The 72,089-nt window shown below is 38.6% G+C and overlaps 1 protein-coding gene and 1 non-coding gene across 3 annotated transcripts; both read left to right on the top strand.

Annotated features, from left to right (window-relative positions):
* The first annotated feature begins 15,061 nt into the window (after positions 1-15,061).
* Positions 15,062-58,344, top strand: LOC100894102 (fibroblast growth factor 18). Of its 2 annotated transcripts, none has more exons than XM_030985467.1 (5): positions 15,062-16,354; positions 27,235-27,277; positions 31,059-31,233; positions 49,961-50,067; positions 54,601-58,344. In XM_030985467.1, the coding sequence occupies exons 1-5, from the start codon at positions 16,332-16,334 to the stop codon at positions 54,931-54,933; spliced, it is 681 nt and encodes a 226-aa protein (XP_030841327.1). In that variant the 5' UTR covers positions 15,062-16,331; the 3' UTR covers positions 54,934-58,344. The 2 variants fall into 2 exon arrangements, with proteins under 2 accessions (XP_030841327.1, XP_030841326.1); XM_030985466.1 differs by lacking the exon at positions 15,062-16,354 and adding an exon at positions 25,510-26,780.
* An 11,051-nt stretch (positions 58,345-69,395) lies between these two features.
* On the top strand, positions 69,396-69,469 carry TRNAR-UCU. The gene has a single exon. It is a non-coding gene; the product is annotated as a tRNA-Arg (tRNA).
* Positions 69,470-72,089: the final 2,620 nt, after the last annotated feature.

The raw sequence follows: 72,089 nt of genomic DNA, 5'->3' as shown, positions 1-72,089 counted from the left end.
CCCCCCCCCCCCCCCCCGTAGTCACACTAGGGAATACTTGTTTAAAAGGGAATATCAATTTATTTTCGATATAAAAAAGAGAATTTTCACTCTCCAGTGATCACTCGATTTTTTTTTTATTGGAGAGAGAACAAGGTGTCATTAGCGTAGCGTAGTAAGCTTTTCCATATAAAGGGAAGGGTGATCCTTGCGAATTAGAATTGATAATGAATAGGAATATCTAGTTCATGAATATTTACCCACATGCCGACATTATTATGCCAAAGTTCTCAAAACGATCTGTTATAGAAAGGAGACCGCCCCCCCCCTCCCCGCCCCTAAACCGTTTGGTTCTCTTATGCAAAATACAACTTTCTTTTGTTTGAAATCTCAAATGTAACAGTGTTGTCAATCAGGTCTGTTTCCCATTCCACAATTTATCTGAAACTAATCTTTGCTTCCTCCATGCTGTGGATAAAGCCTAGACGTTCATGTCTATATTTTAATTTTAAATATCGAAATCATATCGATCCATATAATAAATGCGTCATGTATTTCAGCAATCAAGCACACTTCCTCTCGCTATCTACTTAATGGTCTACCAGTATCGTTAAACTAATACAGATACCAAGCCAGACATGATCAACAAGTCATCCCAATAACCCCAATGTAATAATATCACATCCGTGCTATTTTGTCTTTCTGTCTAAATACCGTAAGGTCTACATGCAGCTAGTATGCGACCTGGTTTTCTTTTGGTAGGCGTTCGGGTAGCTAGACGTTCAGGTCGGCCTGCTTCAACATAATACCATTGTCTTCCGTGTGATGTTGTTGATGTAGAAGGGATTAGTTCTATTTATACCAAGGTTACTGCGAACAGAAGGAATACTTTGACGCATAAATGAAAGTACCATCAGGTTTCGCAAATAAGACAAACATTTAGAAAGAGAAAATGGAATTGACCTTGCACAAACAGGAACAACAGGAAAACAAGAAAAACTCTTCGTGTGGGCAGTGAGGGTTAGTCATCTATGTATGTCTGTATTCAACTAAGCGGTATAAGCAATCTTTTTTAAAATATCATCATTTTTGTGATCAATTGAAAAGATTGTTCAATATCGAGACGAATTGGCCCACAAACCTGATTCATATTGTGCACGGTGTTAATGACGTAAAGCCACGCCCATTTTACCGGTACCTCTCGTTAAAGGCCCGGTCACACAGCCTTTCGCGTCTGTATCGCGGGTAAAATTTCGCGATTTTTTTTTGCCCGCGGTTGCCCGTGGTGGAAAATTTGCAAAATTGGCTTACCCGCGGTTTACCCGTGGTATGCCCGCGGAACAGACGCCGGCGACTGTTCCGCGTCCTTATCGCGGGTGAAGCGCGGCGGTACCGCGGCCTACCACGCTTACACGCGGTACACACGCTAATGCACGTGATAACAACGCGGTACAGACGCGGAACAAACGTGCTATGACCGTGCTCCACCCGCGATTACCCGCTAAAATTTCGCGTCCAATTCCGCGTGTAACCACGTCTTAACCGCGGCCGTAGCACGTCCTAGCACGTTCGTTCCGCGTCTGTATCGCGTCTTTACCGCGTGTGTACCACGTGTACCACGTGTACCGCCCGCGATTACCCGCGGTCTAAATTTTTGGGCAGCCCAAAACTTTTTCGCGCGGCCAACCGCGTGTGAATTTCTTACCGCGTGTAACGACGGGTAAAGTACGGCTGTATCGCGTCTTTATCGCGACCTCAAAGCGTCCAACAGCGTCTGCTTCACGGGCAGAAATTTTTGGCCGTGATTCGGCCGCGATACGCCCGTGGAGGGCTGTGTGACCGGGCCTTAAACTCCTTCGCACCTCCTTTTTTGTTTTCTCCCCCTTAATCATCTCCTCCCACTCCCTAATTTTGTTAGAATCATTAACAAATATTGTGCTTTGCCTGAAGGAATAGGGCCAAAGAGTATTATCTACCCTCACCTCTCACCCCACCCCATCCAACCCTCCTTCCTCCTCCTCCTCCTCCTCCCTATACCTCCCTTTCTTGAAAAGAGATGGCGCTATATGACTAAACCTCAGGCAAGTATATCTAACCATTCTCTCTCTCTCTCTCTCTCTCTCTCTATTTCCCCCTTTCTTTTACTTCCTTGCTCTCTCTCTCTCTCTCTCTCTCTCTCCCTCTCTCATTCTCTCCCACCCGTCTCCTCCCTCCATGGACCTCTAGTAAGAACAGAGCCATTTTAATTGCTCTGAATAGAGCATTCCAGCCGTTTTTATTTCTTGATTGGTATTATATTTGTAAATTGTATTCTTGTATGTATTTGAATTTTTATACGGAAAATAAAACCAAACCAAACCAAATCCTCTCTTAATTTTCACCTTTTAGCTATGCCCCTCCCCTATTTCAGTATTTCCCCTCAATTTCGGAAATGTTATGACACCCATAAATTACTATAAATGCCATAAATTGTTGTATCTTTCTTTAAATAGATCGCGTGAGTTCTTTGTTTTCTTCCTCTGATTTTCGGAGAAGTATATGAAATATGATAACGACTTCCGAAATATTCATACAAACCGCATACGGGATGTTGTGGTATCAGCGATATGTTGTCGTTAGACGGTTTTAGTGGCATTTTCCTCCTTTGTTTACATCATTACATAAGCATCTGTAAGCTATAATTTATGTTTTAATATGAATGTTTGTGATCAATTATGTATCATATCCCTCTTTAAGCTTGTTAATTGCTTCCCACGCTTGTTTACAAAGGAAGAGACACGATTTGTGATGAGACTGGTGTTTAGTAAACTGAACATGGTTTATGGAGTTGCCCTTTCCGTGATAGGTTAATGTTAACATTCGCGGAAAAGCGAAATTCACCGTTTAAAAACGGTATACTGTCTATTTCAATTAAGGAGTACTACACATTTTTGTCATCTTGGTGTATTGTACTATATTAAAAGTTAAAACAAATTACCTGTTCATATCAATTTGTCCATGGTGAGGAGATAAAAACTTTTTAAACAAAATAACTAATTATAAGTTATGATATTCAGTGACGTAACGTGGGTTCCTGTAGTGGGGGGGGGGGGGGCACTACCTGCCACGGGGGTAGGGACAACGCCTTTCTCATTAGTGAGTAATTAAGCGACTGATCTGGTTGGGTTCGGTCGCCTTATTATCTTATCCCCTACACCTTCCTCTCTCTTTATTAACCATTTTCTGAAAGAATTTGCCATTCGATTGGGTTGCGTAGCCCAATAGTGTCATCATTGATTGCACTGTCAAACTCAGTAACCAACCCCTCCCTCCTAACACCTCCAAGAAGAAGAAAACATATATATATACCTTGAAATTCAATGTTATGATCTGTTTTCTGTATGGGAAATTTTATTACCTGCATGCAGTTCCGTAGCGTGTGGGCCAAGTCATTGACATGATCGAGAGGGGCAAAGTTTTTGGTGGTTGAGGGGGGGGGGGGGGCAATAGTCTAACTAGATGGCTGAAATTGCAAAAAAAAGACCATCGAATGAGGGCAGGGTGTCGGAGTGGTCGTATGATCTTCTTCCCCTTTCCAATTCTTTCTCTATCTTTAGTCTTTCCTTTATATATTTTTTTTTTGAGGGGGCATGTATCTCTCTCACTACGCCACTATACCTGTAAGATTGTATCGTTTTCTTGACAGCTAAACTATTTAAGAATCAGCTGTAGCTGATACCGGAATACGCTCAAGGTTTTCACATTTCCGGGATCGCGGTATAGAGCAACCCAATGAACTTTCCCATTGCCATTTATTAGTAGAATTGGAGATGGGCGCTTAAGAATATTTGAAGTTTAAAGATAGGATGATTTGTTTATTTGCTGTAAGTATAGGGTCTAAATTTGAAACAAAATGTATAAACTTAATATGCAATTTGAATCAAGATTATGCAATATCGTCATTTAAAAATAGTTTTCTAAATATGGTTGTTTGCACAAATAACGTTTTTTAAACACTGTCTTGATTACATCTGTCTGATCTTAATCTTTTTAATTTGTGCAAGATAAATATTCGAATGTTGCCCGTACTCATGCAGATAATTATGAAATCCTGTATTTTCCATCACTCTCATCATAGCCCTATATATTGTGAAAATTGATGATTATAAAATAATGACTTTCATTCTAGATGTTATGTTTATTGACAACCCTGCACAAATTATACTAAGTTGTTGAAGTTGAGTATTAACAATTTATGTAATAATATGCAGTCGTGTGAACAGACTCCTTGAAGCATTAATCTTGGTTGAGTTTTGGCAAAACGGGGTAAGGTAGAAGATTTCCTGTAACTCGATCTATTAAACTCTTTTTGTAGGGCGAGAGATATGACATTTGTGTCGTCTCAAAATGTTGGAAAACTGCCCGGAAATTCGTCGTATCAGCTGTTTCTATACCAAATAGGTCAACATTAGTGAACGCTGGAGTGTTTGTTATTAAAAGCAGCATTATATTATGCTCAAGAATGTTATTGTTTAAAATCTGACTATGATCGTTGGCTTCCCGAAGAGAATCACGTGCCTGTTAACTCGATGTTTAACATCTTTTCAGGAACGTAGCCATGTAGCCATTACGATTTCTTTGAGTGTCGATTGGTTGCTGTCGTCAACATAGGCCTATATAGATTATTCAGACTAGTAACATCAGCCTAAATGTTTAGGCCAACATGTTGCAGTAATATGACCAAGCTCGTGGTATTTGTTACATTTGTTACATATTTCAACTTTCCTATCGCGACATCGTTGTTACAAGGGTTGAAAAAATGACCAACCAACGGACTGACGAAAAGAGGAAGTATTTTGGTTTACTTCGGTCAGTTTAAGATTGTACAACATGAATAGCGCACAGTCTATAGCTATATGATCGAGCTATAATTGTTTGAATTTTAAGCACATTTCTTTTGGTCATTTGTTAAGTATAAGTATGGGTTTTGTCACTTGTCTTTCGAAGAAAAAATATACTTGATAGTGTATAACCACAAAGTGGAGACAATTCTTAAGATAACTACACCAGGTACTAAAGGTAGACTGGTGTCGATTTAAAATTGGAAATAATTGACGACCGGAATAGACTTGTTTTTCATATCGGGAAATGTGTCAAACACACATCACTTCCGATAATCTGATTGGCTTACAGTCTGGATGATAAAGACAGAGGAGTTGATTGCACGGAAGGTTTTCTTACGGTGTTCAACACCCGCGATGTCAAGTTTAACACATTAGTATGTCTAATTGCAGTGAAATGGCTGATGAAAGATATATATTTATTGCATGGCAGGTTTCCTTATGGTGTTCAAAACCCGCGATATTGATTTTAACAAATTGTGTCCAATTGCAGTGAATTAGCTTTCAGTTGGGATGAGAAAGACAGAAGTTTGTTACACGGAATGTTTCCTCACGGTGTTCAATAACAACAATGTCTCATTATAATGAATATTGTTTGGATGACTTGTTGACCAGAATTGACTGGAACAACCCACCTTCCCTTACTAGAACAAACTGTTGACTCTAATAGCAAGTGGTAATGTAGACAATAGAAGCAGCAGCATAAGAAGGGTAATGGCGTTTAGTTGTGGTGAAGTCTTGGGAGGGTGGGGGCATCGAACATAATGATTGCCCTCCCACTAAATGGCAAAAAGGAAAGAGAGAGGGAGAAAAGGGGAGGGGGCGTACGAGGAAAATGACACGACCCTCTCGGAAATGCCTCCGATCGGTAGCTTCGATCACTGGCTTGTCATCCACCCCTACCCCTCCCTTAAGAATGGACCTCTACTAGCTACGCCACTGGTATACTGGTATGGTGGTGGTATTAAAAGTATAGTAGCTGAAGCAACAAGTAACTTTGGTGATCCGACATTTGCTCTGGCGGACTGGCGACAATATTGCTACCGGTTTTATTTAATTTACAGTAAGGGTTATAAGGCTAGAGGTCCAATTGGAATTTAGTTTAGATGTAGGGTCCATGGTTAGAGATAGGGTTATGTATAAGGTTGGGTCTAGCTTGATGTTAGGAGTTCGGTCATTGTAGGGATTTACCGCGGAGCAATTGGCGCAGGAGCATGTGTTGCACAATACATTTAATATTCACTTGTAGTTTTATTTTTTAATAGGGTAGAATTGTCCGCTACAAAACTGCTTTCCACATTGGCCATGTTGGCCTAGAAAGAATACGATCAAAAATTGAAATTGTACACAAATCAATTGCAGTTCTATACAATATAACAACTTCTAGAGTCTTACTTCCTCAGCCCTGTTTTGTATTTAGTAACCATTCTTCGAGCTTGTAATGATTCTCAGCGTTATATGCGTGATAACATGAGGCCCATATGGTATTGTATCACTGGCTTGAGCTTGACCGACAACCTCAATTTGCGACAACCCTTTTTTCAGGACCTGTAATTAAACTTGCCTTCGTCTGTAGCATTAACCTAGACACGAGTTTCCGACACTGATCTTCGCGCATGTCCGGTCTTCTGTTTGTGAAATGGTTTCCCTGAAATCGATTCTGACGCGAACTTGGGAGGACGGACTTCCCCAAAATAGACCCAAACTTTTTTGGATGTTTCTGAAAGGGATGTGTAAGATATCTGTAATGGGATGTGTTCAACATTACAGAGTCCGGGTATGGCGTTACAGCGGTTTGCTACTATACAGCGATGACCTAATTCATGCATCTTTCATCGTGAAATATTGTGCATTATTTTGTTCACAAAACGATCACAATTTGAGGCAGCTCTTTTATATTGTTGCTCATTTATTGATTCTATTGCGCTACCAGCTCACTGTATTTACTATTGGTCTTGTTTAACATTTCCCACAACACATAATCAAGCGCGACTGCTTTTGGTTTCCTTTGGTGGGAAATTTATGATGGCAGCTTAGGTATCAACAATTACCCCCCCGCCCAACCCCCTTCCTCTCCCCTTCCTCTTCCCTTCTCTCTTTTCTCCCTCTCTGTTAATCTATCGTCTATATATTTTTTTATCACTCGTTTATTTTATCTTCTTGATATGAATCTGGAGGGCTCTTACCTCGATTCATAAATGTTCTATTTTAAAGTGCATGACATACAAATCAATATAAGGCACTTATTTGGAGAGGTATCATTAGTTTGAAGTTTGAAATCGTGATGTCTTGAATAATGAAGATAAGAGCGCGTGGGCACCAATAAAATGTTGCACATTGTACGGAATTGTATGTGAACTTTGTCACAACAACATACGCCTATTAAACAAGTATGTAATAATGTGTAGTGATGTGCTCATCACAGGCTTCACCCACTCCCCGCCTACCCTTGATTGCAAGCTAAAGAAATCATAAACTACAAAAACAATAGTTCAATATCTCATCACGTCACATCACTTAAAGATAAACTTGAGTTCTGGTAAATATAGAAAATAGATTCTAACAGAATGCAACAAAACTTACACTGAATGTTCAGGATTACAAATAAATGATATGTGCCAAACAATTTTGATAGAAAAATGTATTGTGGCTGAGTAATGAGCATAGCAAGATAAGAAATCAAGGTAAGTAGGTCCGACAACATTGACGCAGGTTACTATGTGCAAGTGAGAGTTGTGGTTTTTATTGAAAATTATTTCCAGCAAGTTTTTTGTGAAGTTATTTTTATTTCACTGGTTCAGCAATCCGTCCGCGTTACTATGAACTGACGGTTATCAATCTACTTGCAGGATGAACAATCCAGAATAAATTATAGCCATAAGTTCTCTCGACATACGATGCCCATATACCAGAGCTCAAGATTAGCTTTAACATCACATCCCATCACAATACATCGACTGTCACGGTGTCCCCTCTCGAAGGAGGAATCGTGGGACCATTCAGAATCAACCAGTTACCTTCTGTTTAGCGGATGACCTTCAGATTGCGTGAAAATAACTGAAACATATAAGGATTTTTTTTCTTTCGGGAAGCGCTTGCAACACAAATGCAAAGATTTTCAAAAAGTCAGCTAATACCTCGTTGTTTTAGCCGTAGAAATCAAGTTCAGATTACGTAATACCACATTGTACTGTTTACACCATTTCCATAGACGATGGACAGGGCCATTGAAACTGTCTTGTGCAATGTTGGGTTTTTTTCGAAAATATTTGCGATCGTGTTTTGCGCGTGTATAAACGGTGCTGACTCAAGCAGCCCAGCTGCGATAGACCCCTGTATGTTTTATGAATTTGGATACAGACGTTGACATGGAATAGTGGCATAGCTAAGAGATCGCGAAGGCATACCCCCCCCCCCCCACCCCACCCCCGATCGAATAGTGGTAGCAGGGGAAGGTAGTAGTAGAAGTAGTATTTATTTCCGTATAAAAGCATAATACAATGCATGAGATACGGTGGATTGCCCACATTCAGCTAACCCGACATGGGAAAGCTGGTCTTCCGTGGGGAAAGAAAAAAGAGCGAAAGAGAGAGAGAAAGATGGGGGAGGGGAGGGGGGAGAGAGAGAGAGAGAAAGAGAGAGAGAGAGAGAGAGCCCAGCCTTTGAAAGGCCAATGGCCTATGCTGGCTACTCCATATTCTTTATATTGTTTATATATTTGCTTATATTGTACATGTATAATGTATTGTTGAATGTACTTTTTACGAGAATTGGAAATAAAATGAATTGAATTGAATTGAAATGAAAATGGAATTACTTGAATTGAGAGAGAGAGAGAGAGAGAGAGAGAGAGAAAGAGGGGGAGAGAAAGAGAAAGAGAAAGGGGGATGGGAAGTAAGAATGATACGACCCCTCCCATACCATCCCCTTTTAATTTACTTTGTATCCACCCTGGAAAACCAGTGCCCCCATCCCACCCCAATAGCTGGGCTCATGCCACGCCACGCCACTTCCTTTCTATATACATTTATCTTGGTAGGCCTATACACGGCGGTATGCCACCTGCAGAGTTGGGTTAGATATCATTCTAGAAATATCAAAGACAGGGTATGACTTAGCGGATATCTTCTGGTCTGAAGGAGACGTTGTACTTTGATCTTCTTTTTTGTTTAAACTACATGATATCTACATAAACAACAATCGTGCTTATTCTGTAAAGAAATGAATCAATCATGTTTATGATTGGCATTGTCCTTGATGGTCATTATTACATTGTATCGTTTCGTTTGTACATGTGGTTCATCAGTGAATATTCCTTGTCATCCCTATCTTGATACTTTCTCGTCCAATTTGACGCAGTTCCATCAGACAGTTTGAAAGTTCTTTTACAATTTGCACATAGAAATTTCTGAGATTAAAGTTCTTTGGGTTATACCTCGGTCACCCAGACAAGGCCGACACCAGACATAAACCAGACCGACACCAGACCGACACCAGACCAAACTAACCATTACATTGCCCCCCCCCCCCCCAATGACCGACAATCGGTTGGTTCAGAGTCGGTTTGGCGTTGTGACCAATGTATCAATTAGAAATACGATTAAATAAAAGGATTTGTTATTTCGTGCTTTAGTGATGGTCTGACATTCTCCTCCTGCGACCTTTTCCCCGGGGCTTTATAATTTAAAAAGTATAGGGTTAGAGTTAAGGTTGCAATTGGTTTTTTAAATTAGGTTTAGGGTTAGGTTGACTTATGAAGCGAGGAATTCGATTGGTGTAGGAAATCGAGGGCGGAGCAATTTACGCAGGAGCACTGTCTTATACAACCGTTTGAGTAAGTACGGCACTTCAAGGTTCATTTTGGTAAGGCGAACCCGAGTAAAAAGGACCACAACGAGATTCCTCATTCCAGAAAGTTGTTCTCTGATGAGGCTAAATGCAGCTTCTTGACATTCTGACCATGTCACACAGTCACACACCCTTTTTAGACCTTCCAACAGAATTTTAACGGATGAGTCTGTGAATAAACAATGACATAATTATATTTCCTGAAAAAAGCCCCATGCAAGCTGTAAATCAAACATTTTGTAATCAGTAAGGTATTTGAATAGCAGCGCATTTGATTGTATATAATTAGGTTTATTGTTTGTTGACAAGACAATCCCTATTTAATGGGCTATTTTTGAGGTAAACAGGATAGGTGAAGGGTGACATGAATCATGATGAGGAACGTTTTACTCTGTAACTTTGTAAATATTTATCGTAGCCTCTTCATTTTTTATGTAAAACTAATAGTAGGCTACATATTGATATATAATACACCCTCCCGACCTTTCTAAAAATATTTTTAGTGCCATTAATCATTTGAAAAGAGCTTCTGAACGGCCAAAAGTGGTCCACCCCCCCCCCCCCCATTCCCGGTTGAAGTGGGACAGTCGGGGGGAGGGGTGGGTCAAAACTCTCAAATAGACTACAATCACAATGTTTGCATGTGATTGTCCCAAAGTAGGTGCTGGAGATATTAAAGGTATATAAATCACTTAAAATTAGAAAACTGTTACAGTCGCTTGTAAAAATTACGATACTACCCCTTGTACAAATATTGGATGTACATTTTTGTCACATTTATCTTAATTTCAACATTTTTATAGAGTTGAGTTGAGTTTGAGGTTGAAGTTTTATTATCCAAACAAAAAGTACATCAATATAACAATCAAATGTGAATGTTTAACATTGAAAGGATAAGTGGGACCAGAAAATAGCATTAAATGCTAATCGTGTCAAAATATTTACATACTGCTACAGTCGTTCACAAAACTGACGACACTGCCCCTTGCATAAATATTGGATGTACCGATGAGCATTTTTATCTTTATTTCAACATTTTTATAACATTTATACTGTGTTTGGCACACCCAAGTTTTGTCTGAAATATTATTTTTAACAATCTGTAAACGGGAAGTACCTTATATAAGTTTATAAAACTTTTAAAAGCATAATTGCTCTATGTTTATACAATATGCCTATAAATTATGACTGGCTCAACTTCACCTTCCTAACATACACAACATGTAACTGGTGTAAAATGGGACGACAGAGTGTCCCAGTTCAACCCAAACAGGAGAAACATATATAAACAGGACAAAATTATATATATTTTTAAAATAATTTTTATCATCAATAAATATTATTGCTAATTATTGGGTCATAACAGCCTCTGTGTATGCATAGTGTTTAGGACAGCTGAGCGGCATATACTGGTAAAACATTTGACGGTGAACGCCGAAAAACAGAAGTAAAACAAAATATCGTCAAAAAGTGATAATTAAACCCACGTGCAAAATCATGGAATAGCTGTAGATGTATTTGTGAACATAAACAGTAATAATCTTTCATAGGAATTAAACATATTCATAAAAGTTTCATTACTTCTTAAAACCACACTTTACTACTTGTATCTATACTTGCTCCCTCTATATAGAAAACAATGCCTAATCGGTGACCATTGGTCCCCCGTGATCCTCTTTTTCATATGTTGATTGAGAGCTGAGTTGATGAGAAAGCCACCTGTCAGTGACCACCCTGGGTGGTCTAATCCCTCCTAGCCAAACTAGTACAGACGGCCTTTAAGTCAGATGAGGTGTCCCACTTCTCCCGCGTCTCAGTTCACCTCGTTATTCCCTACTCATTTACGACAAAGCACTCTCATAAAATGTGACATTGACATGACATGTAGGACGCATTATTGATAAATCAGTTATGACATGATTTTCGACCTTGTTTGATTCCTTGATACAGTAGACAATATAAATGAAACATGAAGTTATGGTGCACTGCTTAACATTTTTAGTATGTCTTCGTTTGTTTAGACGAATAATCTTACGCGATGGTTTTCCAAATATTGCGTCAGTTTTTCAAATTGTTGTCCCGTTGCATCCTTTTAAAATGTTAACGCTTTTACTTAAGTTTACTTTATCATTACCTAGCTAGTTTATAATGCAGAATATTAATAATGCAGGGTACAATAATTACAGCCATCGTGGGATGCTATAAACAGGAGCGCGTCAAATGAGGGCAGGGGAGGGATAAAAGGAACTATAAGTTTTCTTTCTTTCGTTAACCAATTATGCAGGAAACATATGACTACCCCCCCCCCCCCCCCGACTAAGACGGAATTTAAAATGAAATAGCGACATTATTATGTGAATAAAATATAAAAATATAAATTGCTTTTAATTTAGGTTGGAAATATAGTCATGATTCTGTTTTCGAGAATACTGGACCCAGTCGAGATGATTGGCTACAAGTTGATGGCCATTCGTAAGACCAATTTTATGTCACATGATTTGCAGCTGATTGTGAACAGTACTCCGACTGGATGGCCTACGTCACCCCGACATTGTTGATTATGATTATGATTATGAAGAAGCAATTTACTTATGTTAATGATTGGAGTTATTCCTCAAATATGATTTGGGTCCTAAGTTTTTTTTTAGAAGAGTCGAGATGGCTCAGTGGTAGATCAGTGGTCTCGTATAACTGGGAGGTCCCGGGTTTGAAACCAAGATGATTCGCCAGTGCCCTATGGTAAGGCATTAATCCTTATTACCAAGTCCCTTGGAGAGGACTTAAAGCCATCGGTTCCCCGGTTGTTTACAAGCATACACATATTTTTCTACCAGCCATAGGTAAACTATAAACCATCAAATTTAACCAAACTAGTTCATGCTATATAGGTTCGGGGCTAGGAATAAGTGTAGTATTGGGTCCACGTTAAACTAGTAATGTGTCATACAGCCGTTCATATCTGTCATCATATCTGTCACTGGAGCATGTATCGTAGTATTATATAGAACCCTCCTTGCAATATATTCCGAATAGTCGTAGCCCAGTCGTACGGCAATTATGGTGACCTCAAATCCTGCGGATTTATATGCCACTGTGATGATAATAAGTGCGCCTAGAAGTGTTCCACTATCGTCGGAAGATATCATTGTATTATAATCCTATAACTCTTCTGTAATATCTTCCAGAATCTAAGTCGTAGCACTGTCGCACGGCATGCCATGACATCAAATCCCGCGAAGTTACGCCACTGTGTTGATAAAGATAAGTGCGCCCAGAGGGAGAGTTTAAAGTGTAACCCCTTGACGAAGATAGACGTCAAGGCCATTACCGTCTCATCTTCGGTGCGTTGTCATTCTAGCACAGCCCCCTGCTGTGAAATGTCGCCCCCTATCGCCCATACCGCCGAGAATAATTAGGGTGTCTGAATAACGTCTTCCCCCTCCACTGTTGACATGAGTAAGGTATATTTTACAGGTTAGCTGTACTGTTAATGTCATCATAAAGGGGTAGAAGGAAATGATACAGAAAAGATAAGATTACAAAGTAAAACAAACTTCATGTATAAAACGTCAGCCCCCCCCCCCCCCCCGTGGCGTATCCAGGAATTGAATGGAGGGGCGGAATAAGCATGGCGTATTAAGGGAGGCCTGGTGAACGGTCCTCTGGAAAATATTACTAAACGTAATGTGTTTTCAGCCATATTGGGCCTAACTCTTGCAATCTTAACACACGGTCTCAAATTCTATAAAGTTTTTCCAACTTTATTTGTTTGTAATTGTCTTGATCTGCACATGGGAGGGGGTAAACCGAGTTTAGCGTTTTGCCGAGTACGTCTTTTATTCCCTCTCCTGACCCCACAGACAAGGCAGGGAAATAGAAGAATAAAACTTAATAATATACCTTAAAAAAACCTTAAAATGCAAAATGCGAAAAAAATATTGTGTAGGTTTTGGGCGTTGTTCATTATTACCTTTATTCAATCTATGACTTATTGTGAATTAACTCGTTTTATGTTCCTTTATTATGATTCGTGGGTGTTCATGTTTGCTTAATCATAAATAACATTGATAATGAACTGCAATTACTGTTTTCTTTGTTGACTAAGTTTATGTTCACGTATTCTGAATCCAAATTGTTTTAACTATGATCCATATTGTTCACTTCACTATACACGTTTCTTGAAGAAAAAAGTATGTTATCGTTGTCAAAAAATATAATCCTAAAACACATTGTTGGTCTAGTATTGTATAAAATCAAGATGAAGTAATGATTTCTTTAATAGCCCTCCGTTTTTCCTAACAGATTGATCAATTTATTCTCAATTTTCCCATTAAAATAATTTGTTGAATCATTAACTGATTAAAAGGACTAATGATCACATTATCTGTCATTAGGATTAATGTGTTGATGCGGCGTATGATTTCAACAAAATAAATGGACCCGCTGTTGAGTCTTTGTTATAGCGTAACATGTTATTATGTTCAGGGTTGTTTTCTTATTTGCTTCATCATTAGGCGCTGCACATGCTGCTTAATGAGTTCTGGGTCAAACTCGGGTTAATAATTCCAATGTTCTTTCGAAATTATCAACCCAGACTGCGTGCCTAGTAATTTACCTCTCAAATTATGTCCCCCTTCCGTGTTCATTACAAAATTCTAAATCCATGCCCAAAACAGTGTGGTGTAAGGTATTAGGTCCATTAAGTAGCCTTGCTGCATGTGCAAACGCTTTCCTGCATAGCCGTCCAATTGGCCAGCGACTTGGGATTTTATAAGCTCTCCGGTGGAGTAATTATTTGATATTACACGAAAATGATTCGCGCCACAGATCAAGCGGGTTTCTAATTTTTAAAGAAACTCACCGCATTCCTCTGCTAATCTCGACGCAGTGTGGGGCTACGCGTAAGCGGTGCAATGCCCATAGCGACCCTAATGAACGAACTATTAAGCTCGAAATACATATCATGAAGTGGTTATGATTTTAATAACTCTAGACCAGGCCAAGCGGGGAAGGAAGGAGGTCTTTTCTGGTGGCGGTCCTCTCCTCACTTTTCTTTTTGTTCGTGAGGTGTACCGACTGAGAGTCGACAGCCAATAAGAAGCCGGTAAAGACCTGACCGTTTGGGTTGCTCCTCCCCCTCTACTCAAACAACAATTCGTCAATGGATGCATTTACCCTCTGAATTCGCCTTCGACACGCATTAATAATTCAGAACCATCAAACTCTTTCTCTTCCTCTCTTTCCCCATTAATATGAATTTGCCTATGAAAAGCCCGTCCCAGCCCCCGTTTCTTTTTTCCCTTCTCTCTCTCTCTCTCTCTCCTCGTCTTATGCCTTCCTTGTTCGGGACTTGGGGAATATTTTTTTGTGAGACCTGATCGGGGTAACACTTTTGAGAGGGATCTCATTGGAACAAAAGTCACTTGCGAGGAAGGACCTAATAACGGCTTTATCCGCTGCTCAGCTATTTGCTCTGACTCTCACCCTCTCTCCCTTCTACCTCCTATCTCGACCCACTGACTGAGATTTTCAGGGGTTTTCACTGGGACATATCAATCGAAGACCCTGCATTTTTTTTTCTTCAGGAAAACAGCCGTTTGCCCCCTTTCCTGCAAACCGATGGTATGGCAAGTCTCCCATCTGGATTTCTACTGTTTCCGCAGAGTTAATATTTCACACTTGATACGGTTGATATTCGCTCGGAACACTTATGCTTCGACGTGAGAATGAGAAAGTACTTAAATGCGACTTTCTACAACTTCTAACATTCGTGAAGACACATTTTGGAATTAACTTCAGTTCGAGTATTCTTCAGTGAACATTGACCTTCATGTATCTCGTCCAAAGGACAGAACTTAAAAAGCCTCAAGAAATCACGGTGTTCTGTCTTGGAATAGTCGCAGATGAAACACTTCATTAACAGAGATAAAGATAAAGATTTATCGGGGAACTGATTGATAAAACCTGTCGACTACTTTGGCCTGCAAAACCAGTCTGTAGGACTGTATTGTTTAATGCATTAACATATTTGTTGGCTTGAGCTCATTTGTGTGTTGAACATTGTTCCTTCAAACTTATGAAGTACCTTGATGGTAACACTCGAAGCCAGGTTGTGATATCAGCACATTGACAAGCTGAAACAACTGTTTTCGAGTATCACCAGTATTCCATGCAGACACACAGGAATTGTGCAAGAGTTTGTGACTCAGTAATATCATCGTGCCAGTCTTTACCATTTTTCTCCTTCAGCGATATATTGCATTCGCAACAGGTTGGCAAACTATCGGAGTGTCTCTACATGAACCATCGACGGCAGATCACCGAATTGCACGGGATTACCTCAAGTGCATGTGCGATCACAAAGTAGCTCTTCACTTCAGCAGCAGCTCAAGCTCTTCAGTAGCTCATGCTAGCTCATCACCTTAATTCGTTGGAGATCATTTTTGTGAGGTCCTAAGATACTTGGAAATTTGTCTCGGAGAAAGTTTTGAACCACCTTGAAGCTGCCCTTCGATCCCTCGTGTTTGAAAGCTTTACCTGATAGCTGCGGCTACATGGAAGCTTGTTATACTGGCTCACTGTAACCCCTGGCTTCTGATAGGGCTACATGGAACATGGCGCAGAATGAGGATGACTACTTTCTCCATGTGAGTTTAACCTTATTTTTTCTTTAAGTTTTCATCCAAATTATTCCCCTATTTGTTTTTAGATTTCAGTGACTTAATTCACCATAGGATCGTCATATTGGTGTAATCTATGAAATGTCTTAATATAGCACTTTTGCTTGTACGTGTACGTTAATGTCCCCCGACTGTGCTTAAACAATCCTCGTTGGTCAGTGTCACTGGGATAACGATTCCATGATGCTCTGTATATATTGTTTGAGCGAATCATAGTTCACAAGAAGTATTGTAATGCCCTATTAAAGTATGATAAAGTATGATGAATCTGAGATTAAGTCTTGATACGCCCTTTTTCGAATTGTACGTTTTGATGTTCTATACATAATTTTATAGTGTTGAAATAATTTCCCTTTTCAGTCATTGACATGGTGACTCCATACAGTCAAAACGAGGACTCTTCGTACACTCTTGAATTAATTGTATTGCACAAGATGTCTTTAAAGTGCCTTTTGAATATGGTTAAGCGTTTTAGCTAATTTGAAGTGATATTGAACAAATCTATGCGCACTTTCGACATCGTGACTCCACAGAATATAGAAGGTGAGATAGAGATTACCAATAATTGTACATCGGCGTCAACAAGCAACTCTAGACTTAATCACAGTGTCATTAATGATGTGAAATTCATTAGAGGTAATCACCAGTCCTTTGTTACACCGAGATAACACTGATTGTAATCTATCCTAATTGAACAAAATTGAGATTAATGACAAATGTCTACAGAGATGAATTTCTTAATTTCTCTCACCTCTTTTGTGCCGTAGAACAAATATTTTGCCTTCTTTGTATTTGTTTTATAATTAAGACCATATTGCTAATGGGTTCGACTAAATTTAGCGAGATATGAGATTACTATTAAAGCGAATACTTTTGTCTTATATCATGGTGTTCATGATTAATTGCCTAAGGGGGAGATCATAAACGAGGAGTAATACAATATTATTATAGATATTTCCAGAAGGTTGCAAATCGGCTATGATTGGTGGAGTCTGCAGCTTGTGCATCTCAATAGTAAATCGAACTTACTTTATCCAAGTATACTCTAAGATAATACAAGGTCTATGTACCTATTATCCTGGAGGGGGGGGGGGGGGGCTTGAAGACTGAAGAAGAACAGGGGGCTGCCTGATTTCTCCGTGAATAAATGATGTAATCTGTGCTGTGAATTGCTAACTAGTTTATTCGCTTTGATGGGCTTAAAGTCACGTCCTGACTCATGTTCCAATAAAGTGCACACCAAAAGTATTGCGGAAAGAATGATGAAACTACCATCATGGCCTCTTCTATTCTAGTGCAATTTCTAGTTACACTAAATATGCTGTATGGTTATAGACCGAAAATAGGCAACATCAAATTCTGTGAAGAGTTCGGTTCAGTTCTTCATTTCGTCGCACTCATGAGCTTTACAACCTATTAACAAAATACGAATTCATCGATTGGCTTTCACCAGTCAAGATGCTTACATTTTCAGTGATATTTTTTTCTCAGAAAGTTTGATTCTTCATCTTTGTACTACGTCAGAACTGAGGTTCTCTTCATCAGTATCCGATTAACTACCAATTACCTCAAGAGCGACGAGGTGCTTAGTTTCTTGTTGTAACAAGTGTACAATCTACAGAGTGCACGAGCTTTACGGTCTTCCTTCGTCTTGCTGTATACAAAGTCAAGTGCGGATTGAATGACATGGAGTGGCCTTGTCGATCGTTACAGACATGAATCACTCTAGCCCACCCACTCTAGGAGAAGCCATGTCATCCTATGTAGCTTCTATTTAGAGAGTACAATCACCCCTAATTGGGATACATTCTCCCCCGATTCAACGGTCATTAGGCCCCCCTTATAACCAACAACGCTGATCCCCTCACCCATTCAACGAGTAATCCTCATTAGTTGTAAAAGACGGTCTAGGGACCTATCGGGAAGTCATCCCCAAGTGCTCCTATTCATCAAGGGTTAAAAGAGCAAAGGAGATAACCGAACGCTTGACTTTCACATTTCGGCACTATACACGGTACTTAAGTCGGACAGCGAGCGAGGCACTCAAAGCTTGTTCAGAAACTCGTCGGATTGGGTCGTTAACGGGAGAAAAGGGATTTGCCAAGTTTACTTGTCCGTTAATGCTTTGGCGTTTAATACTACTTGATTGCTTCCCTGACAGGTTCAATACAATCGATCTTAACAGAGCTTTGCACAATTTTGATTTGTGTTTATCAAAACGATATAATATCATTTAGACAGTACACAACTTTTATCTCTTATTGTTCAAGCCAGCCTGTTCGTCATTATAATCTTGTCAATATCATACACCTTCTTATCGTGGTATAATGTAAGGGTAGGCCATTTCTGCAAAGAAAAAAATAACGGAAGTCCAATTAATTAATACTTTTGTTTGTTTGGTGCACTGGAACCCTAAAACTGTTTCAACGTTCCAAGTTGCACATTGGGCAACATGTTTGGCCTCGAGGACTTGTGTAATGTTAGCAGTATACATGATTGAATCTTTCACAGAACGTGGTGCCAATAATTGTTCCAAAAATCACGTACCATTTATGTCAGTGACTCTTGTATATAGAAATATGATAATGTGATCCCTCTTAACTCACATACATACACAAAATAAAGATTCGTTCAGATAAGTCTGTGTAACGGTTTACGCACGTCAACAGCTAAGAAAGTTGATAACTGAACATATTGTCACATAGTTGTTCAATGTCGTTGCTTGGATCAGAGGGATATCATAACCCCATTCAAGTGTAGTTCATTGATGATGCTGAGGTGTGAAAGGGGTATAGCTAAGGGATGAGGAAAATGATAGGAACACTCTGGTCTTCTATGTATATGCGGGTAACTAGGTATTAATGTCATCATACGGACCATCATTATGCCATTGGACGGTTATTTAGTTACGAATGTTCTTGTGAATTTTGCATTTACCAGCGTATTGACACTCCGCGGATACCTTGAATTAAAGGTTGCTTTAGACGACGGGATAGTTTCATTTGACAGATTTTCACCCGACATAGCAACAATTAATGTATACCACGTGGAGCACCCGCAACTAAGAGAGACCTTGGAAGAAGATAAACTCCAATGCACTGATTATCTAGGGCTCCATTTTCTACTTGGAATTTTAAGCATAATAACAAGGGTTCTGCTATTATATCTCTTTTTTTTTAATTGTTGGGATTTTTTTGGGGGGATGCGTTCTTTATTTCGGACATTCAAGTTCCCATGGACCATATTCATATTAAGCCCAGCGCAATTAGCTACTTAGTAATACTATAGTAGGTCCATGCTGTGATCGATGCATCGTTGGGTAGTTGTTTTCTGAGTGTATTTTTGTAAATAGTTTTGTATATTCCATATATCATTTGTTGTTGGATTTATGAATCAGTGATCTTTGTCCCATCATAATGAGGGGGCCTTAACTTAACAAGCTGTGCTTCAACCAAGGTCTCCTCGTCTTTCTTTATTCTACATTGTACTGTTATGATTATACTCTATTATATTTTGTTACATGTGATTTCTGGAAGGCTAATAAACTTGATACTTGATACTTGAATACTGCAACCACCCTCCAGCCATGTCAGCTTGGACTCGATCCCCATTTTCCCCTCGATATTCCCGACCTCGATCCTTCTACTTTAATGCAAAGTTCAATTTCTGTTTTTGGCGTCATGACTTTCACGGGCCTACAACATGTTGTTTGATATCGGCTTCCTGCGCATAAACAGAAAGAAGCCGTGTAGAAACACGACAACTTGTAATGTTTGCCCAACGTTCTCGATTGAACCCGACTCGTTTCAATATTAACTGAAAAAGGAAATCACGATTCTAGACTATAAAGTGAGCTTTCCTTGGATTTCTTAACCTGCTCGCATTGCACGTCTGTCTAAATTTGCATTGCATTAGGGGCATGTATTTGTCTGTTTATGTCAAATAATAGAGACATGGGGGTATAGTGCACTGAAACGATAGATTTGTCATGGATAAACGTGTATGTATATGGTAACATGAGGCAAGCATGACTTGTTGAAATATACCCTTCAGGAACCTATACTCCAGACTTACCATGGTCAAGGCCATGTACGACACTTCACAATAGACAAACAGGCAATGAGAATAACGGATTCATAAACGTGAACGAATCAAATGTAAAAATACACAGTAGTAAACTAAAATTGAACACGCCTATAAAAAGTGTACCAGCAACTTTTAACAATAGTAATAACTTGATAAACCACATTCCGTCACTAATGCGATAAGAAAAATCTGGGCATTATCATATTTTAACTTTTGTATTAATTTTATTTTATAACAATTATATTGTTGTTTTCACAACAATTTTAAAGGTAGGGGCATTGAGAACATTGTCAAAATAAGAGGAAATCGTTCACATCTCTTAAAATGTAAATTTGTGAAAGATGGGGGGAGGGGTCGTCGTGTATTTAGAGGGTTATTTGCCCCTATGACCCATTTTAGAGTCTAGTCCTACATTAAATAATTCTTATAGTTGTTTCGTTGCCTCCTTTAATTAGATGACCCCTTATGTAAAGTTTACATTGCCCCTAAAATATGAACGTGTCGTGCTATTTCGTTCATCTCTTTTAGATTGCTAAGTGTCTCGTTTTTTTATAAGGAGTGTTAAATAACTGGCACATGTGTCAATTAAGTTCAGGCCCTGAAGGACGTGATATGACGAGTTTAGATTTGGAGCACTTGTAAAGATTAGATCTGCGGATAACTTTATTGACCTTCTTGAAACTTATAGAAAAAAATAAATTTCTTATTTTTCTTGCGTGAAGATTATTCGAATATATTCAATCTCAATCTCCGCCCAATAATCAACACAAACTGTGCAGAGCGAGAAAAAACACCGAGGATTGTAACACCGGAAAATTTTTGAGAAAACTCGCACTTTGTCCCTCTACAAAAAAACGATGTATGACAAATATTGATTAAGGGTAAACACACGTTTATTAAACAGAGACAGCTTTATCAGTCTTATCGCTGCCCGTGACAAAAGGAATCTTGATATGATATTTTTATTCATCATGAAATGCAATCAAGAGCAGAAAAATCAAGGTATTTTTGCGTCAATATTTTCCTTTTTGCTCTAAAGGTGTTGGGCAAGTAAATGTTCGTTTAATATTTCTTTTCAAAAGGGTCTTCTTCATACGGGGGCCGCTCGGAGAATCACACCAACAAACAATAACTGTACTTTGCAAGGAAAACATGTTCACTGTTTATTGAAGAATAATATCATATGAGTTGGCAGAGGAAAAGGCTGAGGACTTTGCCAAACATCAGAATAGGATAGACAGAGAAAGGGAGAGAAAGAGAGAAAGAGCAAAAATGGAGAGGTAAATTAAAAGACGTAATGGGTGACATAGCAAAGAATCATTACTATTGGATATTAAGGCCACAAGGTGATTGGCTATCGGAGAAAGATCGAGATGATGAAAGGAAAAGTAAAAAATAAGGAACTTATAACCAAAGAAAAAGATGTACATATATTGGAAAAGGAAAGGTGAGCTAGACGGCTGTAGAAACCTTTAAAAAGGTAAAGGCGTAGGGAAAGATGAAGAAAGAGAGATGGTGATTCGAAATGCCCTTAATTCTCGTCAAAACAGATCTATTTTAAGTACATTGTGACGTAAAACTGTCACCTGAAATTGAACTTGGGCGGAGAATCTGTATTCCTGTTCCGGGTGCAGCGAAGCAAATCCAAGATGGCGATGTGATGATTGCCAGACCTACCTCTTTTTATTCCGACTTATTGACGTTTTGATTCCTCTGCCTCTCGAACAAACTTTATTTTAGAATTGCCCTTTTCTGACACCCCGCAAACCCTCACCCTAGCACAAGTATTTCAGATCAAATATTGTCATATTTAGTGAGATAGTGGGAGTTATGCCATGAATGCAATTCTTCTCATTCACTGCCCAGATAACGTTTCCGATTAAGTCATCTTTATTGAAAACGTGAAGTTGATTTAGAGTCAATGATTTTTTGCGGTCTGATAACAAAAAATGGTTGAATATTGTTTGACAATCTTTGCGTTCGTCTGCCAAAATGTCTGCATCTTTATTTGAAGAAATAATGAGCTTATTATCTATGCTAAATGTATCAATATTAAAAATCTGCCTCAGGATTGTTAGCAGACACGAATTCTTAACTGGTATTTGTAACGTGTTCATTTCTTCAGGAAAATAATAATTGATATCAGTTCAGTATTTCAAGATGACTTGTGTCACATTTGTACATGAAATAAACTTGATTAAGTGAATCACTTATGTCAATAAATTTGATGTTCGTTATCAGATAAAAGTGCCTTCGACACGATAAGTGGCAAGTATTTGCGTATAACCATGGCAACAGTGAAATATTTATAGATCGTGATACAAAATGCTCTATTATGAAAGCAAATATAGACGGGATTTTAAAGAAATAATATCTTGAAAGGAAACAAAGGAGATGATGTGATTTGGACATTTTATAAACAGGTTGCATTATTAATTGACAGTTGCTTGTTTAGCACACCGGAAACTGAGGTTAGCAATATAACACGTATATATCGAAACAACACTTTTTGCATGAAAAAATGACAATATCTAACCTCAAATCATTACTAACTGAGAAACGTCCTTCCATGTTCAAGGTCACCCAATGAACTTCATAATACCCTTGTCATCCACAGTAAACACAGTGATTGCAAAGTCTTTCGAAAAATCAAAATAATTTGAGACTCAATTTCCTTGTCCAATCGCTTTTGAAATGTGCTATATAATAGGGTCCATAAAAATACACGTCTAGTGGTATAGGGAGGGGGAGGGGGTATTACAAAGGTACAAATATTATGGCAGTGAGGAATAATATAGGGAGGTGAAACCCCTTTGCACCCTTAAACGGAGCCAGACTGCGGGTATATGCGGCGATGCATGTATCGTGGGGAGCCCTTCGATACGCTCCCTCTCCTTGCACACTGCCAGTAAAGACATGACATTTTGCGCTTCTTCCTGTAGAGACGCAATGAGCAAGTAGAGATAAAGACTCACTCAAGGGGCAAGGGGACTTGTGACATGGCGGACGATTTAAGACGGCACTTCTTCGTGAAGAAGATCGAACAAGAAAACAGCCATTCTTGGGATATATGTGAGGAATAGAGGGCAATCCATCTTTGTGAGACTATGCTATAGATGTGTTCAGAATTATTGCCACACACAAGCAGTTATTTAGCAGTGATGGGGGTGTCCTCTTCCCCCTTTTTCAGAGGGGAGGGGGCAGATGATATGCACCCGTTATAAGACACAGCTCCAGACCCAGCACTACACGGTCAATTTTCTACACTTAATGTATTGTTAACTTAACCATGGACCCGAATGCATGTCCCGAAAGCTAAGCTAAAACCCAATGGCATTTTAAACCCAATCCTTTATATATAATACAACCTAGCGCAATAATTTCTTCGCAGTGAATGTTAAACTACCGATGTGCTTGCCCCCCTCCCCCTCTGCCTGTTTCCCCCTTCTTTTACCCCCTAATATCCACCAGTGGAAGGGAGGGAGGAAGTGCGTTCATGTGGGAGGCGGAGGAGTCACAGAGTTTCAGTCCAAGCTCGGGGAGAAAGAGCTGTCTCTACAAGTTTGCGAGGTATTTCCGAGAGAGTGATGAAAAGCACATGATCACGGCGGCTCCCGGCTATTTGGACGCGAGTCTACAAGCTAAGCAGGAACATCCCATTCTGTTATAAATACACCTCCCCAAACCCAAACCATTTCTGCACCCCTCCGAATCCTCAACGTAAACCTGTCACAGTCATGTTGCCGGGCAGGTGGTACTTGTTTCAAGTTCACTCTTACCATACTTGCCCCTACATCTTTTTCCATACAAATTATTTTAGAAAACTTCATTTCAGCTACGCGGTATTCAGATACCATTACAGAGAGATAGATGAATATAATGGTTGTAACAATAGGAACGGCTATAACTTTTAAAGGGACAACTCTACATCTTACTCCAATGGATATCGATGACTGTATTGATCAGTATTTTTGTTGGGTGCACGACATCAGTTCAGATTCTACTCGTTAAAAGAAGCCTTTCATCATTAATCGATGATCATTGCTCTATAATCCGATAATTATCGTTGTACGGTGATAACTAGTCGACCAGACCTGACTATACAACCCAAACAGTAGCAGATCCATAATAAATATACCCTTTTCTATATCACACACGTTTCTGGTCCTACACCACCAGACGCTGAAAGAAGAAAGGACTGGAGGCTAGGGCAATATGCACCATTGAAAAATATATAAATAATATTTTGATATGTGAATTGCAAAAGTTACCCTAAAAATAAAATTTTAAAGGCTTTTTTGGTGGATGGTGTAAGGGTAAGGGGGTGTTAAGTGGCACATTTAAGCGTTAAACTTTAATATTCATATATCAGTTGATAATGTGTAAGCAATATTTTCCCAGTAGGAAAAATAATCCTTTATAATTAAAATATGAAATGAGGAACAGGATGCATGTTTAAACATATTTGTGGCTCACACCCATAATAGAATTTTTTCCCAGGAAGCATTACATTAATAAAAGAATGCATGTTGTATTACGGTTAGGGAAATGACAGTGTTCAAGGGTCGGCATGTTACTGTTACCTTGTTTAACATTTACTAACCGGTTTCTAAGTGGAAAATAAACAGGATTACTCACGACGTAATAAACTCGAGTGTTAAGTTCAGGATCTGTTGTGTGTTGATGAGTGCCGGTGTAAATCACAATTTATTGAGCTGTTTGTTAATGGAGGAGGGCGGGTTGGGGGCTCACTTGGTTACCTCTCCGTAACCCCCCTCCGATGAACCGTCCCTTAACCAATTCATCGAGGACAATAACTGTATTTAGCGCCCCTCCGAGCTGCAAAAACCCCATTGTGAACAAACACTTGTAATGATTTTCCGCGACAGAGATCGCAGTAAAGAGCTGCATACGACGTGTAGGGACGATGTTGAAGGGGTGGAGAAAAAGAAGAGCTGGGGTATGGGAGGGGTGTAGAAAAGAGGGGGGGGGGCTTAAGTGCCCCTGTTTTGATCCCGTCGTGAGATGATAAAACATCTCAAGTGGATGATGAGAGCGGTTATTCAATGCGGATCAAATTGTGCAAGACACAAATGCGCTAATTGGAATCGGCCCTGTCGAAGTGCGGGAGCAGCTCTTGACTTGACGTATTTTCAATGAGTGATGAGCTAATTTCATTCTGTCACTGTTACGCTCGTGGTTGAATAGCTCTCTTATGTTGCTGAGTGATATGCAGTCGACGCATGAGTACCCCTCTCGTACCCACCCCATTTATTTCATGGGCGGTGCTATGAATATGTATTTTTTTTCCCTCTCTCTCTCTGTCTCTCTGTCTCTCTCTCAATTTTTTCTCTTTCTCTCTCACCGAGCTAGCAAAGCTACGTACCGTAACACAGCAGTCTCATTTTAATGTCTATGGTTCTCCAATCACTTCCACCCAATCATTCGGCGTAGTCTAAAGCGGGCACATGTTGGAAGGAGAGTGAGAGAAAGAGAGGGAGAGAGGGAGAGACCCGAACCACATGCGTTCATTCGATCACCGCACTGCGATGCGAGACGGTAAGAAGTGAGCTCCCGAACGCCACTCCGCTTGTAACTATCACTCGTCATCGCAACGGCATGCGCTGCATTTACTATCATCCTCGCCAGCATGTATCCATTCGTGTCAGTTGACTGGGAGGATCACATGCCTTGTTAAGAGAACAACCAGTGGATAATATAAATCAGAATGCTTGGTGCACACCTGACCGGCGTGAAAATTTAGCTCTTAATTTCATTTGCTTCGGACATCTATCTCTTCCTGTCGACTGGCCGGCCGTCGCGACGCTTGGCGGATTTCCACCAGCCCGCCCTTGGATAGTAACCGGACGATATCCCCCTCGCTCTCGACCGTGACCAAGTGGAAGAGATCTACATCCGCGTGGGAGGAAGACACATTTATCGACGACCACCGATCCTATATATCTATATTCACCTCTTATCAATGATTTATATTCCGGCAGGACACTTGAGAATTTGGATGATATGACATTCGCAAGCGGCGGCTCGTGTACAAATATTTGGGCTCTTCTAGCCGCAGTTTGTCCATGCTTGCTCAGACGGGATTCAACCTTGTGGTACGATTGGTCGCTGTCGCCCTTCATCACAAGGCATCGGGTGCTAGGAATACTACTTCTACTTCTACTTCTGCTCTTATGCTATCGCGTAAACAACGTGCTGCATTTCAAACTCACATCAGTCACTTTAAATCTGCGCTGTATGCGCTTGAGGGTGTAGCAATGCAAGTACGGCAGTCCACGACAACCATGTAAGCTCGCTCACGAACTTGAACCCCTTTTTTCTATATACGTTACCCTTCCTCGCTGTTCATGATATTCTCCATATCTTTTACTGAATTATTCTTGATTCAGCTCGGTGGCATCAATATCATACGGTTCATCAATCCATTTTCTGTAAACCCACCCCCTCCGACAAATCTCTACTCCATATACACCTTGTCTTCTCTGCCCCCCTCCCTATCCGTTCGTGTACCCCTCACCGGCTCTTACGGAGGTGTTCACGTCCTTAAAAGACCGTTCTCCTCACCTTGTTATCATCGGTTTAAATCAAAGCGGGTTTCCGCACGTGGCAGAGAGGAATGAGACCTCTCTATTACAATATACACGGACTCCCCCGGGAGCTTCGGGTATGACATACTCATCGCCGTATTCCGATTCCCCGATGCTAATCCTGTCCTATTTTCTGTCTTCTCTGCTTTCCAGATTGTTACATTTCCTGCTCTGGTGTCTCAGCGTACAGGTAACCGTAAGTATACACAAACGTGCTCTTAACAATCTTTTCAGTTATAGTTCTCGTATATACGTGCCAATACCTTGATTAGCTTTATATGTCAATGGAGGCCCACCTTATACACTTTCATGAGGCTACACTTTATAGTCAATCAGACAATATTATTTTGGTTATGTCTCGTTCGAACACCTTGCGAATCTGTATCTCTGTATTGTTCAAGTAAAATACTACGCAGGTATAACCCTAAGGCCAATTCGTAGAACTATGTTTGCTTTTGTTTTAAAGACTAATATTTATTGACATAATTGAAATAGATAATTTCGCTTATTTCACGTGTACAAAACATATATTATAAATGTAGTTATATTTATTTCATTATTCGGGGAAAACTCGTCTGCTCTGTATTTAAAGGTGACGAATTCTTCTCATGAAAACTGTTCGGCAATAAACTGTGATAACTCGTAAAAATGTATAATACTGGTGGCAATTATAGGAAATGTTGCCAATTTTATTTCAACGGTGCCCCTCATAATCGTACAAAATGGCCTGTTTAGGTCCATGTGATACATATGGATGTATGATACAATTAATGATGTATTGGGGGCACATCTCTCTATAATATTACGTACTTTTTACACCGTTCGACCAATCTGAGTAAAGTGCACCAGGAATACCTTCTCCATACCGACGACGTTTTGAAGACAGTGAGTTTGGAGGTGAAGTTTAGCTGGAACCATCGCTGGAGGCCGTGGGGCTATTAACCTGCTTGTTACCCCCATCATCATCAGCTGTGATGTGATTCGCAGTATTATGACATGCTCTCCTGGGAGGACACGGAAACCCAGACCTCTCATACATTTATGGATACCTCAAATCTCATGCACTTTAGTCTCAGTTCAACACTTGGATGATTATTGATATATAACTATATATGAGACAATGCCGTCGATAACTCTTCGTGGAAATGTGCTTGAACTTGAAGTGAAGTTTCTACGATTTGGTCCATATTATGCGGCGGCAACATTGTTACCTGATTTGTGTTAGCATAGGAAAACAGGATATATAAATGCAAACAGCTTGTCGATATATTTAGCAAGTGGAATATGGAACCATCTGGAAACAAGGCTAGGAAGTGAACGGATCCTGTCTGCACCAATCCACCACGTTGCTTTAACCCGACGGTGATGGGGTGATGCCTCGTGGTGCTCCGCCGACGCCAAGGGCAAAAGATAGATGTCATCTGAGCTGGAAGCGCTTGGGGAGTCCGGTGGATTGGGGACGATTACCAATTCAGTGTGTGGCGAATCCTCCCTCCCTCAGGGACTGGTCCTAGAAGAAGACTCCATTCGCGTGGACTTCATGAGTGAGAACGTGGCTGGCACACGTAGTCGAAAGTTCCTATGATAACTACAGAATCAGGAACATAGTGATGTCGAAAGTTCCTATGAAAGCTACAAAATCAGGAACATAGCGATGGCGAAAGTTCCTATGAAAGCTACATAATCAGGAACATAGCGATGTCGAAAGTTCCTATGAAAGCTACAGAAACAGGAACATAGCGATGTAAAAATTATTATGATGACGTCACATTTGTCCCATGCCCAATTGGTTTTGTGTCATTTACATTGTAACAAGCTTGACAATCGTATGGACTAATTCAAAATCAGAGATTTATTTATTTGAATTGTGCAAATGCTGGGACTGTGGTATGTGATGTTTATATTTTCTATGAGGCAACTGCTAAACTAGAAAATAGAATGAGTTCATCAAGATGGTTTTGTTATATGCCTTGTAGTAGGCCATACGTGCAAGAAATCGGCTCACTTAATTTTGATACATTAAATGGACCACGTAAAACATGTACGTCCGTTAAAATGTTTTGAATTGCGACATGTACACTGTAATTATCTTTTTGGTAACTATTATTATCTCTTTTGGTATTCTGTTACAAGTATGAGCGATTTAAAACGTACCAAAATGTCGTCAAAAAGAATCGTCACCTACTTGCTGGGTACGATACTTTTATGATAAATGTGGTGATTATTCATTCAGCAAACATCTGGTGCCATATAAAGCATATCAAACATGGAACCACTTTTCAGCAGATAAAACCTATAATCATGATTTAATTCGCCTCATCATAACATGGGAGGTCTCATTTAGCCAGTGAATGCAATGGTAGAAGTGTGAACATACAGAGGGGCATTCGGAGAAGCGTGCTTTTATCGTATGTAATGACTGGAATGAACCATGACGAATTGAACAACAAACATATTCATGCATTCACGCTGTGCCATAATAAGAGGACAAAACGATTATGTCAAGAGAAACCGGGTATTGTCGAGTTTGTAAGGGGATATGTGGAAGGCTACATGATTCTAAGGTACTCAATTATAATTTCACACAGAGCTGGAACATATTCATGAAGAATTTGCCATTGTAACAGTTTTACATTCAGGATTCCTACCAACCATAACGGATTGTATATTTAACGCGGAATGTCTCTTTAAGTACCACCTACCTGCACACTAAGCAAGCAAATGAACGCCGGTACAGAAAGTACAATCTAAATCAGAACCAGAGAAACATTTGCGCCTGCTATAAATTACTCCACTTTTCCTCTTAATCCAACCGCCTCTTGGCAAGCAAAGGAAGTGTTTGCTTCTCCTCTCTTCAGAGTGAATATGTTTGTCCATGTAGTTGGTAGCCTGATTAAGGTGGCTAAGAGCACTGAAAACCTGTTTTCATTTGCCCTTAGCGGTGCATCTCTCATGCAGAGTAAATACTCTGCTGTAAGATTATTCAACGCTTGCATTAATAGTCATGTAGCATATACTGGCCAGCTGGCTCAGGAATACGGTTGTTCCTGCTTGTGAAGGCGAACTCTCTGTATTTAACAGACAAATCTTTACATGTGAAGAAAACAAAAAAAGAGGAACAAGAACTCATGTGCTTCCCGACCATCCAGCCAGAATTTGCCTCCAGAGCAGGTTGCCCTGGCAACGCCATTTTCCGAGACGTTCACATTCTACGTCAGTTGAAACAATGAACGAGGAGGGGACCTCGATGCCGATTAAAACTGTCTGGCTTCATTCTTGAAAAATCAGACATGACAAATGTCTTACCTTGGGGGAAAGGTACAAGAAATATGTTGAATTCTTCTTGATTTTTATCAGAGGCATTATTTTAAAGAAACGGGATGACATCATATGACATGGTCTGCAACAGAAAATATCCCCTTAATTGGGATTGGGAAGGGATAGGACTGTATGAATAAATTGTATATATAACCTGACTAACAAGTCCTCGTTTGTTCTCGTTTGTTACGTTGATAATACTGTCAGCTGACTTCAAAAGAAAAAATAATTCTCCTTCATATACTTGAAATAACCTCACACTAATAAACCTCCACGGTGCTTAAATTTAAGTATCCAATGAATTTTTGATGTGTAACTTGTGTGCTTTTGTGCATCAATTTTGCTAGATTGCCAGGAATCTCCGTCTCCTAAGAGGTGGTTATGCATAAACAGGTGCAATTAAACGCAGCTTCACTTTCAACCAATCATTATCACGTATTCTTAGACACCTTACAACCCGGTCATATCAACGAGACTGCCACCAGACCAAGAATAGAACACATTATTTATTTACAAAAACATGATTCTAAAAATGCATTACTCTGAAAGGCCTAGGATCTGTCGCTCTAGGATTAGAATGGCGATGTGACTGAGATGCTATCCACATCAACCTTTTTAAATACCATGTTCTTGATTGTTTTTGTTTTTCAATCTTGTAGAAATCGAGGCCAGTAGCCATGCCTTTAAACAACTTCGACCCCACCACAGACACCTCCAACTTCAATTCTGGAAGCACAAGAAGACTTCTAACTTTATACAACAGAGCCAGCTCCCGTTACGTCAGAATACATGGTCGAAGGGTAGACGCCAAAGGTTCGCAAGACGACCCACATGGTAAGTTTGCAGCTTCATTTTTAATTATCATGTACCTTTTGCCATGACAACATTGCTGAACGCAGTTGAGGAGGCGCAATGGCTCAGTAGTAAAGCTGTGGTCTCATAACCAGGAAGTCACGGGTTCGAAACCCACAAGTCGATGTACAAGTACACTTTGTCCAGTTGACATAATGCCAATCGAAAGATCATCAAAATGGGGGAACATATTGTATAGGTGTGTTTGCGATGTTTTCAGGATAAACAGCTCTACAGGAAGATGACGGGAAAGCAGGGTTAATGAAATGCATGTGCATTTGTTTCAAAATACAGCCCTGGGAAGAAAAATTAGACCACGCTCCTATTATAATGATTATAGGGTAATTAAATTACGCATATAAACTAACACAAAGTATTTTCTTTATGTTTCCTTGAATGATGAACATTTTACAACCATTATGCCTTCCTATTTGGGCATTTTATCTTTTTCTTACCGCGGATATAATGTTAACAGTAACCTTGCTTGGTCTAATATTTTATCTTCACATGGCTGTATGGAAGGAGAATGCGTGATATCAAAATTAAAAAAATGAAAGAAGAAATTATGATGCTCATGGGTGTCAGTGTTGCAATATAACAGTAGGGTTCATAAGATGATAATCCTTGTTTAATCTCATTCAACTTAAGTGGATCTTATTGAGCTAATCCATAATCACCCATGGATATAAAACTACACGTAGGCCTATGTTTCACGCGAAGAACACAAACGTCCCAGGCACGGTGACGCCATAGCGTTGCATGTACAGCCAGTGTAACGTGCTAGTTTTCCAGGGTCGAAACTGTACCAGGCAATGTGATTCATCTTTCACTGCCGGGTACTTAAACATTGAGATAAGAGGGTTGCTGTGAACTTGAGACGATCGTCACCGTTCTCCCTGCTGAAGGACTCATCCAATTGATTAATTATCCCAAATAAATACATGTATGTATAATTATAACAAGTAACACGTTTGCGTGTAATGGTAGTAGTAGTATTGTCACGATGGAAACATTGAAAACATCTCTTTAAAGCGCTTTCACAATGACAAGGAACTGATAAAACTGCTTTTTTTAAATTTATAATCACTCCAGTTCGTCGATTCAATTATGATGAAAACCAATAGGGGTTCGCATCCTATACCTTGTATCCATTTGCACACCTTGGTAGAGAAAGGCAATGTTGTTAAAATCCCGAATTTATGCTTGTGGACAGTGATTGGTGATGAGCCGTCGTTTGAACCACTGACCGTTAACTACTCTAACCACTTGACCATGACACCTCACCATGGTCTTATATAGACCCAACACGATTTGAAAGGCTTTCGATTAAACAACCTAAGCCAATTTCAAAGATGACATGTCATATCTTGCTCATATATGCGGATGACATCTCTTCCTCTAGTGCGTGGATGCCATACAGTCTTGGTAGCGAGTTGGCAAGCAATTGACCTTCAGCGTGACTCAGGATTGTCTCAGCAGTCTGACCACACTCTCGAAGACAATCCAGCTATACGGCCTGGGGTGGTATGTGTCACAAGACCTTTCCCCATCTCTGAGGACCCCCTTCTAAAGGATGCTGGCTCACGTAGTATACAGCGTCTCCAGAAGTGGATAGGGTTCGGACCCTTGAAGATACGAGTGTCGTCATCCTTCATCGGTATTTTAATAGGCCTATTGATGTGTCTCCTTGGGTCTACTATGTCGGTATTGGTCATCGTGACGTGATGAAAATTGTTTAAAAATCAGTTGCATTTTCAGAGAGAATAGAAAGTCTTAATATAGTCTGATAGTAGACATGAGGAGCACATTAACATTTTAAGGTAGAAGCGGTAAACAAGGAATTTGAAGTGCCTAAACCATTTCGCAGCGTAGGCACGATAAGGGTTTTAAATAGAAACGTGATATCCCTACTGAAATAGGGAGAGTGGCATTCTGTAGAACGGATGAAGGAAAGGGAAAATGGAGGAAACATTGAAAATCTGCAGCCAAATTCTCCCGAAAGTCCTATCTAGAATCTATATAAAAGAATTGTAATACATGTATAGGATTAGATGCATTGACATGAAGAAAAATGAGCATTCCCATTTTTATTTGTTAGCACCATCCAAATAATCTTTTCCCAATTCTACTGAAATGACAGTTACTTCATCTTCAAGACGAAGTGTCCTTGGAATTCTGCGGTACAGGTCAAAGGTCATCCCGTGATTTATCATGAAATGCTGCCGAAATAAGATAAAGGTCGTTCCGAGGTGACGACATCGTCGTCGCGCGCCAAATTTCGTCAGCGGTATATAGGTTCGAGGTGAAGATGTCGTCGCCGATCTGTCAGCGAGTTCGCTCGCGCTAGCTGGAGGTCGATAATTTGTGGACGGTATTTTCTTTCATATTGCCCGGAGATCACGGGGCGGCCCAGCTCTGCCGTTCTGTCGTCAGTCTCAATTTTAAGTGGTGAAAGTAATTTATTTGGTATGAAAATCTGGACGCGAAACGCTCCAGAAAGCATAACAGATGGAGTGCCCTATAGAGTTTGGGATGTACAGGGGATCTTCCTGATGCCTGACAATTAAACAACACCCTCTCCTCGGTCGTTTTCTATCATTTAACGTGTATAACTCATCACATATTTTTCTGATTATCTAAACGGGTGGAGTTTTAAGCGCAGAAGTAGTATTAGGCTGTGAGAGCAATATAGTTTCGGAGCCCGTCTCTTAAAGATCTCTCGGTGGTTTTTCTAATTATAGTAAGGCGATAGGAATCTATAAGGAGACGAGAAGGGAAAGCCCTTGCAATTAGTGGAGTTTGTGGTGGCAGGTAGCATTATGTTAAAACAGGAAGATACTCATGGCGGAGATCCCCACCTGGGGAACATGAATGTGCCTTGCGCACCACTGAAGCAATGCTTTATGGGAGGGTGTTGACCTTCCAACTAGTTTCTGTATGAACTGATCTGCTTTTCACACCTCATACGCAAGGACCTGCATGATGAGGGGGTAACACTAAAGGGTGGTTAGTATTACCCCTAAAAGACAGGCAAAGTTTTCATTCGTCCAAAGGCATGGGTAGTGTTCCATGAAGATCAGAAACTCAAGCTAGGGTATATTCTTCTATGCCCACGCCCTTCCATATTTCACCAGAGGTCGACAACCATCCAGAACCTGTTGCAGAATTATCATCATAAATCGATGCCATGTAGTATCGTCAATGTCAGAAACACTATGTCTTCACTTTTTGTCCATCTTTCTTCTGACTTTGAAAACTCTACTCTATAAGTGTCGTCCCTCATAAGGAGTCTGCATATAAAACTGATAAAGGATGTTTATCAATCTCCCCCTCACCCTTGCCTTGGCTGGGCTGATAGACCCCCATATCTTTGGATACCCCCATCCTCTGTCTTACGGGGGTGGCTACGCACTTGTCCGCGGCTCCCCAAAATCGCGTGTGTAATGTATCGTCAGGGGAATCCCGCCTTAATGAAGACTTAATTAGTCTTCTTCCGTGTTTGTCGTTGCTCGAGCTCGGTTGAACTCTCTTAAACGACACTGGCACAATGTCGAAGTGCATTCGAAGTTTCTGTGATTTGGCCAAACATTTAGTAAAGTACCCTCGCACTCGTGAAGAGCCCACACGTCTCAAGATATCGAATGAATTAATAAGTAGAAATAGTTCTCAAACTTCCTTTCTTTCTCTCTCATTATCAAAAGTGAAGTTGCAAATTATTTTACAACCGATGATACTGCCCATTCAGTCAAAGACATACATACAACACAAATAAAGTCAACGATAGCAAGGTATAACCCGTTTCGGGTTATTCGTCTCTTTGTTTGCCTCATGTTTGCCTTATGTTTGCCTTACTAATTTATGTTGTCAGACACATTTTAACCTATTTCACCAGAAGGGTAAAGTTTAAAAACATATGAATTTGGAAAACATGGTCGATTAGATCATTTCATTATGATTTTTTTCCTATTAAGCTGTACATTTGATATGTCATACATCTCTAAATAACAAAGCTAAAACATAACTCACATATAGTCTAGTATGATCTTCATAATTCCACCAAGAAAGTAATTCAAGCCCAATTGCCTAATGTGCTATGATATGTAAAATGTGATTTAGTAGTAGTAATAGTAGTAGTACACTCTATTGGATAACTTGTTTAGCACAGGACTTATCTTTTACATTAAGATAACGGTTGGCACTTTTGAATTTTGAGGAATGTGTGGGGTATAGGCATTTCATGTTAATGTTAGTTCCTACATACCACGTCTGATATGATTTCAAAATACACACAAAGTGACTTCTACACTGATTATTGTGACGAATATCATGTCGTATTTACGGAAATCTAATCTCTGTTGTAGGCCTACTCGACCCCCTACTGCCAGATCCCTTGCAGTAGTTTTCCTTACTAATTTCTCGCATTTCTTCGTGCTTGTTTTCATATCATGTTTTGGCAACATTCACGGATAAGGCGACAGATAGTTGTTGCTTCGCGATCCATTGGTCTGGCTCTGAACCCTGCAGCCCCCCGCCAGGTCAGCTTGAACTATATAGCAACTTTCACGAGTTTGGAGCGATGGAATGCCCTTGGGAGACTCTAAAAAAAAGTTTACACAGTTGAGTTGATGTTCATTGCACAATCGCGTTCATGAATACATTAGGCTTTTTTTAGCATTTTTTGTTTACCAACACTGAAAAGTGAATTTGCTGTTACATTACTTTGATGCTGCTAGCTCTGTTTTGCCTAGGTTATAGCATAATAGCTGTTCGGAATTTGTGTATAATTTTGTATTATTAGCTTTCTTTAGCCGGGGTTCATAGCAACTCATCTAAGAGGTTGGTAGTTAGACATAAAATTAACAAGTAACAGAATTAGTGAAAGTAGAAATGTGGAAAAGACGATAGGTAATATCATATATATTCGTAATTTTGTTCGTCCTAATCGTACATTTACATTATGTATTGTATCTTGGGAATTTGGTAGCGATTAATACATCATTATAAATATCTGTGGGGAAAGTGACAATAAAACACATTACAAATCTAATCGTTAAAAATGTACTTGGACAGATATTGGAGTCATTAAGTTCTGATGGTGAAACTTTAAATTCGTAACATTCTTAGACGATGTTCTTTTTGGACGAGTTCGCAGACAGTCTATGGTCTGATTGACCCGCCCAAACAACCGTCTATCCTAAATTAGTCCTCCTTCTAACTACCCTGACTATGGTGTCTTCTAGCATGGCCACGGGAAATACATTGGGGGCAAGGAGAGGAAGGCGAAAGAGGGAGAGAGAGAGACAGACATACAGACAGAGAGAGAGAGAGAGAGAGAAGTGTAGAGAGGAAGAGGGAGATGGGAGAGAGTGAGAAGAGAGACACAGATAGCAGCAATACATAGATCTCTAAAAAAAAAAATCGTCACCCCAAAATACGAGTAGCGGAAAAGCGAGACTTTTGCCAAGAAACGTGGAGTGAAGTCTCCATCAGCCTACGATTTGTTAATGATGATATAGGGTAACAGTCTAGACTATCTGTTGAAGGTTAGTGTTTTTATTGTTGCATCTTAAGCGTATTCAGTGGGTGGATTCGATGTTACTTCTGCAAGGGGATGTGCTATGAGGAAAGATATGACCCAATTCTGGCTCTGTACGCAGTATAGTTTCGTCTCGAGGGGGTGGTGTAATTATGTCATGCGTCTGCACAATGGGGTGTGACTCGTAGTTACCATCAATGTTGTTTAGTGTCACCTCATTATTTATAATCTCAGCTATCCCTATTTCTATGTCATCGTGCGTTTTATCAGATATGAAGGTAAAACAATCAGGAATTTTGAAATAGATTAACGTTTAATATACACCCTTCTTACATTTATGTTTTACGAGATTATATTCATACCGTACATAATAAGGGGAGTGTTTTATTGATGAACTCGAAACAAAGTTGTTTAACTAAGGAGTTACTTGTCACTAAATGGTTTTACATTATGACGTAAAATTATACCAACACACCCCAATAGTAGCTCACCTAGATCTTGTATGATATTGTGTAGGGAACGTACATTAGAACATCATTATATGACGTGACATTATATATCTATAAAGCCATTATATTTGAAGAGTTTTTATTGAAGAACTGCAAACATTGTATGACGTATAACGTATATAATTTAGACATTGCTTGCTCAACACTGCATGTCATAAAACCTTTGATGCAAACTAATGTAGAAATGTATTTTGTAACTGAGCTTATCACATTAGTAACTCATTCGTATCATTCATATTTACATCCAGAGATCAGATTTGATGATATTACTATATGAGATTATTTATTTACAAAGCCATCATATTTGAAGTGTTTTTATTGAAGAACTGTAAACATTGTATGCCATTTAAGATGTACACTTTAGGCATTGCTTGTTTAACTTTATGCCGTAGAACTTGGAAATACACTCGAATGTTCAAAATATACGTTGTCAAACACCATGCAGCATAATCTAATTACATCAGTAACCAATTCGTGTCTTGTGCATTAATGTGTAGGAATCAGATATGAAAATATAATTACATGTACATGAACATGTATTTATCACTTCATCGTAATACATGTTTTTTCAAGCCTCGTTCAGGTATGACGTAGTAATTTAACCGCGGCGGATTGAAAACAAAATTTTAAAATTTGATGATGACTTAAGTGTGATACGATTCACATCTCTGAATCTTACAACACAGAGTTCAGTAAATACGTGTAGGACCTTTGACCTTTGTTGCGCGCAGTTTCCAATCATGACGCGGTAATAAAAACGTCGCGGTCTTGTTGCGGCGGTTAACCGCGCCATATTAATTAACCCACTCCTAAAATTCAGATATCAGAATACAAGATCAAATTCTAATAACTTGATCAAACTCATGAACGATTGCATGAAAATGTGATTGGCCGTGATCTCGATTCGTGTGTCGAGGTGATTTCGTATTTCCGTGGCATGCATGTTCCATAATTTCAATGTAGATGGCAAGTTGATACTTGGCCGGATACAACTTGAAAAGCAAAAGTGGGCAGCAGTATTTGAGTCACCCTCTTTTTAAAAGAATACGGAAGTGAAAACGCCTGGAAATGAAATCTCTTCAATGTCGAACACTTCTGAGAGGTTTAGAATTATCTAGCTTTGCGCATTCTCGAAGGAATATTACTGTATGAATGTCTGCGAACCTCTCCTATTTCGCTTGAAATGAATGCAATTACCAAAAGTGTAATACATTATGAATCATATATCAATAGTACATTGATGATATCATCAAGTGTCAGCAAGCATTTAAATTCATTACTAATCGTATGAAACCTCGGTAACTGTATAAATACATGGAAATGTTTGATATCCTTTTGCCTGTACACTGAAAGAGTGGCTATATATTTTCATGGAAGTGGGAATATGGCCCTATATAGTAGCAGCACAGAAACATTGTGTTGGCGTAATAACGTTTTGACTTTGGTTTAAAGATAAAATTGAGTTATGGTCCAGTCTTGGTAAAGTTTCAAGCACTGTACACAGAAAGATGCATATGGGACTACACGAAGATGTGGCATAACAAGCCGTCCCGATTGGTACAATGTTACATGCTATATTTAGAATATTAAGGCATTTGAAGAGCCATGCTTTTTCAGGTAACATTTTTTATCAGATGTTCTTCCACACTTGCATAATACAATTATAACACTCACAAATTATTTTTCACCTCTTCCCAGAGCTCAGCCTTCTCTTTAAAGACACCTTAATCATTATCTGAAATATAAAATGAAGAGGTTTGCCATGAGACATAACTGAAGCCTCACAATGTAATATAAGAGATAGATTCCTAGAAGCTCATCCCACGTCAATCGTGATCTATTTTCCTGAAAATTCTACTCAAATTATGTACACATCATCACACAGTCCAAGATAGAGAAACACTCTGTCTCGATAAATGGTTGGTATTACCTTCAAGAGTGCTATTAAACTAGATTGACATGCAGTGTTTTGAAAAGACTACACCAAACCTACGCGTCGTTCCCAATCCTCAATAATATGTTTTTCATCGATCGTGATGTGAATAAAAACACGCGAAACCGAACCTGGCCATTATAAGTTAATGTTTCCCCGGGTTTACCTCTTCGAAAAGTGCAACAGTACAACACAAAATGCTACATAATGTCGGAATTCCGTACTTTTGCAATTTGGCGAATAGTGAGGGCAAAAAAAGAGGCATGTCGCTTTTGAAAGGAAGAATATCTATCTATGCCTATTTATCGAGTATTGCAAAGAGCACCTGTCTGTTCGATGGGTAATCACTCATCTTTCTGCTTTTCTGTCACAAACAAGCTGTAATGGCGACACAAAATGGTTTTAGCGTCAAAATGGTTGTTCCTAGGGCAGTTAAAGGTACAGACAAGCATTACAGGTGGGTGGGCCATAAGTTCAAACAAAAATCGTAGTAGTTTAATAACTTTAACTGTGATTATCCTCCGTATATGACACAAAGTGATATAAACGTTGCTGTTGAGATTATCATCATGATACTGTATTATCATGAAAGTTCTAATGGACATGCCCAGTTAGGTCATTAGTAATATGCTTTCATTGCCTTGTCAACACCAAACATTCCAACATGACAGTAAAAAATGTCTATGTTGAATGCAGACTGTATTTAGTCACTTGTGCACAGTGTGAATGGTACAAATAACAAAGGGATGGTAGGATCGTTATGTTCTTCTTAATGGGGGTTACCAAATCATGTCAGCGGGGCATGAGTCTTATTTCATGCGGCACTAAATGAATTCGTGATACGTATTTAACAAGACTTTGTCTGGAGCCATTGTGAGTGAATGTAACGATTTCGTGTTTTAAAAGCCTTAGGTGATCACCCATTCTCCTTTCAAAAATAGGAAGATTGTTGAGTTTTCATGAATATATGAATAGATGGAGAGTTACACCATCTTATTTTCAATGAGTCCCGTGAGAGATTATTCGTTATTAATACAAGACGGGACTGTATTTTTTATCTAGAGAGAGATCAAAGTTTTCCCAAATCTCCTCTTATCACCCGACTTCATTTATTGCGACAACCCCTTTAAATCTTAAGTTCAGCTCTACTTTTCTTCAATCGCAATTTCCGGAGTGTATTGGCAGAATGAGATATGTCTCTCGATGTAAATTGATAGATGTGATTCTTTAACATGCCCCATGTATTCTCATACACTTAACCACTTCTCTTGTTAACGTATATGGATGGGAAAGAGAGTCTGGGTGAAAAAGGAGAAATAAAGAAGAATGCCTTTGATTTGAGGTGAGGAAAAGGTGAAGATGTCACTGTACATTGCATTCAATCTGAATATACTTTACCTTTCTTGTCTCCTCTTTCGTTTAGGATGTTGAAGATTGTAATCTGAAATTAAATTAACTTGTTATAGGAAACACAAATATTTTTAGATTATGGGTATATAATTCGTTCATTTCGTCCTTGTAGATTACAGCTTGAGGGTGAACCTAAGATACTTTTCACATCTTTAATTGTTTCCGCACTAGTTATTTTTAATGTCATTAATTTGAAGGACATTGGTCAACTTCCCTCAAATTAAACTAAATATATTCATCTAATCAAATTTCCAATCTCTAAATCGTTTATTGCTTTTGTACTGATGTCCTAGAAAACGTGCAATATACAGGAGCTCGCATATTATTTGCAGCATTTAAAACACATTTAGACGTTTGCACGAATTGCGAGATGGATATGAAAAACGCTACACTGGCACTTGTTATGACATAATTATGAATTATTATAAATAAGATATACATCATATTGTCAGCTTACACTATTTATTTCCTTCAAGGGACCTCGTGCTATTTAATCTACTAATAATGATATTGCCAATTACATTATTCGCTGATAAGTCACAATTGATATTTATTATACTGTATTTATAATAGAATTGAAAACTGTAACAGCATTTGTCAATGCACGTAAAAGTTCTTCTACAAAGTATCAAGTTTGTCTTGATATTTAATGCAATGCTACTGAGCTGGAGCATATTATTGTACACAAGACCTCGCAGTGTAGAACCCTGGGGGTGAAAACTACTCGCTTTTCGCGGGCTTTATTGAAAATTTCTGCATCAATTCCTTCGCGGTTAGCCAACCCAAATCCTACAGCCACTGGACGAAGAAAACAATTCCACGTCGACATTACTTTATTCAGCTAAATTACATCGATATAGCAAGCAGGTCGATTTATATATAAGCCTTAAACGATTGCTCGCAAAATTTGTGCTTGTGAATTTATATTGAGAAATGGAAAAAAATGGAATAATGGAATCTCATCATATAGCGCCTGTGGGATGGGGTTTGTAGCGCTAGGAGGCGATTCTTCGGTGACAAACTATGGCAGAATGAGGCACATGGGTCGAATTGAGGTTGCTATCAAAAGAAATTATATTAACCATTGGCAATGGAGATAAAAGGAGAAGCGGACAATAAAACCCAGGCGGTTTTTGCAAGCCGCCAACAAAAGAAGACCATTTTTACCCAAAACGATCCGAATGCCTGTTTTGTGTTGGTCCCCGCACGCACCACACGAGCAGAAAAACTGTCTGCATTATTGACAAAACAAGAAAGAAGAAAGGACTGCTACAGCGAAGTAACAACTTTGATCAGATTTACATGGGATAATGAATAGAAGGGGGTATAAACGGGATCCGGTGTTCATTTATTCTTCTGTGAAGATGTATTTATCAGCATGGAAAGCAGATATTTCTGCAACAATATAAAGGACAGACGGCTTATAAAAAAATACCTCATTTATGTCCATTGTATAACATATTATGACAAAATTAAGACACAAATAATATTGATGTCCAACAGAGATCCATATATGATACATTATTGCGGTTGTTTAGTCGTTAACATCTTCATGTATAAGCAAATAATATCTTCAAATCGACAGAATTCTCTTCCTCAATTTTGGAATTACCTGCATTTATATGCACATCCGCCAATCGTCACATATTGAGTCCGAACACATCACTTCTTCATTCTAATAAGGGTAAGCGTTGAAATCTCTATCTTTAATAACATTGGACAATACAAGTTGAGATTTTTTTTTTCCAAATCAGAAAATTCAAATGCATTTCTGGAATAGTTTCACAAAGTCCACGTTATTGTTACAGAAAATTGGGTGCATACCGCACCCATAGAGATTTGTATATCAATGTAACAAAGCGAGACGAGAGGGAAAATAAATAGTCGCGATTGGTTTTTGTTCTTGTAACGATATTGACCTGGAGTTCACAGACTCGAAGTTGTGGATGCATGATATTTGCCATATACGACACCTGCCGTTGTATTCGAGTTATGTATTTATAGCGAAAGAAAAGAAACAAACAGGTTAATGTATAATAGTAATAGTATAGATCGATCGATCGTTACTTCTTCGGCTGTTTTAACTCACTATTTATTTGGTTATGACCCACGTTATCGTTTTTTTTTATATGTCTCTCTCTATCTGTCACACGCACACACACACACCCACACCCACATACACATACGTGCCCTCATGCCCTCCTTATTTTGTACCCAACTTCCTAAGCAAACGTTATTCATAACAATATCAATCAGCAGATTCATACGATTGTTATCCCACCTCCAGTTTTGATTCCTATTACTTCTCTATATAATTCAAGACAGTTTACCTCTTTTACATTCTGATACCCTATTTTTCCCCTCCACCTCCATTTCCCCCTCAATATTAATTTTATCCTCCAACGATCTTTGCTGGAACCCGTTTGATCCCGATTTGGTTGTCACATATTTACAGCATATTAAGCTACCGAGCATGTGAGTGTTTTCACCACTGGATGGTGTTTGTTTATTTCCGATTTGTAGAGGCCCCAAAAGAAGTGCAAATATACATCGAAGTGGTGATGTTTTTTTCATTATCAGCACCTAGCATTGCTGCATTCATCGCACTTTTGGCAAAATTTGCCTTTTTGCCTTTATTGGTTTCTTTCCCTTTCCCTTTTCCTTTTCCTTTTATATGTAGCATTGGAACGGAATAAGAGATTTTACTTCTTATACATTGTATCTTCTCTAAAATGTGTACAATTGCTTTTGGGAGAGAACAGTCTCCCGAGTATCATTAAAAAATATAATAATACAAATTTTGTTTCACTATACGAAAAATACACACCTGGACCCTGTTGCATAAAAACTTACCATTGATGGTAACTTTGCCATCATTGGCAACTACCATGGTAACAGTACGCAACAGCCAATCAAAATTAAGGTTTCCATGGTATTGATGGCAAAGTTACCATCAATGGTAAGGTTTATGCAACGGGGCCCATGAGTAGCAAAATGCATTCAGTGCATTGAATTCTAGTCGCCTGCTTAATGCTGACAAGAGGATAATGAAGTTGTAACTACTTGTTTTCAAGTCGTGTGTTAGTTCCATTCAAATAAACTCTCGTTTTCATCGAGCCCTGCGAAGCTGCGAGTGACTATTCGTAAATCGAAATTCTGTGTACCTTGATCTAAATCCCTAGTCTAAAGTCCCATCTATTCAACAAGACTATAAGCACACTAAGGCGTCTTAAATAACACTCCAAAATGATCTGGACGTGTTTTAGTAACAGATTCCCATTCAAAAGTCAGCTTTGAAAGGGTCGTTGCGACACAACGGGTGTATTCAGGGAAATTAAAGGCTCATTATTACTCTCAAACTCACAATAAAGAATTCAGAAGTCACAAGAGTTTCTTTACTCGTATTTCTATACATGTGGCAGCTTGGATTCTGCGGAGCGGATAAATAATCTGCAGTTTTTTTCTCCAGGGATGACTGGATGAGGTTTACTTTGTCTATTACACACAATGCAAGGAAAATGTGTTTTTCTGTAGAGTCAGTGTCCCCTTTAGAGGCTGGGTATATCGTCGTCACAAGCTTTTGTATTACTATTGGTCAGACCGATGTCTTCAAACTTTGCTAAACAGCATGTGAAACACGCCAATAAGACCACACACTCAAAAACTCTCGACCCACTAATGCTAATGCACTTCCTTTGTTGGTTCGGTGTGGCCAAATCTGGATAAATTTGTCGTCCTTTGTGCGGTAAAGACGGTGTTTTGCGAGTCATTTAACAAGACTTTCTGAACGTCTGTTGTACTCTTTGTACTCTCCACCAACCTTAATAACGAAAACTTTCCTCATGTCAAAACTGTGGGGTTCGATAAATACGCGTACATACGTTATAATGACCCCCTACACAATCATGTCAGGCGACGACCGTAGCCTGCCGCTCTCTCAAAGGAACGACAAATTGTGATAATATAATTGAATAAAAGAGTCACAACTTTTTTTCGTCGGTTAAGAAGTTGTCTCAAACGTGCTGATACTGATGAAAATTATACCTGTAAAGCGTGCATAATTAATTGTGTGAATGATTTTTAAAAAGTTTATGTAGTAGGAAGCGATTTGCCCCGAGTGAAAAAATTTGTATATTCAATGTATTTTATTTTGATTGCATATTTAAAAAATTCCTGCACACCTAAAGATACTAGAAATACAAAAATACAATACCAAATGGGAAAGAGTAAACAAATATGAACAGCCCTTGTTTTCAAATCTGCCTTCGATGTTGGTGTGTGGCACTGTTTGTGGGATTCGAATTTGTTTGAAAAAAGCCTAGAGCGCCAGGTTTTGATTTGTTTAGCTCTCAAACGTGCCAGAGAGAAAGGACTTGTCTGAATACTAATGATCTTCGAGTAGCTTAAAGTGTTTATATCTTTCTCTTCCTGTCTCATTGTCACCTTGTGTCGAGCGTTTCAGAAGAGCAACTCGTGATGCAAATCTTTCTAAATGAGCAGAACGTGCAAACTTCGTTCCTTGTATATTTCGATGGAATCGATTATAGAAAGCGTTCAGTTTTGCATTGTTTAAAGAAAACTGTGCATTATATATTAAATATATAGCTGAAATCGTTATATGAACGAATTTGTTTTTAACACATCACATTATATATAAATGGAGGCTCCATATAAGAGAAAATATCTAAAACTTCAGGCACATTGCCCAACTGACTCCACATCTCTAAACCGACATATTATTTGTCATTAGGGCTACTGTAATACTTTGCCCGGTCTCTTGTCGGTCTGGTGTTGGTCTCGTGACTGAAGTCAGGAAACAGATATTTGTATTTATCTGTACAAATACAAATATGCGGTTACATGTTATATTCAAACCAAGTCTTGATGTTGATCCATGACGACGTGATTTGATAGTTTGACAACTACCTGTATCTAATTTGATAACATATGCCCCTCTGCAACGTATACGTTAATTCCTCAAGATGTATATTAAGCAATTGCAGCACGGTTCAAATTTCCTCCAGGGAATTCTCCTACGACGTCCATCCCGATGCGGACACAGCCTGTAGCCAAACGTGTAGGCCCATGCAGCACGCACGATGATGTAGCTTGCACGATGATGTAGCTTATAGTCGCCTGTATACATTAGGGAATAGACTTCGTACAATAATGAAATATGATCGATTGTTTAATTTTGCCAAATTAACGATATCCCTTTATTGTGCAGTTTTATGAAAATCCCGTTCTCTCAAAGTGTCTTATAGTTAGGCCCACATTGTCGAGAATAGAAACACGAGATTTTATGGAGATAATTATGAACTGCTATATATATATTATGGTTCATATTATTTGTAGGATAGTAGTGCGGTAGAAAGGCAAACAAAAAAGTTAAGAAACAAAATTTAACTTTATATGTCCCGGGTCGTACAGGCATATTCAATTTATCTGCAGAAAAGAACTTTCAGAAGATTTCAAAACATCCGAATCCATACAAATGATATATTTATTGTTCTCAAATAACTTGTTTACATTGATTCTTGATTGCGTTGCATGAAACACCTCCAAGTGAACGACGTGCAGCAAAATTTAGAACAGAGTATATTATCTCTCCTTACCTCATAGTTCACAATACAGCCAGGTATAGGGTTATTTTAGTCTTTCTATTCATTCGAATCGCATACATCAGACGGCCATATTTCATGCGGCACGCAAGGTGTTCACAAGCGTGAGAGAGTTTTCCCATGAAGCCGTGATCGGGAATTGCGATAAAGAAGTATTTTTAAAAACTGGTTTATCTTAACATCGAGTGGAAGTAACGAGCCTAAGCCTGGAAGCGGCAAAGAAAAAAAAATCGACGTGCCGATTACTGACTTGGATTAAAATTTGACACATTGTTGAAACTATGTTCCGCAAGTGGCGGCAACTCATTACGAAGCAAATTACTTGATCGTATCTTTTCGCCCTCAAGTGGATCAACGTTAAGTGTCACGTGGATGTTTTTGTGTCACGTGACAGAAGCAGTGAACATATATGTGTCAATGAATAGTAGGGATTCTCTTGATCGCAAGGTCTTTTAATTCCTCAGATTCGACATTATTTGGTCGTTTACGGTCTAGTATTCGATCGCATATACGTCAACACACAAGTGGGGTGGCAAATCACATTTTGTAGCTACATGCATTATAAATATCTCACGATTGCGGTAGAGTCCACGCGAGTACTAAATGAATTACGATCTCTAAGTACCGCGATGCGTAGCGTATTTCCAGAAACCTCTAGAATAAGATCAGTTAAAATCCAGCCACACCGTGAAAATAAAATGTTTTTTACAATACCTTTTGATTGATTAGCCAATCAACACTATTCTAGTAGGGTTTCCTAGATGCATAATGTGGTCAGCGCATAACCTTGCGTACAATCACAACGTCTGCGGTGCAGTTCAACCCTTAAGGGTCTTTAAAACAAAGACTATTGGGTAGGTTTCCACGCCACATCTGACGGTATACCGCTCACGTGCCCGGTCTCCCGGGGGTGATAATGTGGGGTTAATGTCTTTCCCAGTGCCACGCGACTGACTTGTAGCTATCTGCTGAGCGTAAATCAACTTTGATGAGTGTCCTTGTTTCAGGTCACAGCAGATTACGTAATGTAAACAACAACCGCTAAATTCACATGCCTCTAGCCTCCACGCAAGGCGTTCCGAAGTCAAAGCGTGAAAATTATGACTGGTGGATTTTTTCAGGCTGAAGAATCTGTAAATTGAAAGAATCCCAATATTTTGACAAGGACAGGGCAAGAATCTAGAACATCAAGTTGAGGGTAACAAGACATTGATTTGATGACTCTTTACACTGTAGAATCTCGTGATGCGATCTCGATTTTGATTTTAGAATTTGCGGAAAGGTTTTTTCTTTTGGGAGGAGGGTTCACATTTGTCGGAATGAATATAAAAATATCTTCGCATAGACCTTTGCATCCTTCATGTTTTTTCTGAGACAGATCTGAGTTTCTCTTAACCGCTCTTTCTAGAGAAATGTCAGTGGTATAATTTTGTTAGCGTTCAGAACAACGACCCTTTGCTTTTCACGTTCCTTGTCCTTAAACGTCGATGTGGGGGGGGGGGTCGATCCAATTTTAGCAGCGTTGATGCCTCGATAATAATAATACAAAAATGAACTGTTGCTTACTGCGAATTTTGGTTCCACCGTTGGAGCTGAGCGGTGTCTTTTGTGGTAGAGGTGTCGAAAACTGCACCCCTGTCTTCCGCTCCCGACGTCCTTCCCACACCACCTGGATGAATTGGGGACCTGTTGGGTACCCGTCGAGGGAGCCCCGGTATCAATACCACCACTAAACGATGTTTGTTCAACCATATTGTGCATGAAATCAATCACACACATGAATGTGTTTCCCAAATTATTGGTGTGACACAGGATGACTGAAATAAGGGCATCAAAAATGGCGTTAGGGGTGTCAGATGGGACTTCGAATAATAAAAAAGAATGATTTTAACCTGGGAGCATTTGAATATGGGTACCCAGTATTTTTTACCACTATCGGTCATCGGTTCATGAAGAACGATAGCAGTTCTTTATATTAACATGAACATTTAGTCAAAATAGTTTTGACTTCGGGAGAATGAAGATGTAAGAAGCTGCGAAATTAGGGAAATATTTTGATCTCAAATCTTAAAGAATTTAGCTTCAAGAAGCTGTTTATTAGTAGGCCCAATTAATCTGTTCCAAAATCTCGTTGAGTTGATGAACACCTTTTAAAATTGCTGTATCGCGAACTTCTTTGAACCTGTGCGTTTATGAAAGCGTACAGCAACAGAGCTTTGTAGCTTGCCAAAAAGTGGGTAAAAAAAGTCAGCATGGAATTTGTTCTCATTTTCGCCTTTGAACTGCAAAAGTGACTGGCCTGAGTAAATGACCTGCGGGCAACGAGAATTATTCTCCATGAAGCCCTGGTGCTTTGCAACTAAGTCACGATATTGCGACAAAAGCCAGTGAAATTCCATCCCCGAGCTATTGGTGGAGAATTAGTTCAACGGCTAAAGATCCCGAGTATATTGGCTCTAAGTACTCGGGTCTCCTGTTCGAGCAAGAAAAGAGCTAAATCCCCATTTCTTCGGAGAAAAGGCAGAAGTTAAGGGGAAAAAGTGAGAGTAAAATCCCTTCTGTAAAGTTGTCTGCGCATTAACCCGGCGATGTACGGGCGTTAGAGAGTCTTGACGCGCCGTACAGGGAATGAATTATTGAACTTTAAACTTAGGATGCCGCCAAATGGTGTTGATTAAATTAATTAGGAGATTGTATGACATGAGCTAGATGAAGCTCCGCGAGTAAGAGCTAGGAAGGGGGAAAAGAGAACGGAAGAGGGAGAGAGAGGCAGAGAAAGTGTGTGAAAAGGGGAATAAAAAGAGGAAACTAGTTTTGATGGTGTAGCCGCCTAAAAGTACGTCGTGAGTCACCAAGGGACTCGGTCCTATGATGAGACTTGATGTGGAGTGTTGGTACCGGTCGTTGGGGTGTATGGTGGTGGGGTTTTTAAGAAGGCACGAAAGGATGAATATACACGGTCATTTTGCAGGAGGGGTTTGTTAACATTGGAAGGCGACACCTAAGGGAGTGGGGGACATGTGGGGGCCGGTGGGGGCCGGTGGTGTCTGATGTGGTTTGTAGTCTAACTCTCGGAGAGTGGAGGATGAATGGAAGAAACATTTTGAAGGAAAGTGAAAAGCGAGGGGGGAGAAAGTGAACAAACAGAGGCGAACTACAAGACGAATAAAGAAAGGAAAGAGAGAGAGAGAGAGAGAGAGAGGGGGGTGACGGGGGTCGAGAGAAAATATGTTTCGGGAAAGATTTCAAGAAGCCAGGGATATGAAGAATTAATGTTAATGTCAGAAACAGATGACTGTTAACTATATCTACAGTCCCTTTTTTAACTTTTTTTTTTTTGATCGCGACTACTAATTTAATAATTTGTTAATTGTCATTTGAAGGTTAATGCTACTGCAAACCATGCCAATAGTAATTCAAAGAATTTGTTAATACTGCTAGTGTTATTTCACAAAATATAATTATAAATGTGTGATGCTTAATGCATTTGTGACCTCGGTTATAACACCATAAAAGATTGTAACTTGAGAACATTTTAAGTTTCATTTTGGACCACTTTAAAAATGCAGGAATAGAGAAAGAATACATTGACTACTAGAAAAATCTTCTTCATGTTGGTACTTGATTAACTTGTTGTTGTTGTTTTAATATATTTTAATTTGATTAACTTATTTTTGTTTCGTTTCTATTTCCCCTACAGCACAATTACTAATAACAACGACAGACTTCGACAGCAGTGTATTAATACAAGGAAATAAATCAAAAAACTATTTATGCGTCAACGGCAAGGGAGAATTAATATCAAAGGTAAGTTGATCTTTTTATTTTCTCCATTTGTTCCCTCTAAATCCATGACGTAGATGACGTTCATAATGAAGATCAACGTGTCTTAAATGTTTAAAACAACTTAAATTTGGTTTAGGCCTCGCTTTATTTTATTTTTTAACCGTTGTTGGACTACATAGACAGTGTTTAGTGTTTTACAGTTAGTGTTGGACACAATAAATTCAACAAAAAAAGTTGTTCGAAATTTAAGACACTTTGATCACATGCTGAATCAGTAAAACAAGACAGGCTCTCAAAGATTATTGTAGTAGTCATGGTAGTTTAGGTTTGTATGATAATGGGTGATTGGGATGTTAATGTAGTACACTGCGAAATGTGGTCGCAAGTATATTCATCAAGTTAGCCTTGCATACTTAGGGAACATGCTTTTAAACATGAGCATATAACTTGTTCTCCTGCTACTTGTGGTATACTTATTCCACTCCGTTTCACGAAAAGGAGATCGAATTCAAAACTTTTTGCACCCCCTCTGAAGGGTTAAACACGAATGGCAGGTCAGTACATGTAGACCCATCATCAGAACTAGCTACAAAGTTCATCTTCTACAGGGCACCTTAGAGTAGGGTGAATTTTGAGCCGATAGAGTCATGTTTCACAACAAAAGGGTTTTAAACATGGCCCTTTTTCTTTTAGCACGGTCTGGCGAATTTCCCTATTGCCCCATAGCCATCACTGTGTAGAGTAAACTGTAGCTGTTTGAATGTGTGTACTGAGCAAATAGAAAGGTACTTGTGTTCCCCGCTCACAAAACAGTTCGGCAGTGCTATGGTACATAATGCCAAGATGTAGGTCTTCGGTAAACACTGCCAATTTATATTAAAGGGAGAATATAGATATGATATGATGTAAAGAAAAACCTGTCACCACTTCCCCGATACTAACTGACATACTGACTATGCCATGAGCATCATTCATTAATCATCGTTCATTCGGCTGAATGTGATACAAGGGAGTGCATCGCGGGGCCTAATTTGCTGAAAGTTGGAAAGAATTGGCACAAAGAACCGGAAATCCGAAGTTATAATAAGGTTCATGGCTGTTTTCAACACCACTAAGCTATGTCATGATAATAAATCTAAAACCATTCATATCTAGTCCATAAACCGTTTTTAAATGCCATTCAGAGCCCAAAGTCGGGTACCATCCTCACAAAACTAATAAAAGCCCATTTCGACGTCATATGAACTATCACACAAGGTGGAAAACAAGCTGGCAATAAGTTATACCTATCGATGTCTCATTCAACCTTCCTACGAAACAAACTTATCAATGTTCGCTGATTATCATCACTAGCTGGCATCCTAAAGACAACGCAAACGCTTGAATGTATGGGAAGACTTTATTAATCTTTTATACCAATATTATTATATATGACGATGATTGTGCCCATGAACTTAGCCCGTCATCCGAGATACTTATTGTCATCTTATTCCATACCAATCGCTAAGTTTAAAGTTGTTTGTTTTTATAGTATGATAAAGACGTCGTTGTGGTTAGCAATGGCCTTCGCCCTACTATACCCCTCCCCTCCTCCGCCTTCAAAACAAAGGAGAAAACAAAGGTCCTATGGAAAGAGAAATACAATTTCGTTCTTCTAATAGTGACCATAGGCTTTGTGACGATATCGAAGAATACACATATATTTACTTCGTTTGACTGAGCACTTTCATGTGTATAATTCCTGGTAAAAACCAATATGGATTGTACATGTTTATCTTATATTTGCTACAGGGGTGACTGGGTTGAGATTTTTTCTCTTTTGTGATTTTCACAAGTTCATAATTATTATGAAATCTTACATCTTCCAAAAGAAGGTCCAGTGAGATAAACGCAAATATTTTCACTACATTGGGTCTCTAAGTAAATTAATGTGACAGAAAAGTTCACCGTTTCAGCTGCTTGTCTCTTATAATACAAACATTAATTTGAATGAAACCCTCGAACCAAATATTACTCTACGGAAAATTACAAAATAGCATATGATTTTGTCAAACTGTATATTTAGATTATCTGTTTTGATATATATCGGACTGCAAATGTGCATATGACTTTGTGTAGAATTTATTCACCAAATTCACCAAATTATTTAACCCATAAAGATATGATTGTTACAAAGATAATTATTATTATTATTATCAATATTGCTCCTGCTTTTATGATTATTAATAACAGTTCAGTGTGGTACTCATTGCCAACATAAAACTGCTTTCTACAGAGTAAATTCCTATGAAGGGACTCATCTTTAAATATCAAATATCCCTGACAACACAATTTCATGATTTTTTTTTTATGATTAGAAAAACCTTCAACAAACCAAACTCTCTGTAAAAGAATGACAAACAATTGGCCAAAGGTTAGAAAAATACAATGAATGGAAGGATATATCATTTTGAATACTTATTGCTTTAAAATTATACCTGTTCAGTTGTATGCTTACGGTCGTCCTCGAGCGATTATTGAACAAACGCAGCACTTACAAAAGCTTTGCGAACTTCAACTAACGTTCACTGGCACGGTGAACCCTGTAGACACTTCACCCTGAGTGTCTCAGGTTGACCCGAATTAAAAGCAGTACTCATGGCGGAAAAAATGAAAGAAAACCAAGAGGGAAAATCAGGACCTTGTACACAAACAATACTATGTCATGTGTAGCAGTTCGATCACAGAAATGAGCCGAGTCAATTTGTTCAATGGCAGCTTGTACCCTGCATCGAGAGAGACTAATAATTGATTACATTATAATAGCTTTTTGCATTAATAGGTTTATATATAGCGTGTTGTTCAAATATATTAAATGTTTATTTGTTGGGTTTAAATAAAGGTAAGTGTGTCATCACCTTCGGCACATACTTTTGACATAGCAATACAGCAACGAAGGACTACACGTGATGATTTCGTTTGGTTTTGATCAGTAGTATTTCCTCAATGGATGCCGGAAATTTAAAAGAAAACCGCAACTTTTGTTTTGATGAACACGCAGATTCAGATGTATGTAATAAGTTTAATCAATTGCTACAAATTTTATCATAATTTGCATACATCGTACTTAAAGTTTAAAGTGGGTTCCAGATCAGTTATAGCAAAGATGAGATTATTCCCCTAGTATAGGAGAGAACTGTTCTATAAGTCGGTGGCTAACGAAGAGCAGAAAAAACGACATCCTCCGTTTTCCCCTGCGGGGAGAAAATCTAATACCTCTCGGAGTCAGAAGCGGGACAAACCCAAGGTCAAAACCCTCTCAGCAGTCCCTTTCGTGACATGAACGCTAAGAGAGGGATCTGTGGTTCTCCCTCCCCGACAAAATCTATACCGCCAATTTGCATACGCAGTCCCAAGTACATAATAAGAAAAATGGCAGGGTTTGGAAAACACCTATTTTGAATGCTTCATTGGGAGGTGTAGACAAAGAACTACTAAACAGGCCTCGCCGGAAGTCTTATGAATACGGGTCAAATGAGAGATCCCCCCATGTTTTTCGCCCCGAGTTGGTTGGTTAGGGGGTCGCGGTGGGGCATTGTAGTCATCATATGCTTGATGTGTGCAAGGGTGATGTTTGTAGGATGTTGTAGAGGAATGAGGAAGACTATAGGCCCACCGAACCCTGAGGCTATTTTTGACACATAGGTACAGTAACGCTGCAGTCATGCATCCTCCATTGGGACGATACAAAGCCCTATGACATGATTGTTGCATCTGAACATTCATCAACAGGTAGGGGGCAAGGGTAATTCTCCGAGCCTCCCAGAAACATTATCTATTTATGGTGGTTGCCAAGTAGGATATTATTAGTTCGGCGCCACCCCAGTGTGCTCCAACATTTGCTCTGGAGACAATTGCTCCCCGGGTGTTTCATTTCGTCATAGATCTAGGTTCGTGTCGAAATGTAGTTTAGGTAATGGTTAGGGTGAAGTTTAGTGTTATTCAAAGGTTAAAGTTAGGAGTTCGATTAGTGTTGGACTTTTGGGCGTAGAATAATATTTTCCCCTGAGACCCTCTCCCCTGGTAGTGAAAGAACGTGCCCCAAGGAGTAAAACAAAGTGTCATATAGGTTACAACAATTGGTTAGAACATATGCTCAATATTATAATTTTTAGAAATATTCATATTTCAATAGTTAGAAAGTAGTATTGCCGGAGGAGCATATTGATAACGTGTACCACAAAAACCGCCGGATAAATTCTCACAAGATTGTCTTTCCGGCCATGATTTGGAAAGCATACAGATTTTTTAGAGACTTCCCTTTCTAGGAACTATAGTGGTTTGGAATTGCTATGCAGTTGGAACAACTCAATTAATTTCATGAATTTCATTACACATTGTGAGTAACTTTGTATGAATCCTATTCTAACTTGCGTTGGCGAAAACATGTAATGGCAAGTTACGTACAAAGTGTTTATTTTTTATCAATCTATAGTGATATAATACGATTTATTGGTAGTTATATTTCATTGTTTCTAATTTTGTCTCTTTTTTCGCCTTTGTTTCAATCTGCAGACTTTACACAGGAGACTAAAGGATGGGGGGACAAGTTGTGTATTTCGGCAATCCCTCGCAGTGTTTTCGAGATATGACGGATTCGTATCAGTTCAGAACCCCTCATGGGTATTAGCCTTCAAAGGCAACGGTGACTCGAAAAAGGCGTCCAAGGCCAAACTGGACACCAGGTCGTCGCAGTTCTTGTTCATGCCGGTCGACGACGACATCAGGCTCAACGAGGAAGCCTTCCACATGTTAGGCGACGTCGTCTTAAACGAACTCCATAAAGCCATCCAGGATGGCACGAGTGAAGGCGGGAGGAGAAGAAATTCAGATCAGGGTCGTAGGTGATGATTGCTTCTAGACTGACTTGTGGAAACCGTTAGGAGAGCACGCCATCAAAGGACTCCACGATGGACAAGAGGAAAACCAGCAGACTCTGTGCAAAAGAAAAGGATGTACAGTTCCATGTATTGCTGACTATTAACAGTATTTTTATATGAAGATTTGTAATTTATATTATTTCTTATTTAATATTGTACCAAAACGACTTCAAAGAAGTGTTTTCTATGAATATTTATTTATTATGCTTGAGTTGCACCAATGCCACGATTCACTACAACTGGTTAAACGGTTACTCTGATTGGTGGAGCAACGTCGCTACGTTAGACGCGTTTCCAGTCGCTCAAATGACATCTTCCATCTTCCTGAAAGTCTCGCGTAAACTCGACTTCGCCCTGAGCGGTTTCGCGGACTGTACCTCGCGTCTAAGTCAGAGGGAATCAAGCATCTAGTGAACTGCACATTGTGTATGTCACACCTGTCGCTTCTGCATTTAATTGAGATTCGAGTATTTGTATATATTGTTACATGAAATCTTCCGTGCAAATTAAATGACGTTATTCCGCAGAAGCGAGCAACAAGTGACTGACGGCAGCTGGTTTGAAAACAGTCACGTGATCGAGCATCCTTGCTTGTTAAACCAATGGCGTAAAGTATGACCAATCACGTGACTATATTAGCCGATTTCATCAATTAGCTGCTTTTCCTGCCATATCATTTATTTTTCTGTCAAGACGATTTATGTGTTTTTACGGTATACCTAGATGAAAGTATTAGTATAAAAATTTATCTGGTTTACGTTACCTCACCTTTATTGAAATATGGGTACGACTTTTATATCGAGTTTGTATCCAGTGGCGTCAGTGCACCTGCGTAATTATCCACTTGTAAAAAAACATATTCACTGGTGGATCGAAACAAAATCCATGCGAATGGAATCGTGAGAGTTTTATATTGTCCAGTAAATGTGGAGTTAAGAGATTTTATACAGGTTTTAGTTATCCAGGTAATCAATAAGCAATTTAATTTCAATTAGCGTTCGGCAAGAAATCGTTCATGGCGATACAATACTCATACGACTATTTTCACAACTAGTGCATATGAAAAAAGCTGACATGTCAACGAATTAATTTTGTTATTGCTGTGTACTGGTACAATAACTGTTGGATCTCTATATCAATGTCAATCTATCAGTCATGCGAAAGGGCAAACAGCTTTGTAGTTCATAACCAAATTGTATTCATGGATTGTTCTCTGTTTAAAAGTGAGATTTGATAAGCACTGCTTGATAGATGATGATTACTCATATTCAACGACGACTTTTTATTATTATGCTGAGTAATTTTTTACCTTACGGGTTTAATCCTTGGAAAGTGTTTGTTGCACTCATATTCAAAAGCTCAAATCGCTGTCCCCGTTCATTCGAATTCCCTTTTGTGGAGTCAACGAGTCCCACAACACAAAGAAACACTGAAAATAAAAGATTGATTAGACTGTTAAATTCATAAATACGTTGTTTTTCAAAATGTATTTTGCAAGTGGGCACCAAAAAACGTGAAGTAGTTATTTATTGGAAAAGGAAAGAATATCTCGATATATATCTTGTTTAAGTGTATGAATTTTTGAATAGATCCATCCAGTTCCTCCCTTTTCACTGCATACCACTGCTTACATTTTACGTTGTAATTAGTGTCACCGTTTCAGTCAATATGGTTCATACTCAGCATAATAGATAATAACCTTGAATCATCAATATATCTTATCTTTTCCAATGCCATTTCATTTGAATTTTCCTTAACATTTTCGTTTAGAACTGATTCGCCAATATTCATATCGAAGTAAATATGCCCCACTAACAGAACTTTAATCTGATGATTATTAGTATCGCAAATAATTATTAACCCATCTTTTTGAAGAGTTCATGATTGAAGATGAAGGGGGAAGGGGGAAGGGGTCAACCCATGAGGTGCATTCCATGGCCACGGGCACATCCGGGCTTGGATGCTAGTTGCGGAAATTCAGAGGCGAAAGCTGACCCCGCAAGGAGATCCCATCATATATTTAGACGAAAAACTCCCTTAATTTAGCGAGCACCATCCCTTGAGCTATCACATTCAAGATGCCCCACTATCTCCTCACACCTGCAGTGAAATATATGAAGCCGTTCTTTATGAAATAAAACATGCAGCACACTTTTTGGATATTAGTTCCAAATAATCAGAATGATAAAAATGCCATTATTTATGGATAGATAAATTACTTCTGGGATGTGAACAGTTTTGTGGCAGCATTGAATGATGATAAAATCAGCTTAAAAGTTGTTCGTATTGAAATCAATAGACGAGACATATTTTTAATTCGTTTGTAGCGGGATTTAATTACCAGTCAAAAATATGTATTCTTAACTGTACATGATGCACTAGGCCAGCATTGAAAATCGAACCCAACCTAAGTCGGACAGAAATTGTTTATCCATGTTATTTGAATCTGTTACACACCATTACCTGATAACCGGTTATATGTGCCCTATGCTGTTAATAGGTTGCCACTTGAAATTAGTTTTTTAACCTGTACTTGCTAGAATACAAAAACAGAAATATCCTCTATATTTGCATAATATTTTAATGGTCAAGAATGTATATGACGATGTGGTAATATACCTTGTAACCTCCTGTAAATAATTAATGAAAATTATAGATGAATTAATTGATTGGTTTAAACGTTTTTGTCATAGAACACAAAATGAAATATATATAGTTCAGACCATATAAAGTTATCTGGAAAGTTAAGAATAATTTAAAACCGTATGACAAAGCTATCACTGCCAATATGCTGAAAATTGTATTTTTGAAATAGATTTCAAGGTTCTAGGAATATAAACATGCAAATATAAGTGGTTAAATTGAAAATTATTTCAAATTTGTTTTGATGCACCCAAGCGTTATTAAAAACGCTTTTGGGTTATTTCAAGAAAAATAATACAATAATTCTATAGTCGCGTGAACTTCGCACATGAGAAACAGTTTAGTTGCACTCCAATAATAATATGTGGATATGTATTTTATAACATAGATTTTCAATTCTCTAGTGAAAAAAAAGATGAGGCCACGTAGAAAGGTCACTTCGCATATATCTCACACTATATTTTCTGAGGGATGTTATATGAGCTGGCCTCGTGTTGAAATGCATTGCATGAAAAATTAGCTGCCCGTATAATTTTCGACACGGTATGAAACTCTAAAGTGTTTGACAATCGTGGTAAAATTACGCATCAACCGCACTGTTTCTCGATGAAAATATAATTATACATAAGATTGAACACAAATAATTTCTTCATGTACTACAGCTATATAACCACTCAAAGGTGTGGCATCAAAGTACGTTTTCTTTACATTGACGATATAGTTATGTTATTTCCTTTGTTATCAGGAATATACGATTTTATTTTACTGTATTGGGTCATGAGGATGTAATGCAAGTTAATATGCACATTACACATCTTTATCAACATGGTTTATCAACATAAATTCGCGCATTACAATGAATTCTTTTATATCATGTGTTGCAAAGTTGTCAAATGGTGGTACGTGTCCACAATATGGAATATCAATGCAACATGTTCAATCATTGTCGGTTTGATTTGAAATAATCAAACATCACTTCTCTAATAACAAGTATGACTTGAAGACGGAGAAATATTTGATGTATGAACTGTACTTGAGTTATAGCTGTTGCACAATGTGTTTTTCTCGTGTGTTATGCAATATGGGACCAAGACTCGCAACAAATGAAGTTGTATCGCATTTCTAGCTCAATGTCGTGTATGCTTTTAGTTTTCTTTTCTTCCCTTCGTCTTCATTTCATAATTTCTCCTTTATTCTTCTTATTGCTCTTGTCTTTACAAAACCCCCGTTTTAGATTATTATTTCTTTCCTAAATGAAGCTCTCGATGTTCTTATTCTATATTTGTATTCCTCTATAACCTCCCTTTCCTGAAATGTTTCTTTTCATATTTGTTATCTCCAAGACACCAACCCAATTTTCTCTCTCTTCTTTCTTCCCGCCCCCCCCCCCCGCTCCCCCAAACCCACTTTCTCTCTCTCTCTCTCTCTCTCTCTCTCTCTCTCTCTCTCTCTCTAGACGCCCATTTTCTGTGACAGTCATTCTTCCCTTAATTTGTCTCTGTCATCTTATATTTTCAAACTGGTTCGTGGAGAAAGGTATATATACAAAAAACTGATTATTTATATCTTCACACCAGGAAAAAAATACAAGTACATGGTTATTAAGACAATGCAAGAATCCTTGTATCGAGTTGATAGGTGCGATATCTGGGCCGTATAAAGAACTGATAACTAGTAACTTTCAGAAGGAATTTAAACGAAGGTGCTTTGATTCGATTAAAAAAGGTGAAACCTATACTATTTGAGTGTGTAGACTCTGTTGTTAAGTGTGCGTAGCTTTATGTGTTCAAGCTAAATGCGTCTGTGGGTGACTGTGTGTGCGTGCGTGTGGATGATTTACGCTGATTGATTGTATATTGTTGCCTCGAAATCAGTGAAGACCACGTCGATGACGAGAAAGAAGTTTTTGATGATGAAGTTGGTGATAATGATATTGATGATGATGATGACGAGGAGGAAAATGATTATGATGATGCACACTGCAGTGGTGCTGCAAATAGTATGACTATTAATGCTGAAGGTGTTGATGAAAAGACAGTGATATCAATTATGGTTCTGTCGATGACGATGGTGGTAAAGTTTGATGACATTCGATTTAATTAATAATAATGATGAGTGATGATGATATTGATGATGATGATGATGATGACGATGATGATGATAATAATGCTAATTCAGCCGATGATACTCATTACGAGAACAACCACAATGATTAACATGTCCAGCATAACCTCCAATAATATTCCCTCGATCACATGTACAAACCATTTTCACCACACTGACACACACTCACCCACACATTAACGCACGTTTGAGTGCATTTATGCGATCATACAGGAAAGATTTATAATTTTGTTGATTTATTGTTGCACATTCTACATAACAAGTCCGTCTCACACATTAAACAAGAGAAGGCATAATTTAAAAAAATGATAGATATGTAATAAAGAGAAATAATAATGTGAAATATGTACGATAGAAAAGTGAACTTAATCAATTTCACTCTCATAGGGAATTAACTGAGTGTGGTGCCTTTTCTCTTATCAACAAATCTGGTCATTTTTTAATAAATAGTACTATGAGCAAAAGCAACTAGCACGGTATAAATATATACCAGTTTGTGCAATATACGAATTATGCCATCTTGATATCTAAAATGAACGATCAACTTCAATGTAATTTTTGGATTTATTTTTTATTAAATAAAACCTCGACTTCTTCAATTCTGTTAACGGTCTATGGTTAAGAACGAAACCTCTGGCGAGTAACGCAATTCACACACGATATCTCCAAGAAGACGCTTGTAGCTTATAGCTTATACAAACTATTAAAGAGACCCAAACTGAGTGCACCTTCCCATGAGCCTTTGCGCTTGATGTCATACTAGGCTAGACAGTGTTTTTCTAGTCACGGTCCTTCGAGCAACCATCATCGCTGTCTCACCAATCTGAAGCTACTTTATGGGATGATAGCGAGGTTTAGAACAGGGGATGTGCTTCAAGCAGAGGAAGACTGAATCTTCGCGATGTCACAAAGCGGTATCTTTTCATTTCTGCCAAAGTCCTTAAAAGTGTCCAAACTTTGTTTTTGGTACAAATATAAATTTGTGCCCATAAAACTCCAAACAGTATAATACCCAGCAACGAAGTATGCATTTGGGAAAATAATATTGTATTATGTAAAACAAAGGAATTCTGACCCTTCGTTCAAGGAAAAAGATCTAGTATGTGGGAAATACGTTACTTATAGCAGTTACATAAATATAGGATTAGTAATATATTTATTTTCACAAACCCTTCTACAGAAAGCATACTATCCTTTATTGCAAAATGAACATTTCTTTTGAAATTACCATTGACTGATGGTAGTGATCTTAAAAAGAATAATAAATAAATGATCATTTCACTTTTGGATGAAATAAATGGATAAAAGAAACGAACAAACGGAACACGTTGCACGGAGTTGCCCAACTGCACGGTTTTTCATAAAAATTTCGTCTGTCTTGAAAAGGTTAGGCCTTCATGATCATTGTAGGGAATCGCAACATATATCGTCATTAATACTATCAACGTCTAAGTTATAAGATTTTGGAGGGAAACAAATACTTCTATGGACAGATGGTATTTTCCCTGGATATCAAATTCTTTACACACGCCTCTGTATCTGGTCCTCAATACTTTGAAGATACAACAACCAAAAACGTAATTCCTTGGAAACTAAAGAATTAACTAATCAGACTGATATTCATCGGTCGTTTACAAAGGTCGTGTTAACCCTCGAAGAATATTTGCAGACCTTAAAAAGTGCGAAATGCGGGCATATACGCTGCTATAATCAGTCAACATTTTACAGAAGCAACGGCTCTTAAAGCGTACAGAAGTCCTAAGCCGTCCAAGGTTATACATGTACATCCGAAGATCCTTAAACCCCGACTTCGGATATTGATGTTGAAATGCATGTAGGACGGGGTTTATATTCCCCTTCAGAAGGGACTGCCCGTCCTCACGCGATCTCCAGCCTGCCCCATTCACATTGGAAAGTTAACTTGGGCAGATGATATACACATTCCTTTGGTTCTCCTGAGCATATCTAGATCATGCCCCTTTCATATGAGATATTTAAGACATCTTAGACAAGCAAATGATACATATATACATTCCCCTCATTTTTTCTTCCCCGAATTATTTGTTCTGTATGAAGCCCCCTCCCCTTTACGTCGGATATTCATAATAAGCGGGGTTTAATTAACCTCTTACTTTCTCCCTCGTTCTTTTAATGGGAGCTGGGTTTTTGCCCCCTTCACATCTGATATTAAAGTTTCCTCTTTTCCTCCTTGTCGGGATTTAGATCTTGCCTTGTTCAAATCGGAGATTTAAGATAAGTAGTTGCCATGTCCATCCCTATTCTAAGCATAGAAGGAGGCCAACCAGGATATAAGTTGTGAATTAGATTTCGCCATCATAACTTTATGCTGTCATAAGAAGTGTAGACACAACTCATTTTATGGAATTTCTTACTATTTCGCTGATCCGAAAATTGAGCATGAATAAAATCGTAATACGTCAAAGCTATCCATTTATGTCAGCTGGGAAGGCCTATATAATGTTATATAATTATACACATGTAAAAGTCATTTTCAAAGTTCCTAGTTTATCTTTTAAAAATGTAATAAGTTTCCTCAAATCTTAATCTGTAATCTGTCTAATTTCTAAGTGGGGGAACAAGACAAAGACATTTTCTTTTTCAAAAATCTATAAACCCTGACCCTGACCACATTATCCATAAGCATTTTCCCCAAATGATTTGATTTGATTTATTCGATTTGATTTATATATTTCCATTTTGATATGAGCATGATAAGCGTGTAAAAAGTGTGTATAGATTCGATAGTTGACACGAAACAATGTCATACGACTGTATGAATATTCATTAACTGAAAACGACAACGGAACACTGTTGACCTAACTGCATTATAAATCGAATGTAACATTTCAAAATGATTACACAATTATCAGATGTTAGGAAAGACGTTAATTAGAATGCTTCCTATGGGGATTTAAAACTTTAAGATTTATTTCCCATTTTCTAAATAATCAGGTTAACATAGAATGTATTCATATGCTAAAATAAAAGTAACATTTATATTAGTTTATTCAGTCCATGAATTCAGACATGCCTAAATTCAAATATTTATTTCCGTTTCCATTTTCTAAATAATCATGTTAACAGGCAATGCGAAACATGGTTCAGATAAATTTTTAAAATGTGTAAAATAACAACATTTATATAATTTTTTTAATTAAAAAAACAAAAATCTATCTACACGAGGCATTGATCGTTATCTTCCAAAAGGGTAGTTTACCCTTACTATGACCCTCACACGTAGGGTTGCATTAACTGGGCCAAATAATGATGCAACCAAGAAACTGCACAGTAGATTATCCTACGCAGTATATTCGGACTCAATTAGCTCCGACCAAATTGGTTCAACCAGCGCGGCGTTAAAGGCATTTTTTAACAATGTTTCCAGTTTTAAAAATCTGAGATGCATGACCCTGCGTGTTATCAGTGTCTGTGATATGGTGTAAATATTGAAACCCTAAAAAATTGCGCTTCAAAATGATCATGAAGTGCCTAAAAGTACAAATCGTTGAGTGACCGGTTTTACCATACTCATTTGCCCTAATAGACCGTAGTGTTATAACAGAAACGTTGGGAAAACGGTTTTCGACATTTCTAATTCCAATCATAAATATCTTGATAATCAGACAGGCAATCGACATGTGATGCTCATGGGATTCCTGACTGACCTAAAGGTTTATAATTATGATTGCAGCATGAGCTAAATCCAGGATTTTTTTAAGAATCTGAGGCAAACTGAAATACCCAATCCAATGTATAATGGAGGTTTTGAAGTGATCAAAATGAAAAGAAGTCCTGCTCGAAAACACATCACTACGCACAAAAAAGGTATATGGGACTACACACACATTTCCGTGAAATTTGGTCCTAGCGCTTCAACTAGTTTTTATAATATTCCGAATGATATGAAGGCATTTCAAGAGCAATAACTTTCATCATCATGATCATGTACCTACAATAATATTCCTACTCACTGATATATAGTAAATGACAAAGCTCTTCGAACAAAAACAACAATTCATACCAAAACTCAACCTCCTCTTTAACCAAAGTTCCATCCAGCGTATGATCACTTCTCATACAAACATGAACCATTTGTGTTGTTGATGACATCCGATGTGTTTGGGACCTAATTGATTATTCCGCTGGCTTGCATATTGCTTTCGATGTATCCAAGATGCCGACGCCGATCTGGGATGAAACCGCAAACAAACAAACAAAACAGATAGACAAAGTGAGTAGAAAGACAGGAAAAAAACTGAAAGGAAAGCTTTGATGAAAAATCACTGTGGCTAATTATATTGTTGGATCCGAGAGGCACTGCTGTTTTGAGGAATCGTTGTTCAAGGGTTCAGTAAACCCAACGGAACACTGACCGAAGGAAATATTCCCCAATGCCAAATCTTTCCTCACGTGTCCCTTAACCAGTTTACTATAAGCAAAACATCTCACAATTGTGATTTTATAGCTCATTTGAAGAGGTGTTTGTATCCCTTTTGATTAACGCATCAATACACTTTGATACAGCTGATTTTAAAGACGTTTAACAGTAATTGAGCCGTCGTCTTGAATTAGAACAGTTCAGCTTGGATCATCCTGTTCTCTGTATCTTCACCATGCATACATTTCCTAATAAGCTGAATGTCTTTCAGTTGCGCGCCATTACGCGAATAAAGGATGCATGTATCTCATAAACGGATGAAGAATGGTTTTGTTAGGAAATAGAATTATCTTTGATGACGAAAGTGTGAATTGAATGCTGGGGAAAGAGAGGGAGATAGAGAGAGACTGGGAAAGGAAAAGAGAGAAAGTGTGTGAGCAAGAGAAGAGACACTGGGAAAAAGAGGGTGAGAGAGAGAGAGAGGGAGAAAGAGAGAAGATGAAAGATAAATCTGAAGAGTATCATCAGATTTTCAGAGGGTAACAGGTGGCTAAATCACGTGAAGCAATCCGCAGCCCGACTCGAAAGCAGAATATTTCCTACTCTTCCCGCAATTTAAAGAGAGACCAACACTACATCCGACACATCGCAAAACAAAATTTACATACTAGTCAAAACGTTCTACTGATTATGTGTTCACATTAGCAACACTTTGAGACTGTTCCGAAGCCACACGGGACTACCTTATATTTATTTTATTTATTTATTTCACATATTTATTCAGATTAAAAACTGGTCTTCCATAAGGCCCTGTCTCATTAAAAAATACACATATATACAAATTTCACAAAGCAATTTTTCACTGTGGTTGCTCTGTGGTTTTACTGTTTTACATTGTGGTGCGTACGCCCTGTGATTCACTCTGTTCTCACAGTGTGCCATTTTGTGCCACACACAGTAGTGTAAACACAGTTTGAACACAGTGTGTCATTTTGTGGCACACACAGTGCCACGCACAGTAGTGTGAACACAGTTTGAACACAGTTTGTCATTTTGTGGCACACACAGTGCCACGCACAGTAGTGTGAACACAGTTTGAACACAGTGTGTCATTTTTTACCACACACAGTGCCACGCACAGTAGTGTGAACACAGTTTGAACACAGTGTGTCATTTTGTGCCACACACAGTGCCACGCACAGTAGTGTGAACACAGTTTGAACACAGTGTGTCATTTTGTACCACACACAGTAGTGTGAACACAGTTTGAACACAGTGTGTCATTTTGTGCCACACACAGTAGTGTGAACACAGTTTGAACACAGTGTGTCATTTTGTGCCACACACAGTAGTGTGAACACAGTTTGAACACAGTGTGAATACAGTGCCAACACATGAAAAATGTTTTTATACGTTCAAAAATATATCAAAGACGTTTCCCTTTACCACAGAATGTGCGCATAACAACTGTGGGCATTGCCTCACAATGGGCATGATCAGTAATTTCTTGAAGAGTTTACTATTCTGTCGTTATCTACGATGTTAATAGAGGCGAGGATGTTTCATTCTGAAGAGGGAAGTTTGGCATGTGGCATGTCCATTATAAATAGAAGAAAAAATTGAAAAAACACTAATTATCAAACACTCATAGACACCACACCTTACTATTTTCATAGCAACATCCCAAGCTAAAACACGATTTCTCGTTTCGACACCATTAATTCTAGTACACTGACCTGGCGCTCGATATAAAATCATTAATAAATATTGTCTGAAGCAATGATTTAGGGACAGTCTGGGACTTATACATTACGTGAACCTTTAACATTTTCGCAGCCTGCTTCAGAAATTTGTTAGGACATGCCAGATGCTTATCGGGACCCTATTTGATAGTTGATATCCTAAATTATCATGTCCCATTAACAGTTTTTTTTTTCGGAGGGGGAGGGGTGTTTTGTCTGAGTTGAAATTGCACATGTGTGTTTCATTTTGTACGTCTCAAGGCCTTTGCTTTTTCTTATTAATTTGATCTAAGAAAAAATGTTTATCTCTTAATTTGGATTTATTTTCCTAAAACAAGACACAGGCCAAAAAGTACAGACACCAACATGTTATTTAAGTTATTAAAACACATTAAAAGTACACATGAGATATTTTGTTAATCGTGTATGAAACTATCATAGATTTAATGAAAAAAACGTAATGGCAAATTTACAGACAAATAATCATCGTTTAGAGTGTTTTTCCGCGGTATTTCCACAATGTAAAATTAATAAAAACTGCAATTTTATTACTAAACTGTACTTGCTACGATTAACGAAGTCGGGATTCCAAACGATTATCCAAAATTACCTCTGAGGCTACAAACAATGGAAAATGTAGCGTAAAATAAATCCAAACCTGAGTCTGGTGTTCAAACAACTCTTGGAAATTTATAAGCTCAACTCGTTTGATTTTCGCTCAATTTACAGTAAGTGTGCGTCATAACTGGGCATTGAACTGTCCTTTGGTTGGCCAGACACCTAATGACCCTCATGTTGGGCGATCTTAATCCAGAAATGTTAAAATGTGACAAAGAAGAAGCGTTTAAGAACGACTTTAATAAATAATAGTCCAGAGCGTCAGCTCGCTCCGCCCTCCAGCGCCATAAAACACTGCGGTTTCTTCAAACTTTCTGCTTGTACACCAAAACGGCAGAATCGCCTGATGAGAAGCGTTCATGACCTTCTATGTACTATCCTAATCCCCCTCCAGGGGTGCCAAGATGTCCCCGTTAATGTGTCAACCGGGGCACTACTGTACCTATTGGTGATGCCCATTCCGTTATAGGTCAACCCGGTCGCTCGTTAGGAGGAAATGAGACGAGACTGCCGGGTTCTTTCTGCTCCTTGGTTTGTGCCTTCGTCTTCCCCGAGTAAGTTGTTCTGCATCTTGTCATCATCGAGAAGACGAAATATTCCGAAAGCTCGCAATATCCCAAACGTTCTTATACCCCGCAGTTTTGAATTATTAATGTTCTGATTGTTACAGTCCTTAGATTCATCAAATTGTTCATCAAGCTTTTGTTCATAATCTGATTTCGGTGAGCATTACCCGTACTAAGTTCTAAACGCAATTTTCAATGAAAATTGCGTTCGTCCTCCAAACGTGATTTTTAAAGAATATAATTATTCGCTTCCGAAGGCTCAAAATACTCCCAAGATCATTTATCTGAATTATTTATATGTTAGGGGTTCGTCAAATAAACCCTTAGATTGAAATATCTCCGTAAAATACGAGCAATCTGAGCAGAACGACTGATTTCATTCCTTTTCACACTATTGATATTGTACAATACCTTTGTTTTCTCTTCTCCAACTTCTTTTACAAACTTTGTATGCATTTACTTTTCTTTAATATTTTTCAGTTTTCATTTCTTCAAGTTTTCTGGAGCGACATCAAGAGGGACCTTTCGATACATGACCTTTCAGATATTGCTGTGCAAACAATAAAGCCTATAGAACGAGAACATTTCAGCTAATACCTAAAACACGGTCATTCCAGCGAGGGACACATATACAAATCTTTATAACCATTTTATTCTACCTCGACACAAAAAGTGAAAGGCAAAGCAATAATTTTGAAAAAAAGATCCATACACCCATCAGCGTTAAAGTATCATCGACTTGACTCCATATTGGCCCTACTTCCGACTGCCATTTCAATCAAAATTTGATTCGTCTTTGAAAGCTACGGGAATATCTTGTATCTATATTTGGATTTCATATTGGGTGTGTCTCACAAATTGCATTAAATCTCTCTTTCCACTGCGTCTTCCAATCTAGATAAAAGTACTTTATCAAAGTGCTTTACTTCAGGAACAATCTTCCCAGAGCAATAGAAAGGTCGTTCTGGATTACATCTAAAAATAGAACATTTGTTTTAGATATCCGAAAAGGTAAATCCATTTCTTGAATTGTTCTTACATCGGTTGTGAAATTATTGGGTTAGCGCAGTAAAAGGTAACTGTGATTGTTTGCACTTTAAGGTTACAAAACGCACTACTTCTTTAAAGTTCACTTGCGTGATTTATTTTCTTTTCAATATCTATCATGCTAAGGATGCAATGATAAGTGAATACTTTCCTCGTATTATTGGATTAATTTTAGACTACCAATCATTATATATCTTAAAGAACTATGACCATTGTTCCTTAATGAGATAATGTGAATGCCAGACTTAACAAGTAAGGCATTGAAATACCATAAACCTTTAAATACCATGAGCACAGCATGACACATTTATAATGCAATCGAATTTTTAGGAAATATCAATTTGACAGAATGAATTTCATCATAGGTTAACGTCATTTCAATACAGTAAGATTATTGTTTAGAATGTTGTTCCCCACAAATTTGTTTTAGATAAATGAATCAGGAATGCTTGATTTAATTTCCTATGAGTAAGGCGTTTCCGTGCGTTGATTTTAACCAAATTTGTTCATGACTTTAACACTAATCTAGGTAATTTTCATTGAGGGGATTATCATGATTAAAGCCTACGTAATCATATCATATCATATCAGATAATGCGTAGTCAATGAATGATGATAAAGCTATATGATTGGATAAGATGTGCAATTTGGACTCCCATGAAGCAAAAGTGGTGACTCGATTTAAATAGGCAGTTGTCGTAAAATAATGAGATTGGTCACTACACAGAAAGGATAATGATGAAACGATTGATCTCTTGACTGGCAACTATAAATATGTACCTTGTACATACCCTGGAAGACAACAATGACTCGATACGGGATAAAAAAACATTAAGTTTGGTCACAAAGAAGACAAAATAATGAAGAGAGGATTGACGTCTTGTTCTTAAAGGTAAAGACCAGTTTTGGAAACGCCCCCCTCTCAAAATATGAAATGGAAGCTCTTATAACCAATCATGTGAAATAATGTGTTTTGACTAATACGAGATCATCCAAATTTTGCCAAGAAACCGCCTACTATTATTTGGTAAATTATTATATCTATTTGGACCTTATAGATATAACGCATGTGTCGCGTAGTCCCATATACATCTTTCTGTGTCAACAGTGCTTGTAACCTTACGAAGACTCGGCCAAATTTCTTATCACTTTGATGATTCTAAAACATTGCAGTACACACCAATACTTATATGCTAGATGCTCAACTTTTCTGATCGATTTCACAACGTTTCTTTCACAATGCAATCGCATGACCATAACTGGTCTTTATCTTTAAACTATGAATAAGTATGTCACTGTGGCGCAATGGATTAGCGCATTGGACTTCTAATTCAAAGGTTCCGGGTTCGAGTCCCGGCAGTGATTGAAATTTTGGCGTAAATATTCACTCCTGAATGATACACGCCTATAAACCAAAACAACAACAACAACAAAAGTATAATTGTCTTTCTGTCTATAACCAGTTGGAAGCTTGAATCGTCAAGCTTGGTAGAAAATATTTTTGGTGACTTCATTCATCTGTCGTAGAATTCATGCTTCATTGTACGGTAGGCCAGTGGCCTCGACCGTTCTATGAATGAATTACTGCGGTTATTAGCCAGACGACTTACACGAGACGGTTGACATTTCGACTACATGATCGATTTCATTCCAGTATCGTGGGCTTGACACTGACAGGTTTCTCTAGTCCGCCGTCCATAGACACGAATACATCCAACCCAGCGTGGCTAATTTCCCGTACCAGACGATCCGACCAAGAGACTGTGAGACCCGTTTAAACCACCTGGTGAAGACATACATCCCCGTGACGTCACAATTTCTACTATCTACTGATGACAAGTTTTGGCGCCACGCACACCGCACCCGCCGCGTGGCGTGTGTGTGTTCATGCGAAATCCTACACGTCCAGTCCCACTCGTTGAAAATTGAGTGGGCGGTCGACACGCTTCTTCACACGGCGCTCACGTGCTCTCAGATCGTGAGCCCTCCACCTGCGGGAGATGTATGTTCTTGTGATTATATTTGTTCACTTTATGTTCTCGCGTTGACAAGGGTATGCAATCAAATGAGAGAATTGATTTCGGAGTCTGCATGTGCGTGGGCTGGTCGTGCATGCCTCTGTTGCTTTAATTGTTTGGTGATATCCCCCGAAAACGCCTGGGTGGGGAATGACTTTCATCACCTTCCCCCGTAATTACGTGAATCGGTAGCTAGAAATAAGCACGAACATCAAGTGTGAAAGAATACCAAAATATCGTGTGAAATTATCGCTACGTATTCTTTTCCTTGCTCTCTTGGTAAAGCAAAGGTAGCGCAATTGTCAGTTGTAGTTGGTCCATAAATGATGTGACGTATTACGCTATAGCCAAGATAGGTTGCGCAATTATTGTCAGTTGTAGTTGATTCATAAATGTTGTGAAGTATTACGCTATAGACATGTTAGAGTTGCACAAAATCTTGATTCTTTTCCTTGCTCTCTTGTTAAAGCAAAGGTAGCGCAATTGTCATTTGTAGTTGGTCCATAAATGATGTGACGTATTACGCTATAGCCATGATAGAATTGCATTAAATCTTGATACGCCCCCCCCCCCCCTATTCTTCTTTCTTTCTGTCTTTCTCTCTTTCGTCTTTCTTTGAATTGTCTCAGAAAATGTACAGCTGCGGGTACGGAAATTAAAATCTATTAGATCTATATCGAGTATTCGTATTATGTCTGATGGTTAAAATTCAAGGCAGTTTGAGATTTCCCGATTAATGTTTTGCATTGTCCTTTCCCAGTTTCACTGACATCGAAATACTAATAATCCCGTAGAAAAGAAAAATCACTTTATGTAAAACGATCAAAGCTTTTTGTCACTTCCGTTGCAGAAAAAAGTTGAAGATAACCTTGAGTTCTGCATGGTAATAATAGAATATAATTTCTCACAGAATCCTACAAAAACTTACACTGAATTGTTCAAGATTACAATAAATGACATGTGCTTAACGATTTTCGTAGAAAATGTTAAGGGGCTATAAAAAGTAATTAGCATAGAAAGATAAGGAAATCAAGTTAAGTAGGCCCGACACCGTGTGCTTAACAAATGTCACTATGTGCAAATGAGAGTTGTGGTTTTATTAAAGATGAGTTCCAGCAAGTTTTTGTAAGGTTCTATATTTTACTGGTTCAAACAGTCAATCTACTACAAGATAAACAATCTGGAATGAATTATAGCCATGTTCTATCGACATACGATGTCCATACCAGATCTCAAGATTAGTGTTAATAGCCGATTGCTACATATCCTCTAAATGAATGGATTTACAGAATCAATGGGAAAAAAAACCTTCTGAAGAAGACGACCATATGGAAAAATTCATCCGCTCGTTTTACCGCCTAAATAAGTCGTCTGTGAGATGAATACTTAACGGAGGGTGAAGACAGGATCCACTAGAGCGTATCCCACGTATGTGAGAAGACATGCCTACTCATTTATTTTCGACTGTAAGTAGCAATTTCTGTCGTACTCTGACGATTTATTTCTACTTCTTCTTTGTAAAAAAAAACGAGTTCTTGGTCTGTAATTAACTCTTCTGATATTTTTTATATCAAATTTGATATATGATTATCTGAATTTTGATTAAAATCATACCCACTGCTTATATGCAAACAATGGCAATGTTCAAAGACATACTGAAAAGCCTTACACTTTTGCTTTCCTGTCAATGACGCGTGATCTCAATAATAATATCAAATATTTAGGAGCGCTAAAAACAAAAATATAAAATACCACAGAGCTTACACAAAACAGATAAAACTAACCAACCAATAACAACAATTAAAACTATAAAATAGATAAATATAGATGTGTGCGTGTTCACTGTGATTGCCTCTGTCATTTTGTACAAATTATGATGACCGGTGTGAACACTGCACGGTTCACACAGAGCATTTCACAGTGTTAACACAGTGTGTACACATTTGCAACACACTGTAAGTGGTCTG

This window comes from Strongylocentrotus purpuratus, unplaced genomic scaffold, assembly GCF_000002235.5.
Source record: "Strongylocentrotus purpuratus isolate Spur 01 unplaced genomic scaffold, Spur_5.0 spur5_scaffold_15, whole genome shotgun sequence".
Lineage (NCBI taxonomy): Eukaryota > Metazoa > Echinodermata > Echinoidea > Camarodonta > Strongylocentrotidae > Strongylocentrotus > Strongylocentrotus purpuratus.
Note: the sequence above shows the minus strand (reverse complement) of the source record. Positions and strands in the feature narration are given on the sequence as shown.

Bases quoted from the DNA above. Each gene is read 5' to 3' on its own strand.
- LOC100894102 (XM_030985466.1), top strand. From the start codon at position 26,560: ATGCTTGCTCAGACGGGATTCAACCTTGTGGTACGATTGGTCGCTGTC. The intron at 26,781-27,234 runs GTAAGCTCGCTC...TCTGCTTTCCAG, and splicing joins CGGCAGTCCACGACAACCAT to ATTGTTACATTTCCTGCTCT. The intron at 27,278-31,058 runs GTAAGTATACAC...TCAATCTTGTAG, and splicing joins GTCTCAGCGTACAGGTAACC to AAATCGAGGCCAGTAGCCAT.